We start from the raw sequence: 72,089 nt of genomic DNA, 5'->3' as shown, positions 1-72,089 counted from the left end.
TTCTTTTTTAAATCAATTCCTGTATTTGTGGGTTTGTGATGAGCATGTGGAATTTCCCCTTTGTTCCGTCCCCACTGCAGGTGGGTCTGTGTGCAGCTCAACAGGCAGCTAAACCCCCCTCTTCTCCTCCAGTGAAAGGGAGCCTGGGGTGGATCTGGGTGTTTCATTGGGAGAAAAGGGCACGGAGAAACTGAGGAGATGCAAAGAGTGGAAATCTAATATGAATAGGAGATAGGCAGCATTAACTAAGAGCCAACAAAGAAGCAGCTGGAACCTCTCCAGGGATGCTCTTTGTGAGGGACGGAGGCCTCCGGATGACCATGTGACTCGGTCAAACCGGCTGCTTCCGTCTCCTCCAAAGGCTGAGAGAAAAGGGAGTCTGGCTTCAGACCATACAGTTAGGCTTATCTGCCCCCGGCCACTCAGTGGGGTTAGAGCAACAACAGCACAATAGTTACATGTTGTGGCATGACAACCTTCATAAATTTGGAGGAGACCCTGAGATCATTTAGCCCAACCCCCCCTCTCTGCAGGAATCCCAGTCAAAGCTTCTCTGACTGATGGCTGCTCCGTCTTTGCATTCAGATAATCCATGAAGTGGAGACTGAACTTCTCTGCTTCACTGGCTCAACTCTAAAACAGCTCATCCTTTTATCATATTTTTTTCTCTCCTTCAGCTAAAATCTCCTCTCTTGTAACTGAATTCATTTTTCTGTGTTTGACACTCTGGAATAATAGTGAGCAGATCTTACTCTCATGTGTAACGTGTGTCAGTGATTGGAAGAGGGCTGCATCCTCCCTTCTCCAACCGAGATATTGTGTCAGTTGGAAAAGGGGCTCCCAGACTCCTCCTGATCTTCAGCTCTTCTACTTTTTTTTAAATAAATTTTATTAATTTTTTCAAATTATAATCAACACAAGACAAAAACATTGTTTATACATACAAACAAAACCCATACATTCTCCGCCCTCCCTCCCCCGTTCATAACACTAAACATAAAAAAAACACGTCTATCCCGGCAGATATTGTTCCTGCCCTCATTAGTAAATAATTATGCCCACAACACAGAATAAGGTAAGTAATCCCCAAATGTGGTTTTCATACAATTATCTTTCAATCTAAATAACTATATCTCTCTTCATATTAACATAGGCCCTCACTTTATCTCAATTCTTTTATTCAACCACCGATACTAAGTGTCTCAACTTTGAAAAAATTCAGAATCCTCTTTTTCTTTCAACCTATACGTCATTCTGTCTGCCTCAGTGCACTCTAATACTTTGTTTATAATTTCGGCACTAGCTGGTATCTCTTTTCTTTTCCACTGTTGGGCGAGCACTATTCTAGCTGCGACTAAAATATGTAGAGTGAGATTTATTTACTTTATTTATTTATTTTATTCTGTTTATATGCCACCCTATCTCACAATGGATTCAGGGCGCTCACAACAATAAAACACAAGCCACAATATAAAATAAAGACCAAAATCTAAAAAATTTAAAATTAACCCTTAAAACCCTTAAAACCCCATCATCAGTCCAGGTCGAGGGATTTGAAAAGCCAAGTTTTTAATTCCCGGCGGAAGGTGCGAAGATCAGGCGCTAATCGGAGTTCCAAGGGGAGTTGATTCCAGAGGGTGGGCACACCGACCAAGAAGGCTCTACCCCTGGGGGCCGCCAGCCGCCACTGTCTAGCCGACGGCACCCTGAGAAGGCCCTTTCTATGGGTGCGAACCGGGCGATGAGATATCGTTGCTGGCTGTAAGTGGTCCACCAGGGGATAAATTGAAGGGGATCCCCCACCGAACTCATCTCGCCACTGCTCCGAGACAAAAAACAGATCGGGCGTGTGCCCCCCCCCCCTCATGAGTCGGGCCCTGGATAATCTGAGTCAGGTCCATAGCTGCCATGGAAGCCGTGAACTCCTGAGCCACCCCCGACGCCACACCCAGGGACGGCAGATTAAAGTCCTCCAGAACAATAAGTCTGGGAAACTCTACCACCAGCCCCGAGAGGGCATCGAGCAGCCCGGGCAAGGCTGTTGATATGCAGCTGGGAGACAGGTACGCAATCAACAGAGCCAGCTGACCATACTGGCCCCACCTCATGAGGAGGGCCTCACATCCGTCAATCTTAGGAGCAGTGACCTCCCGTGGACTAAGGACCTTCCTAATAACCACCGCCACCCCCCCTCCCCTACCCTGGGCCCTTGGCTGGTGCAGCACCCGGAAACCTGGTGGGCACAATTCAATCAAAGGGTCACCCCCCTCTGAGCCCAACCAGGTTTCCGTAATGCTTTATTGATTTTTTTTTTTTTTTTTTTTGCTCAGCCCCTTTGGGCAAATACCTAATAAATATATCTCAGGTTTCCATTGGAGGTCCACATTAGTAATTTCCTTAATCCAGTTCTTAATCCTTCTCCAATACTTCTTTGCCATTATACAAGTCCACCATTGGTGGAAATACGTACCTCTGGTTTTCCCACATTTCCAACATAACTCTGATGCACCCGGAAACATTTTAGCAATTCTTGCTGGTGGGAGGTGCCACCTACACAACATTTTATATGCATTTTCCTTGAAAGACGTTGCCATAGTCATTTTAATATTTCCCCCCCCCCACGTTTGTTGCCATTTTTCTAGGGGGATCGAGTATCCAAAATTCCTCCCCCAGGCAATCATAGTGTCTTTTACAACCTCCTCTCATATCATTCGCTCAAGCAATTGTACATACATTTTGGTTATGTGTTTATGGTCCTCTCCCAATAATATTTTATCAAAGCTCTGTTCCATCACATATATCCCGTAATTATCTCTATCTCTCCTGTAACGAGGTTGAACTGTAGCATAGGTCCACCAATCTAGCCTAATTCCTTTATCAACCAAATCTCCCCTAGAGCTTAATATCCCTTGGGCATCCACAAGATCTTTATATCTAAAAATATTATCCTGTGTAAGAGTTGTTGGGTATGTCATCGCTTCTATTGCTGAGAACCAGGTTAGGATCTTGGTATAAAATTTTCCTCTAATTATATCCCAGGTTTCCAGCAGTATTCGCCTTAGATAATGTCTCTTGAAATACTTATACTGTTGAACTTTCTCTCTCCATAGCAGTGCATGCCAGCCATGTTGCAGGTCGTGTCCTTCTAAATCTAATAAAGACCTCCTCTTCAATAACACCCAGTCCTTCATCCAGGCTAGCAGTGAAGCTCGATAATATAGTTCCCAGCAGGGGAGACCGAAGCCCCCCCTCTCTCTATGCTCTTGTAACATTTTGAGCTTCGCCCTAGGCCTCTTCCCCTGCCAAATAAATTTCAGCACGACTCGATCCAGACCTTTAAAAAACCTTTTATCTAGTCTCGCCGGAGCTGATTGAAATAAAAATAGCCATTTGGGCAAAACATGTGTCTTAATTGCTGCTATCCGTCCCATCAAAGACAACTGTAAGTTTTTCCACTTCTCCAGGTCTCTTACAGTCTGATCATATAGTTTAACAAAATTGTCTTCCTTAATTGTAGAGCATCGGGCTGTTAGCCAAATTCCTAGATATTTGATTTTATTTACAATTTGAACATCCAATTTAGATTCTAGCATATCCTTCTGCATCTTTGGAATATTTTTGACCAATATCTTGGTTTTATCCTTTTTCATTTTTAACCCAGCCTCTCTACCATATTCTTCTACATCTCTATCAACTCTGGGCCCGACTCCAAAGGGTCTTCTAAAATGAAGACGAGATCGTCTGCAAATGCCTGTATTTTAAATTCCTGCCTTCGTACTTTAAGTCCTTTAATTGCCGGGTTAGTCCTAATTTCCCTGAGAAGGGGCTCCAGTGTCAGAATAAATAAAAGCGGGGAAAGCGGGCAACCCTGTCTCATACCCCTACTGATTATAACCACCTTTGTTTTTTCCCCATTAACTAAAACCCATGCCACCTGGGAAGAATAAATTGTTTGTATCGCCTATGTAAATTTTTCGCCAAATTCCATTTTACGAAGCTAGGTTAACATAAATTCCCAACTCACACTGCCAAATGCTTTATAAGCATCTAAAAAGAGAAATGCCATTTGTTTGTCCGGATAGTGTTCATAAAACTCAAGAGCATTTAATATTACACTCAGATTATCTCTCAACAATCTATGCAGTAAGAAACCATTCTGGTCTCTATGTATAAACTGATTTTAAAAAAACCTGTAGTCTTTTTGCTAGGATGGATGCAAACAATTTATAATCAGCATTAAGCAAGGCTATTGGTCTGTAATTCTTAATATAAGTCGTATTGAGCCCTTCCTTAGGAAGGAGAGAGATATACGTCTCTTCCCAAGATTTTGGCATTCGTCCATTATTCAACACTTCGTTAAAGACGTCACGCAACTGGTTCCCAATCACTTCCCAAATTACCCTATACACCTCTACAGGCAGTCTGTCTGTTCCAGGGGTTTTACCACTCTTCTGTTTTTTCAGACTTTCCTCTATTTCCCCCTCTGAGATATGTTTGTTTAGCATATCTCTTATCTGATCTGGTACCCCTGGCAGGTTCTCTAGGAAGCTGAATTGCTTTCGACTGGTATCCTCTCTTTGATATAACTCCTGAAAAAATTCATGCGCCACTTCTTTTTTTCCCCCATTACTGTCCATTAAATGGCCCGATTTATCCCTTAACCATTTAATCTTTCTGCTTTCTAGTTCCTTTTTCAATCTGCTTGACAACCATCTTCCCGCTTTATTGGCATATTCAAAATAATTTTGTTTTGCTCTCCGAATTTTTAGCACTAACTCAGCTTGGTCCAATAAATTCATATGGTGTCTTGCCAATCCTCTTGCTTCTTTCACTATCTTATCTGTTGGTTCCTTTTGTAATCTCGTTTCCCATTTCTCTAACCTGTCTGCCCTCTCTAGTCTCTCCTGCATATCTTCCTTCCATTTTTTAGCCATATATTTAATCACAACCCCTCTCACCACTGCCTTAGCCGTGTCCCATATTATTTGTAATGATATTTCTTCTCGTCTATTCTCCTGGAAAAAAAGAGCCAACTCCCGTTTTAACAGCTCCACAAAATCCTTATCCTTGCATAATTCTTCCCTCATCATCCATCGTCCTCTACTGTGCTCTCCTTTCCAGGCAAGCACTAAAGGGTTGTGATCTGCCCAATCATTCCCTAAAATTTCAACCTCTCGTACTATTTCTCCTAATTCCAACTTCCTAATTGTTCTCTTTCCTCAAGGCTAAGAGCAGCTCCTTTGATCTCTTCCCTGGCTTATTTCTCCTTCCCTGAAGTTCATGTAGATTTTGTGCAAATTCTCCTCCAAGAGTGGTGCCTGCAAAGGAACCTGGTCCTTGAGTTGGGGTCTCCCCAAACCAGAATTCCTGGGATTCTTATGGCTGCATTTGCCTTCTTTCCATGAACATCTCCCTGCTGACTCAGATTCTGTTTCCAGTTAACTACGATTTTGAGATCATTTTCACAAACATGCATAAAAAGTTTGGTATCCCTCATCTTTCTTCCAGTCCATCATTCATGTTCTTATATGAGACTCTATTGTTAGTCAAGTCCTAGTTGCTAAAAATCAGATATTTTTCTACTGCTTTTTACATATACACCCTTTTGTGTGTGCTAATGATAAATATTGTTTCTGGAAACTTGATATTCTTCTCATTAAATTTTATTTTATTCAAAAAGGTAAAATACAAGTTTTAGAAAATAAAACTATTACAAAGATAAAACAAAATTAGACAAAATGTTTTTTTTAAAAAATGTGCATTAAAAACAGACTAAAACTTGCATATTGTCCCCCCCAGTTGAATACAATACAGCAGCAAAATAGGTCCACAATTATAAACTACACATCTATTTGCAACTACCTGACTTGTCATCTATCTGCTGTATATAAAAAACGTAGTTAACAGGCAATCCAACAATAAAGTTAAATTTCAAAACTTCAAAATGGTCTGTAATTTGCTATTGCATTTAACTCACAGAAAATTTACAGGAGCTTCTTATCCACCAAAGACCACAATCATTACCTCTGATCCATCCAAAATTTTCCAGGGTTAAACACCTTTGTTTGATTCTTAATAATAATACATTTCCTTAAAATTTTAAGTAGGATCTTTCGCAACAACTGCTTTCCATTCCTCAAAGTCATAGGACCTCCTGTAAATTGAAACTCAATGACTCTTAAGACTTGTTTTCCAGTTAAATATGACAAGTCCATTCCCCAATCTCTCTCAATCTTCTTGATATAATCCATTTTATCAGTCATCCGTTCTGTCCACTTTGAGTCTTCAGGGTCCATGGCCTCTCCAGCCATCTCCAAGCAGCCTGCCTTCAAACCAGACTCCTCCTTCAGGGATGACAACAGCAAATTCACTTCCAGTCCATCCATCCAATCCATCCGATTCAACAATTGTTGCTTCCTTCTGATTATCGTCTTTCAGTTGATTTAAAAGCATTGTTATTTTATCAAACCTTTTAAATGAAGTTTCAAAAAAGGCTTGTAAGTTGAAAGACTTTATATTTTTTAAATCACATCAAATTAGCTTATTCTAAGATCGTATTAATTACCGTATTAATGACAATATAGAAAAATTGATGACCAATGGCAAATTGTTATTCATCATCTTCAAGTTTACTAGTCTTCCCATAATCTATTTAGGAAGTTTAATGATGTGTGAGAATGACTTTTGGGATGAGGGGAAGAGAGGCTGCCTAGGGAAGGATCAGAGAAGAGGGGAGAATCCTGCAGCTGCATAATGGGAGAGAAAGAAACTCAGAAAGGATCCTGGCTAACTTTTCAGTCTAAAAAAAGAGTTGGTGGGAGATTTGTTCTTTCAGATCTGCAACATTTTGTTATTGTCGCATTACAATCAAGTAGAATTAGCACATCTGGAGATGTTTTCCATCAGGATGACCAGGGAGAAGATTAGCCTGACAACTTTCTTCTTGATCAACCCATGCTTTCTGGGAACCAACCTGTTGTTTTCAAAGAGTTTATGAATCATCTTTTTTCTTTCTCTGTTCATTTTATTTGTCATCTGCTCTAGAATGTTCCCTATATTTGACCAATTGTATCAATTATATACTTTTTTTATATTTTGTCAGTAAATGATTGACAAATTTTTCTCAAACTTTCTCGTTCACTTATGAAGATGATGACAGTATTTGTATCCTATTTAACCATATTTGGAGATTAGACAATTGTAGAAGAAAGATTCAATGTAAGAAATAAAGTTTTCTGTTTTTCAAATTCCTGGATGTTCCCATTCTAGTTTCATCCCTTTCTGAAGAAGAATGAGTTTCTCAATATTTCTAACAGAAAACTGTACTTGGACCAAAATGGAGAGATAACAGCAGATCTGATGTTTGATAGCTTCTTGGTTCTCCCCAAGAAGTCTCCCAGGATAGAGACACTGGCGTATTTTCAAAGAAAGAAACTTTCTATCGACCAAGATACTCTTTCACTGCTAAAGTTGCTCAATAAGGTGGGAGAAATTTTGTTGTCTTTTCTCTGTTTTCCAAAGCCTGAGGTCCCATTTCAACTGGGCAAAGCCGAGAGTCTCCAGGGTGGTTGGCCTCCCATGTCAGGTGGTGTCATCTAATGGAAGTTCTTCAACAGACGGGACCTAAGTGGAGTGGGTTTGCCATGTTTTAGGAAAATCTTTGAAGATCTTACTGGTCAGAGGTTTCTTTCTTCATCACAGTTTAATTTCATATTAAAAAACCTAATAGAACAACATTTCCTAAATCTTTTACAGTAAACTTTATTATCAGTTTTAATAAGAATATATCATCATATTTAAAACTTTTTTTCACCTCCATCCCTCTGGACTACATTAAATAGAAAAGTATCTTATTATAATGTTAAATTCCAAAAGCAAAAGGGAGGAAATAAATGAAGAATCTGCTAATTGTACCTCCTGCATCTGTTTAGAAGTAGTCAGAGATTTCGTATTTACCTCAGGGAAGACCAGAGGCTACTTGTCTCCATCCATTTCTCCCTCCATTTTCCATGGACGGAGAGTCCTAACACATTTTCTTTGGCATTCCTTGTTTTTCTGCTCAGTCTCTGCCTCAGTCCAAATGTGTGGAAAGTTGTCATCCTGGATTTGTCAAGAGGGCTCGAGAAGGAGAGCCAGTTTGCTGCTATGACTGCCTTCCTTGTCCGGAGGGGACCTTCTCCACTCAGGAAGGTGGGTCACACGGAGGAAAATGGGAAGCTTTGTGGAACTGGATCCATCCAGAACCTTTTCATGAAAGTGCAAGTTAAAAGACAGATTGAAGCTCACCTGGATTTTTTATTTTTAACCTGCACAATTTCTTATCTAAACGGATGTAAATCAAGAAGACTTGGAAGGAGGGGCTGGGAAAGAGATGGGAGGAGGGGGAGGCAGACTGGGAAAGCTTTACTAACAGCAGAGGAAACATCTTTTCTGCTTTTTAGTTTGGATATGTGCTGCTAACAGGGCCGGATTTAGATGAAAAGAGGCCCTAGGCTATTCCACTTATGAGGCAATTTCACCTCCCATTTTTAAGTTTGTAAATTACATTTTTATGTTTGTTTATTAGTCATATGCATAGAATTTCTCCTTATTTTCGGTTCAGTGTTTTAGTGTTCACTGTTTTTAGAATAGTGTAATTTTAATTTTGCTAACAATTTGAATGTAGGCCCCTCTTGATCTTGAGGCCCTAGGCTGAAGCCTAGTTAGCCTATAGGAAAATCCGGCCCTGGCTGCTAAGTTTACCTTTCTAGGAACATCTGAGTTCTTTGAAACTTGATGAATTGTTTTAGGTCCACCTTCTGAAAGACCTTTCAATCCACTGTATATTGGATCCTCCCCTTGAGGATCACTGAGAAGGTGTCACTGGTCCATAATCTGGTGCTGTGGATCATTATGGGGGGAACTCATTACAGAGATATTCTGCCAGTCATGTAGATCAATCAATCAATCAATCAATCAATCAATCAATCAATCAATCAATCAGAATAGAGCTAGAAGGAACCTTAGAGGTCTTCTAGTCCTACCCCCTGTTCAAGCAGGAGACCCTAGACCATTTCAGACAAGTGATGTCCAGTCTCTTCTTAAAAATCTCCAATGTAGAAGCACCCACACCATCTGGAGGCCAGCTGTTCCACTGGTTAATTGCTCTCACTCATAAATTTCTCCTTAATTCCAGGTTGCTTCCAGATGTTACAAGGTATCCTCCAAGTCCAGGATATTAACTGCCATGTGGCAGGACTCAGGATGTTTGCCTAAAAAGATTATATAATTCAATATTTACCTCTAATAATGTAGTTTCCTATGAAGATTCTACACATTACACAAATAATTAACATCCTAGGACTTCCCTCAACTTGATATACCTAGCTACATTTTTTAATTAAAAAAATATCCTTCTTATGCTCTTTTTAATGAAATAGTAAAGAAATTCTTCTTGGGAAATGTCTGTGGTGTCAGCCGTTATCCAAATAAAGTTTTTTCTTGCAAGAGAAAAGGACAGAATATTAAAGAAATATTGCTTTTTTGTTATCTCAGATACAGAAAAATGCACCAAGTGTCCAGATGATAAATACCCAAATGAGGCCAGAGTCCAATGTATCCCCAAAGTCATAACCTTCCTGTCTTATGAAGAACATCTGGGCATCATCCTGGTCTCTTTTGCTCTACTCTTCTTCCTAAACTCAGGCCTTGTTTTAATCATCTTTATTAAATACCGAGAAACTCCCCTTGTCAAAGCCAACAACCGGGACCTCTCCTACATCCTCCTGGTCTCCCTCCTGCTTTGCTTCTTATCTCCTCTTCTCTTCATTGGTCAACCAAGGAAAGCCACCTGCCTTCTCCGACAAACGGTTTTCAGCATCATCTTCTCAGTTGCCATTTCTTCTCTCTTGGCCAAAACCATCATGGTGGTGCTGGCCTTCCTGGCCACAAAACCAGGAAACCGAGTGAAGAGATGGTTGGGGAAGAGCTTGGCCAACTCCATCATCTTCTCTTGTTCTGCTGTCCAAATTATCATCTGCTCCATCTGGCTGGGAGTTTCTGCCCCCTTCCCTGACTCTGACCTCCACTCCCAGCCTGGAGAGATCATCCTGCAATGCAATGAAGGGGCCGTTGTCATGTTCTACGTCACCCTCAGCTACATGGGCTTCCTGGCTGCCATCTGCTTCACGGTGGCTTTCCTGGCCAGGAACCTGCCTGGGGCCTTCAACGAAGCCAAGCTGATCACCTTCAGCATGCTGGTCTTCTGCAGTGTCTGGGTGACTTTTGTGCCCACGTACCTGAGCACCAAAGGGAAATCCATGGTGGCTGTGCAGGTCTTCTCCATCCTGGCCTCCAGTGCTGGTCTGCTGGGCTGCATCTTTATCCCCAAGTGCTACATTATCCTTCTGAGGCCAGACCTCAACACAAAGGAGCATCTTACGGGCAGAACAAATGTAAAAACATGAGATCTAACACTATTGTGATATTGGAAGAATTGATTAAAGTTTATTTTTTGAAAGGAGATATTCTTTCCATTTATATAGTATGCAGGAGTCAAAGAAAATTATATGTATATGTTTCAAATTTAGAAATGTTTGAATTCTTCACAAAGGATGAGCCAGAAGAAATGTGTAAATGTGAGACTGAGGAATTTCAAGTTTTAACATTTTCCACAGTCCAAACATAGAAAATGGTCCAAGCTGTTCTGCATGCATGAGTGGGCCAACTATTTTTCTTGAAATAAATAAAGGGTGTTTGGAAGTTTGTGAGGAAACAAATTTCTTGGAGAAATGGGAGCATGTTAGCAAGACAGAAATATAGAAGGAATGTATGGAGCAACGTTGATGCCCTCATTTCTCAGTACATTTCACCAAAAACTGCTGTGGCAACGCAACTGAGATGTTTCTTTTTGTTTACCCAATAACTTTTTCTTTCTTTTTTTTTTTTTATTGCAAAAGTTTTACAATTACATTTTCACCCCTTTTTTCACCCCCCCACCTCCCTCCCCAAACCCTCCCTAACCCTCCCTAACCCTCCCCCCCCAGACTTCCCTATTATGTACTCATAACTAGTAACACTAATATATAAGCTTGAACCCATCCCTCCCCCTGTATAATTTTTCCTCTTTGTCTCTTTACATTGAAATATTTCTAATACATTATTTTCAAATAAAAGCTATTTGATACTTTCTAGTTTGGTATTTGTTCTGAACATATTCTATCCACCTTTTCCATTCCCATTCATAAGTCTCTTGTGAACAGTCTTTTAAATATGCTGAAATCTTCGCCATCTCTGCAAAACTAGCCATCTTCAAAGTCCATTCCTCGATAGTGGGTAAAGCTTCATTCTTCCAATATTTACCTATCAACAATCTTGCTGCTGTTATCATATACAATATCAGTTTTATCTCACCCCGTGTAAAACCCTTAACTATACCCAATAAAAACAACTGTGGAGAAAATTGAATTTTTTTCCTCAAAACATTCTGCATGACCCACCAAATTTTTATCCAAAAAGCCTTAACTTTCCTGCAGGTCCACCAAACATGATAATACGTAGCATCTAAACATTCACATCTCCAACATTTTGGCTGAACATTAGGGTACATACATGACAACTTTTTAGGATCTAAATGCCATCTATAAAACATTTTATAAAAATTTTCTCTCAGGTTTTGTGACTGTGTAAATTTAACATTCTGAACCCAAATTTTTTCCCAAGTTTCCAGCATCACTGGTTCTTCAAAATTCTGTGCCCACTTAATCATACAATCTTTAACTAATTCCGTTTCTGAATCTCTTTCTAACAATACATTATAAAGCCTTTTAATATGCATTGGACCTTTCTCTCTTATATGTCTAACCAATTCTTCCTCATGCAACATAATACCAGTTTTTTGGTCCTCTTTCCATCTCAGTTGTAATTGATTATATTGTAACCAAATTAAATTAAACCCTTCATCCAACAGTGTCTGTAATGTCTTCAGCTGCCATCTGCCCGCATCTGTGAAAAGAACCTCTTTATATAAAAACCCCCCGAGTGACATTATATTTGTATTCCACAAAGTATGACCAAGATCCAGCCATAGCGGTATTTTATAATCCCATTTGAATCGGTGCTTCTTCCAAACTCTCATCAAAGAGTCTCTAAGTATATGACTTTTAAATACTTTATCTACTTTGTCGTCATAAAATAAATAAGCATGCCATCCAAATTCAAGATCAAAACTTTCTGCATTCAATATTCCGGTGGGACGCACCAGCTGGGATAATTTTCAGATATAAGGGAGAAGGATATCGGTTGAATACCGTGGAGAAGGCACAACACTTTTACACTACTATTCTTAAGGAAAGAACACCATCTCCACGTACATCTACAGTTTTGGAGATTAAAGAGAGTGAAGAGAGGCAATTGCAAGAACAGTCCAAGCAGGAATCAGAAGTAGTGCAAGGTGCAGAAGGAGGTTTTCTGAGTGAGCCCTTGTTTGATTCTTCTCCAATTTTGGACTTGATTCAGTTGACTGAAGTTAAAGATCAACGTATAACCAGAGCTCAATCTAAGCTACTTAAACAAAAGCAACAACAACAACAGGAAAGACAAGACAAGAAGGCAGTTAAGAGTACTGTACAAGAGAGTGGAGCTATGGGAGGAGCGAGATCGAAGCTTTCGGATGATCTTCAAGTATTTTGCTCTGTGCTCCAGAAAGAGGCTGATGACCTTTAAGTGTTTATCTTGGAATGTCAATGGGTTGAATTCAGCACAGAAAAGGAAGAAAATATTTACATATTTGAAACAATTTAATAATGATATAATATGTTTACAAGAAACGCATATCACAACTCAAGATCAAAAATATTTGATAAACTCAAAACTAGGAGCACATTTTATATCTTCAACTTCGCAGAAAAAGAATGGTGTGGTTATTTATGTAAATAAAAAGTTAACAGCTAAAGTTATAGAAGTAGATCAAGATGGTAGGTTTGTAGCAATTGAACTGTTTACAGTAAAAGGCCAAATTCTTTTGATTGGAATTTATGCTCCCAATCAACAACAGGACTATTTTTACAAGATGTTATATACTAAAATATTGCAATGGGACTATAGATCTATTTTAATTATGGGAGACTGGAACGGAGTAATTGATTCTAAACTAGATAAAAAGAGTTTGGCAAAGTCTAGAATTAGACTACCACAGACTTTTTTTGATATGAAAGAAGATATGGAACTAAAAGATGTTTGGAGAATACATAACCCAAAAGAATTAGATTACACTTTCTTTTCTGATAGACATAGATCTTTTTCTAGGATTGATTTTATCCTGTTGTCAAATGATCTACTTGTTAAGACAAAAAGAACAAAGATTTTTCCAAGAACTTTTCCGACAAAAGAAAAGATCTGAGTTGGAAATGGAAATAAAGAATAAAGAACAGTTACTTATTAAAAATCCAACAGATGAAAGAATACGAAGTGCTATAAAACTTTTGAAAGACCAATTTCAAATGCTTATGGCGGAACAAGTTGCAACAAGCCTACAATACGCGAAGCATAATACATTTTGCAACGCTAACAAACCGGGCAGATGGTTGGCTTATACATTGAGGAAAAAACAAAGTACACGGACTATTGATAGTATTGATATCGGAGGGAAAGAAATTTTTCAACAAAATTTAATTAAAGAAGCTTTTGTGGACTATTATACTAAACTATATGCCAAAGAAGAGGTGCAGAATGGACTTATAGAAAAATATTTAAATGATAAGAGAGTTACAAAAATTACTGATCAACAAAAGGAAAGAATGAATTATCTTATAACAGAGGAGGAGATAACAGCAGCAATTAAACAGTTAAAAACAGCCAAAGCTCCTGGCACGGATGGTTTGACTGCAGTGTATTATAAAACTCTACAAGCTGAAATGGTGGGACAACTTAGAGATTTATTTTGCAATATTCAACAAGGGGGTAAAATACCCCCATCTTGGACAACTGCTAATATATCTTTGATACCAAAAGAACAAGTTGGTCCTAAAAAACCGGAGAATTACAGACCAATATCTCTTTTGAACACAGACTATAAAATTTATGCGAAGGTATTAGCCAACAGGTTGATGCCAGTAATTCAAAAGGTGATTCATGAGGACCAAGCGGGATTTATTGAGGGCAGATATATGAAGGACAACGTAAGGCAAGTAATAGACTTATTGGAATATCTTGATAAGAATAAACAGATCCCTGCAGTGCTGGCTTTTCTGGATGCAGAGAAGGCCTTTGATAGAGTGGATTGGAATTTTCTACTAAAGACTTTAAAAAAGATGGGCTTTGGGGACCAATTTATACAGGCGATTTCAGCAATTTATCAAGAGCAAAAAGCACAGATTATTATTAATGGAAGTCTGACGACTGAGTTTAAAATTGAAAAAGGAACAAGACAGGGATGTCCGTTGTCCCCACTTTTATTTATTTTAACATTGGAAGTCTTGCTAAACACAATACGGGACTCTAAAATTTTGAAAGGCATAATGATAAGGCAAGAGGATTATAGAATAAAGGCATTTGCAGATGATCTGGTTGTTACCCTATCACAACCAATGGAATCAATAATCTTGATGAACGACATTATACAAGACTATGGTAGAGTTTCAGGTTTCAGACTGAATTCAAAAAAGACTAAAATGATAGTTAAAAATATGACACAAGATCATAAACATGAGCTTCAAAGGAGGGCAGGTTTTGAAATTGTACCTAAGGTAAAATATCTTGGAGTTCAGGTTGCAGAATCAAACATGAAATTGTTCCAAAATAATTATGAGGTGTTGTGGCGAGAGGTTCAGAAAGACATGGAGATTTGGAAAAAGCTGCAACTGTCTTTACTTGGAAGAATAGCAGCAGTTAAGATGAACATTTTGCCAAGATTTCTGTTTTTGTTTCAAATGATTCCGGTGCTTAAAAGTGATAAACAACTGAAAGTTTGGCAGTCTGGTGTGAATAAGTTTGTCTGGAATGAGAAGAAGCCGAGAGTGAAATTGAAAATTATGCAAGATGTTCCAGAAAGAGGAGGCCTTAAACTCCCAAACCTACAGTTATATTATGATGCAGCAACTTTAACTTTAATAAGTGATTGGTTTGGAAGTAAAAAGACTGGAATACTGAATGCAGAAAGTTTTGATCTTGAATTTGGATGGCATGCTTATTTATTCTATGACGACAAAGTAGATAAAGTATTTAAAAGTCATATACTTAGAGAATCTTTGATGAGAGTTTGGAAGAAGCACCGACTCAAATGGGATTACAAAATACCGTTATGGCTGGATCTTGGTCATACTATGTGGAATACAAATATAATGTCACTCGGGGGGTTTTTATATAAAGAGGTTCTTTTTACAGATGCGGGCAGATGGCAGCTGAAGACATTACAGACACTGTTGGATGAAGGAATTAATTTAACTTGGTTACAATATAATCAATTACAATTGAGATGGAAAGAGGACCAAAAAACTGGTATTATGTTGCATGAGGAAGAATTGGTCAGACATATAAGAGAGAAAGGTCCAATGCATATTAAAAGGCTTTATAATGTTTTGCTAGAAAGGGATTCAGAAACTGAATTAGTTAAAGATTGTATGATTAAGTGGGCACAAAATTTTGAAGAACCAGTGATGTTGGAAACATGGGAAAAAATTTGGGTTCAGAATGTTAAATTTACACAGTCGCAGAACCTGAGGGAAAACTTTTATAAAATGTTTTATAGATGGCATTTAGATCCTAAAAAGTTGTCATGTATGTACCCTAATGTTCAGCCAAAATGTTGGAGATGCGAATGTTTGGATGCTACGTATTATCATGTTTGGTGGACCTGTAGGAAAGTTAAGGCTTTTTGGATAAAAATATGGTGGGTTATGCAGAATGTTTTGAAGAAAAAAATTCAATTCTCTCCACAATTGTTTTTATTGGGTATAGTTAAGGGTTTTACACGGGGTGAAATAAAATTAATATTGTATATGATAACTGCAGCAAGATTGTTGATAGGTAAATATTGGAAGAATGAAGCTTTGCCTACTATCGAGGAATGGACTTTGAAGATGGTTAGTTTTGCAGAGATGGCGAAGATTTCAGCATACTTAAAGGATTGTTCACAAGAGACTTATGAATGGGAATGGAAAAGGTGGATAGAATATGTTCAGAACAAATACCAAACTAGAAAGTATCAAATAGCTTTTATTTGAAAATAATGTATTAGAAATATCTTAATGTAAAGAGAAAAGAGGAAAAATTATATAGGGGGAGGGATGGGTTCAGGTTTATATATCAGTGTTATTAGTTATGAGTACATAATAGGGAAGTCTGGGGGGGGGAGGATTAGGGAGGGTTAGGGAGGACGGGAAGTTTGGGAGGGAGGTGGGGGGGTGAAAAAAAAAAAGGGGTGAAAATGTAATTGTAAAACTTTTGCAATAAAAAAAAAAAAAGATTTTTCCAAGAACTTTGACTGACCATAGCCCTGTATGGATAGAAATTGAGATGGATAAGGTTGAGAGACGTTCTTGGAGATTAAATGAGAACTTGTTTAGATATGAAAAAAATACAATAGAACTTAAAAAGCATTTGAAAGAATTTTTTGAAATAAATTTGAATAAAGGTACCCCAATTGAAATTGTTTGGGACGCAAGTAAAGCTTATATGAGAGGGGTACTTATCTACATGAACTCTAAACATAGACTGTTCCGACAAAAGAAAAGATCTGAATTGGAAACGGAAATAAAGAATAAAGAACAGTTATTTATTAAAAATCCAACAGATGAAAGAATACGAAATGCTATAAAACTTTTGAAAGACCAATTTCAAATGCTTATGGCGGAACAAGTTGCAACAAATTTACAATATGCGAAGCATAATACATTTTGCAACGCTAACAAACCGGGCAGATGGTTAGCTTACACATTGAGGAAAAAACAAAGTATACGGACTATTGATAGTATTGATATTGGAGGGAAAGAAATTTTTCAACAAAAATTAATTAAAGAAGCTTTTGTGGACTATTATACCAAACTATATGCCAAAGAAGAGGTGCAGAATGGACTTATAGAAAAATATTTAAATGATAAGAGAGTTACAAAAATTACTGATCAACAAAAGGAAAGAATGAATTATCCTATAACAGAGGAGGAGATAATAGCAGCAATTAAACAGTTAAAAACAGCCAAAGCTCCTGGCACGGATGGTTTGACCGCAGTGTATTACAAAACTTTACAAGCTGAAATGGTGGGACAACTTAGAGATTTATTTTGCAATATTCAACAAGGGGGTAAAATACCCCCATCATGGACAACTGCTTATATATCTTTGATACCAAAAGAACAAGTTGGTCCTAAAAAACCAGAGAATTATAGACCAATATCTCTTTTGAATACAGACTATAAAATCTATGCGAAAGTATTAGCCAACAGGTTGATGCCAGTAATCCAAAAGGTGATTCATGAGGATCAAGCGGGATTTATTGAGGGCAGACACATGAAGGATAATGTAAGGCAAGTAATAGATTTATTGGAATATCTTGATAAGAATAAACAGATTCCTGCAGTGCTGGTTTTTTTGGATGCAGAGAAGGCCTTTGATAGAGTGGATTGGAATTTTCTACTAAAGACTTTAAAAAAGATGGGCTTTGGGGACCAATTTATACAGGCGATTTCAGCAATTTATCAAGAGCAAAAGGCACAGATTATTATTAATGGAAGTCTGACAACAGAGTTTAAAATTGAAAAAGGAACAAGACAGGGATGTCCGTTGTCCCCACTTTTATTTATTTTAACATTGGAAGTCTTGCTAAACACAATACGGGACTCTAAAATTTTGAAAGGCATAATGATAAGGCAAGAGGATTATAGAATAAAGGCATTTGCAGATGATCTGGTTGTTACCCTATCACAACCAATGGAATCAACAATCCTGATGAAGGACATTATACAAGACTATGGTAGAGTTTCAGGTTTTAGACTGAATTCAAAAAAGACTAAAATGATAGTTAAAAATATGACACAAGATCGTAAACATGAGCTTGAAAGGAGGGCAGGTTTTGAAATTGTACCTAAGGTAAAATATCTTGGAGTTCAGGTTGCAGAATCAAACATGAAATTGTTCCAAAATAATTATGAGGTGTTGTGGCGAGAGGTTCAGAAAGACATGGAGACTTGGAAAAAGCTGCAACTGTCTTTACTTGGAAGAATAGCAGCAGTTAAGATGAACATTTTGCCAAGATTTCTGTTTTTGTTTCAAATGATTCCGGTGCTTAAAAGTGATAAACAACTGAAAGTTTGGCAGTCTGGTGTGAATAAGTTTGTCTGGAACGAGAAGAAGCCGAGAGTGAAATTGAAAATTATGCAAGATGTTCCAGAAAGAGGAGGCCTTAAACTCCCAAACCTACAGTTATATTATGATGCAGCAGCTTTAACTTTAACAAGTGATTGGTTTGGAAGTAAAAAGGCCCAATAACTTTTTCTTGAGGGTAGCAACAATACAAGTCTTGTTAATTCTGAATATTCATGCTTACATCATCTATTAAATGAAATATGCATATGTATGATTGTCCTTTTCTCCTCCTTTCCTGGAATGTATAAATATGAGTGCATCCTTTTGTCTGTAAGATTTCCTCCCACTATTTTCTGGGGATAAATTCCTCCAATGGACACTGAATAAATAACAACTGCAGTGAGCCTGGATTATTGGTTTTTTGGCTCCTGTGTTTGATTCCACAGAAACTGGTGTCAGGAGTGAGATTCACCATCTTCCATCTGCCACCAGGGACAACAGATGGGGCAGCCCTACAGGATGAGTGTTGTGAGATTGATCACATAACCCTTCCCACTGCCACATAAAGGCACCATAGGAGCTTCTGTCAGACCACAGTCTGTGTCCAAGTGTCTCTTGTGGCTGGAAAGGTTTGTGGTCCCTTCCGTCCCAATTTCTCAGCCTGCCTGGCCCTGCTGTGAGCTCAGCCGAGTGATGTCCAGGAACTGAGGGGGAATTTGGCTTTGCAGAGTGTGTGGGACCCTCTGTTGAAGAATGGAGGCTGACCCAGAGGTTCTGTGCAAACTCCCTTTTTCCTGTTGTCTGAATGGAGGAATTCAGATGATCCTAGGCAGGGAGGGAAGTGGATGATGGGGCTCAGGGGGACTCTGATTGGGGAAGGAATCTTTCCCAAAGAAACAGAGAAACCTGCTGTGTCCCAGGGCTGGGAGGGGGTCCAATGCCCCCACTGCAGTGGTGGGTAGCTACCGGTTCTCCCCAGTTCGCAAGAACTGGTAGTGGAAATTTTGAGTAGTTCGGAGAACCGGTAAATACCACCTCTTCCTGGCCCCACCCCCAATCTATTCACTGCCTCTCGACTCCCAGCTGATCGGCTAGAAGGAAAAAATCAGGGTTCACTTGAGAAAGAAGGGGAAAAAAATCAAGACGCCGTCGCTTTAAATTGACAAGCCAAGAAGCAACTGCTGGAGAGAAGTTTTTGCTTGCAGAAGCAAAGTGACATTCAGAAGTTCGTTTCTGGGTCAGCTGAACAACAAACTGGAAGGCAGCTGGCGGGTGGCTATTCAGAGCCTTGGCTTGTGACATCAGAGGCTTCTCCTGAGCTCATTGGGTGGAGCTCACCATGGCAACCTCCAGCATCCTTGGGGAGTCTGGACCACATAATGGAGGCTCTGCTCAACATCCCTGGAAAGTGGCTGGATTGGGTGGCAGCAATGGGGGCATCGCAGGGCCTCCCTCGCCTGGGCTCCTCAGGAGGCAGAGGCCCTCCCCTTTAAGGCAGAATTAAGGGGGGGAGATGAGTGAAATGGGGTTCAACCAAACACGACAGACGTGCTGATACCTGCCGTGTCTGCAGCCTCCATACCTGTCACCAAACTCCTCATCCACCATCTCGAAGGTCCTTGTCTCGGGAAAGGGGCTGGGGCCGGGCGGCTGGGGGGCAGCGATATCAACTAGGGAAAAAATTGGCTTCGGGATGTCCCAATTGGAGAGGCATTGAGACCCCAAAGCTGGAAACTGACCTGGGGAAATTAACCTAAAAAGGGATTCCGTTGACCAGATGTAGTTATTTCCCAAACAGACTCAGCCTGGTGATTGACTTATTTATATATTTTCATTTTAATTGCTTAGATTTTTATCCATCTTTATTGTTTCTCTAAATATCTCAAGGCATGAACGTACTGAAGATGCCTTTGCCTTCACAACAAGCTTGTGAGGTAGGCTACGGCTGAGAGGGAGGGACTGGCCCAAGGTGACCCTCCAGGCTTTCGAAGAAGAAGGGATGATCTCCCACTCCCTCCTCCATTTCGCTGCAGGGCTGCCATGGAGCTCATGCAGGGGAGCGCGACTGCTGGCGAAGGGGGCCCTGGCAGGCAGGCGGCTGGGGAGGTGCTCCAGAGATCTGGGCCGAGTTGCCCGGCCCTCGCTGGCTCAGCTGATTCACGGGCTGCAATTAAGGGGCCGAGCCTCCATGAAGTGACCGGGGAAGGGAAGGGCTGCCTCCTGTGCTGGCCACGCCCACCCCTTCACTTATATTAGGCCCACCCCAAAAAATCAGGCTAGGACTTATTTTCGGGGTAGGTCGTATTTTCGATATACACGGTATTCTTATCTGTCCAGTTGTTCCCGCAATTCTTCATTCTCCCCGAGGAGCTTCTGGTTCTCTTCCGCTTCCTTCAGAACCCTGCAGTGGAGATGGAGGTTTTGTTGCTCCAACATCTGGATTCTGTAAAATAGGAAGACAAGAGGGAAATGAGCCCCCTCAGGTCTTCACCCGAATCATCAAACCCTTTTAAAATTAAAACTAACTAAAATGCCTGGCACTTCCTTTGTTTTACCCAGCCTTACTTTTTAATTACTTGAGTTTTGCCATTTCTGTTACCACAGCTACAGTGCCAAGTTCTTCTCACAGGAACCAAAGCAGGAATTATGTCAATGATTTATTAAGCACTTCAGAAATGCTCAGCAAAACTGACAAATCGGTAGATCCTGTCTACATCTCCAGCATATTCTGAAGGGATTTGATTCGCTTCTTCAGTCTTCACAACATTATTTAAGTGCAAATGAATGAATTTTTACTTTCAGTATTTAGCATTACATAATCTATAAGTACCACAAAGGAATCTTCAGATCTTAAAACCTTTTCCCCCCTTTTTTGGCTTTCATACCAGAAAATTCAAAACAATTTCCAAACTTTCTAATGGGGACAGAAGGGGGAGAAGACTGAATTGGTGAGAACCGAGGGGGAGCCGAGAACTGAGGTCAGTGAGCAGCAGAGGAGGAGATCAAAGCAGGGACCTCCTAAATTCAGAGGATTTGGCCAGGAAAAGTCCCAGGCAAGAGATTCATGATGTCTCCCACCCATCCAGGCAACATAATTCAATGCAGAACGTTGTGTAATGTGTGTCCAGGGTAGGGAGCTAAGGAGAATTGAAGAGGAAATCCTGGAAGAGAAAGTCAGGGTTTCTCACCTCCGCAGTTTCTCCTCCATCTCCCTGCAGAGTTCTGCGTTCTTCTCCGAAAGCTGGGCATTTTGACGCAGGAGCTCCTCAGTCAGGGAGAACGACTTCTGCTTTCGGTTGCTGTAAATAGGAAAACCAGAGAGAAATTAGACCCTTAAGTTTTTTACTTGACTCATCAAACTTTTTCTTCCATTGAAAAATATTAAAAATACCTTTATGTTTGTGTCGGTGTATAAATTCAGTGTTGCTATTTCTACCAACAATCCTTTCACCATTTATTGGGTCTTTTAGAAAGGCTCCGTAAAAATGGCCAATGGGTACAGTTTGAGGGACTTTAGATACACCTCCAGGGTAGTCTTAAGGGATTTGATTAGTGACTTAAATATTAAGGTTTAATGTGTTGATAAGAGTTGTTTATAAGAGTTGGATTACTTAAGTTTTTACTTCAGTATTTAGCAAAGAAAGTCTACGCACCCCTATTAAAAGGCCAGGTCTTGGAAATGTAAAAGAAAAAAAATCAGACCAAGATAAATCACTTCAGAATACTTCCTCCTTTAACATAACATATAAGATGTACAATTCAAGTCGAAAAACAAACTGAAGTTGTGAGAGAAAACTTCTCTCATGGTTTGCTGTGCCTATTGATTGGCTTTGATTGGTTTCTGGTTTGAATGTTTGAATGAGCCAATCAGAGCGCAGCTGTTGACTCTGAGTTTCCCGGGCTTTGTAACTGACACTCACTCGGTCTATAAGGAGCTGCTCTGGCTGCTGAGAGCACACATTGCACATTGCACATTGCTTTCTTACTACTCTCCCGGGTCCCACACAAGAGCTGCAGTCACTTAGCCTCCTTCTCAGGAAGGAAGATCCTGGGCTCCAACCGCATGGAGCAACTGCAAAGAGAGCTGAATGGACATGGCTGAGAGGGAGATGGCTGCTGATGTTCTTTGTAGATTTTGTTTTCTTTGCTTTTATTAAACTAGTTTGTTTTAAACTCTTCTGGCTCGCCTGTTTGGTGCATTTGTAAGCGGATAAGTCTGCGGTCTATAAAACCTCCACAACAGAAATCTTTGAAGGGAAAAAACTGATGTTAAATAGTAGTCATTAAATATGTGAAAAATCCGTTAAGGGGACTCTGCTCAAGCCCCCGTGGAGTTCAGCTGTTGAGTAGGGGGTTTCTGACATTTCTTCAGGTGCCTCTTACAGCAACAGCCTTGGTCTCCACATCTTCTAAGCCACCAAAGTCACCAGGCTCACAGGGAAGCATTGGGGGGGGGCAGCATCCTGTTCTGGGGCTGCTTTTCTTCCGCTGGAACTGGGGCTCCAGCCAAGGAGAGGGAATTATGAACAGTTCCAAGTCTCAGTCAATTTCGGCACAAAACCTTCTGGTTTCTGTTAAAATGCTGAAGATGAAGAGGAATTTCCCCCTTTCGATGCCACAGGGACCCAAACCAGGCCTCCAAGTCAACACAACAATGGCTTCCCTACAAGGAGATCAAAGTTTCAGAATGGCCCTGGCAGAGCCTGGACCCGAATCCAAGTGGAGACCTGGGGAGGGGACCGGAAGAGGGCTGGGCACAGGAGAATCTGACAATTTTGGAGCCCTTTTGCAAGGAAGAGTGGGCAAAGATTTCCAAGGCAGGATGTGCCATGCAGATCGGCTCTAAGGCCGAAAGACTGGATGATCTCGTAAAATCCAAAGGAGTTTCAACAAAGGATTCTTTTAAAGGAGGCCTCTTTATGCAGCCATGTTCCTGTAAGTTTTGTATTCTCATTTTTCCTCCTAAAAGATTTCCGTTTTTCAATTGAATTGTATAGCTTACGTGTTATATTAAAGGTGTGGGGAAAATGAAGAGATTTATCTTGGGGTGATTTGTTTTACTTGTCAAAATCTGGGCATTTTGTCAGAGGTGTGTAGACATTCTGTATCCGCTTGAGGGAAGTCATCCCTCCTAGAAGAATGAAATCTTTTAAGAAATATTTAAAAAGTTAGAATATTATATTTCTCTAAAGGAGAAACATGTTTCTAAAGACAGAAACTAGCTCCCTCTCCCCAGCAGATGTTTGGTGCCCATGAAGAAAGACTGGGTCCTCCTATCTACAAGCCAAAAGACCTTCAGCTCCAGGGTGAGGGGATTAAGACGTGACCCTCCAGGATGTAATAGGATCATCCAGTAGCAGACCTCCCTGCATTGCAATATCTCCTACGGACATAGCATCACCCGGCAAACTTCAACCAAACTTATCTCAGACAAACATGACCCCACATGGCCCAATTGGAATCTGGCAACAGCCAATAGAATACATGTTCCTGCACAGGAACAGGAAGCTCAAGTTCAAAGCCCAAGAGAAGGTATCAATATCCCTGACTCTCCACTCTACGTGGTCAGCTGCCCAGAATCACAAACCACCACATGGTTCTCCTTCATCAGTAAAGGGACCCTCTTTCCGATCAGCTCCCAGCCTCCATTTTGTCTCCAGGGCCTTCCTCCCGGCTTGGAACTGAGCCAGATGGATATTTCTTCCAACAATTTGGCTCATCAAGATGGGATTCCAAGCTAACCTGACCAACGGACCTTCCCCGGGTAATCCTCCCTTGCTGGACGGACCCACTGAGTCTCTGGGTGGATTTTTCCTGGAGCTTGGCCGTTTGGAACAGGGTAGTAAAGGGAGGTTTGAGTTTTGAGCTGAGTACCTCTAAATTTTAACAATATAGCCCAGAAAAGTGAGGGAAATGTGTATCTGTCCATGCCTGTGTGCAGTGGTGGGATTCAAAATTCTGTGGGCGTGGCTTGATTGGTGGGTGTGGCTGGTTGGGCACATGACTGAGTGGGCGTGGCTAACCTGACATCACTCACGTCAAGGGTTAGGGTTAGGGTTAGGCTGCCTGGCCTCTCCTCGCCTCAAAGGCCTCAACGAGATACAATTTCCCTGTCTATTTATTTCCTACTACTGAACATCCAAAATATACTATTTAATCCTATGTACATATGCCATATGTGTACATACATATTACATAGTATAGAGTGTGTATAGGCACACAAAAAGATTCATTATCTACTATATAGACTGTATGTGTATGTACACACACACAGACACACACACACACACAGCTCTTCTAAAACGATACACATTCAGCCTCACTTACTGCATTTGGGGAAACCCACCCAGAATCCACTTTCTGCCACCCATTTAACTGTAACTTCTGTACATGAGAACATTCCAGACACCTTCAGATCTTCTTCCCTAGCCTGACTGTTAGAGCCAGGTGATGTCATGGCAGGAGTAAAATGGGGTGAAACTCACTTAACAACGCTCTTGCTTAGCAACCAAAATTTTGGGCTCAATTGTAATCGTACATCAAGGACTATCTCTGCCTTCCTCTGCAGGAGGAAGTAAACTCCTTCTCCTTTCTGGCACTTTTCCTCTCTGTTAGAGGCACCCAAATAATCCAGACGATGTAAGGTTTCCTGGTGCAGCAGGGGGGTGGACTAGATGGCCTCTAAGGTCCCTTCCAGTCCTAGATTGCTGTCCTGTTTCAATGCGTCTTCTGAAGCCACTTCTAGTGCCACGGTTTATGGTCCTTCCTTCCTCTTCTCTCTCTCTCTCTCCCTTCCTTCCTCTTTCTTTCTCTTTTTCCTTTTTTTCTTTCTTTCACATTCATTCTTTGTCTCTTTCTCTTTCTTTCTTTCTTTCTTTCTCTCTTTTTCTTCTTTCTTTCTTTCTCTTTCTTTCTTGTCTCTCTCTCTCTCTCTCTTTCTTCATTCTCTCTCTCTCTCTCTCCCCCCTCCCTTCCCTCCCTCCTTCCTCCTTCAAAGGCTAGGAAAGAGAGACCCACCCGAGACATGCGAGGTGGGAGGCCCGAGAGAAAGCGCCTGGTCTGGGCACAAAGCCCTCCATGATGAAGCCCTTCCCAGGGAGCAAAGCAAGAACTTACCGATCCTGATCCTGATGGTGAGCTCCAGCCACGGCAGCGGTGGCGGAAGGAGAGCTCCAGAGCGGTGGCAGAGGCGCTCCGGGAGGGCAGCCCTCAGGGCCCCGGGAAAGCACACAGCCAGGAGTTGCCCCTTTGGGTCCTCCCAGTCCAGAAAACGCTGCAGGCAGCAGAGCTTTCCTGTTGGGAGTGAAGTCGGACCCAAAGCTAAATTTCGCTGTGCTGGGAAAGACTCTTTCCCATTCCCAGCAAGAGCAGCAGGGGAAAGAAGCAGCCGCTGACCCAGAAAACACGCCCACAAAATAAGCCACGCCCACAGAACCCATAGGGAAGATGTTTCGATTTCGCCCCTGTTCTCCTGCCTTTCAGCCCTGCACAGATAACTCTCCAACCTGTGGAAGCAGATCACACTGATCCAGAATTTTATATTTTATATTTTTGAGATGCAATGTAGACTTACGTGGCATTCTTCTCCCTCGCACTCCTCAGCGGTTCCCCCCCGGATGTTGTAGGAGCCTGGAAAAGTTAAAATAAATAACAGGTGTGGAATATACTTATAAATCAGCTCACTCACCCTCCGCTGTCCCAACCCTCACATTATTATGAACAATTTTTCAGGTATAACCTCTCCTGGTTAAAGAAAAATGGGGTTTTCACAAGGTTATTTGCTACGTAAGAGAATTGATCTCTCAGCCCAGGGGTGAAATCTAACAGGTTCTGGAGAACCGGTAGCGGAGATTTTGAGCAGTTCGGAAAACCAGCAAATACCACCTCTGGCTGGCCCCAGGAGTGCAGAGGGAATGGGGATTTTGCAGTATCCTTCCCCTGCCATGCCCACCAAGCCACGCCCACTGAGCCACACCATGCCCACCAAAGCCACGCCCACAGAACTGGTAGTAAAAAAAATTGGATTTCACCACTGTCTCAGCCTGATTCGTTCACATAATAAAAGGATAATGTGAACATTTGCCATCCTTAGTAATGGACACTTAGACCATTCCCCAGAAGATTTAGACTGCTTACCTGAGGGGGGCGGAGGGTGATGGACCCCTGAGGAGGAGGCCCTTGTTGGATGGGGGGCAGCTGGCGGGCACCTGAAGCCTTCTGCTGAAAAGCCATGGAGATCATGAGGACGTTGGGCCTGGACACGAGGGAGACCCCCAAGCCCAGTTAACACAGGCACCCTGGGTCCTATAGATGGGTTGGAACTATATATTACATACCTCCGTGTGCCTCCATAAACCCAAGTCCAGTGTCTCTTCTGGTACTACTGGGGGAAAAAATAGACTTCTTTAAAAACACAAACTTATTGACTGCGATTAAAGACATTCATTTTTTCAGCCACAGTTTGATCTGGGTTCTTTATTCCCCAATATTAGGTGCCAGCTGATACTTCTGGCATCTGAACTCTTCACCCTTCCTGCTCAAGTTAAGGAGAGAGTGTTGTTTTTTAATTGTATTCTACCTCTATTTGTAGACTTTCCCTTCCTTTTCATTACAGGGTTGGGTAATTACTATTCTAACTGCTAAAGTTAAGTGTTATAATAAGTCTCTTTTTAATTTCATCCTACCTCTATTTGAGAATTTCCTCTTCATTCTCATCCGTTGTAGGAAATTGCCTGCCATTGTCACAGAGGAAATGCTCTTTCCTTCAGCACTCAACCCCTTGGGTGACCCAGAGCAGCCCAGGAGACCTTCTATGACACGGGCTACGATGTCACAACCTTTGGCCCAGCTGTGGGGAGAGGCCAGGGGTGCCCCTTGGGCAGCTCTGGGCCTTCCAGCAGGAAGGGGTTGCAAGCCCAGATAGAGATCCTGGGAGGTCTCAGGCAAAGTCTGTGGAATAAAAAAAGAATTTTTTTTCTTTCTAGAATATTTCTTATTCTATTCTATTCTATTCTATTCTATTCTATTCTATTCTATTCTATTCTATTCTATTCTATTCTATTCTATTCCATTCCATTCCATTCCATTCCATTCCATTCCATTCCATTCCATTCCATTCCTGTTTCTCCTCTATTCTATCCTATTCTATTTCTAAGGATCAGGAATTGTGTATTAATCAGCAGTTATAAAAATATGGGGCTGGGCTGTGCAGGGGCCATTACAACCGTTTTAATCACTACTTTAAACAAAAGTTAGCATTCAGGTGATGAACTCAAGTTTGGATGGAGAGAGGGAAATAATCTGGAGTTGTTACGGTTTTTATTCCATCCCATCTTTGGATTCCAGCGACTTCCAGAAAATAAGAGAAAAAGAGAGAAGCTTTGGAAATCCAGACCATTCAGGAAATTAGACAGGTCCGTTAATGCAGGAATAAGTGAAATAAAGAGAAAAGAGGGAAAGTGTTAGGAATGCAAAGAGAGGAAAGGAAACTCCAGCACAGGGAATGACTTAGGAATGAAACTGACAAGGAGGAGCCTGGTTGGAAGTCCTTGTTCTGTGTGATCTTCTTGTTCAACTGAGGATTCTCCCCATGAGATGGTCTCCTGGCCTGGAAGAGCTTCCCCTTCAGCCTCTCCCATCTCAGAAGGCCCAGGAGAAACTCCAGGTATTTGGGAGGCAGATTGACTCAGACTCCATACTCACAAACTAGAAACTTGAATTTGATTTGGGGTTTTTTGTCTCTTCCTTCAATGGCTGGGGTGAGATTTTTATTTCACAAAGAGGAAAGTTTACACATTTTTAAAATTAAAATAAACAGAATTTCTAAATTCTACATCATTTCAACCAGAGCAGAAAGTAATGTTAACGCTATAACTATTTTAGCTATTTTCTATAAGCTGTTTGATGACACTATTTTCTTTAACGTCCAATTTCACTTCATCTTCCGATCTTTCTTCTCTGCATCTCCAATAGATTTGCTTAAGGCTGACTTTTATCATTCTTTGCTTTTAATTTCTGTACATCTCATGGATCACACTCTACAGAGCTAAAGAACTTTTTCTACAGAGTTTGATCATTTCTCTTTTTTTTGGTGTTCACTTTTGATTTTTCTTCTGTCAAAGTCTAAGTTTTCCTTTGTTTTCTTATAAATATATTTTTAAACATTCCTTCCCTCCTTCTGATTCTGGGCTGCATCTGAACAGAAGAAAGCAGATTTCGCATTCAAATCTTCCAGTTCTTTTTTTTAAAAAAAATGTTTTATTAGATTATAGAATAAAATACAAAAATTAAAAAAAAAACAAAGAGGAAGAAATGGGAGGAGGGGAAAGAGAAGGGGGGGAGGGAAAAAAGAAAAGAAAAAGCGCTGACTTCAGACTTCCTCTGTTGCAGAAAAATAAAGCATTAAAATCGAATCTCAACTTTTTACTTTTCCACAATAATATAAATCGTTTTGTAAAAGAAAGCAGATTTCGCATTCAAATCCTCCAGTTCTCAGGGACGACAAACTCCCACCTCTCTTTCTCTCTACTGGCTGCTTCTATTCCTGGCCCACCCCCTTCGTCATGACAACCCTGTAGCCAATCAAAGAGGGGGAAGAGACGGTTGCCTGGGAGCTTCCCTGCCCTCAGCCTGATGGAGAAGAGGCTGAAGAAGCCAAGCTAAAGGGGGGGGAGGGTCGAATAAAGAGCAAAATTCAAAACTTTGGGGGGAATGAGAAAGAGGCAAAATCTCCCAGAATTGTAGAGGGAGGGGGGCTTAAGCTCCTTCCCCAGAAGAGGCTGCAATGCAGAGGGTCTCCTCAGCTGGAGGCTCTGGAGGGGCACAGGGGACCCCTATCTTCCTCAGAGTCACAGTGGGTCCCCTCCAGGGTGAGGCTTGCCGCCTTTTCCTCCAGGGCAACCCTGGATCCCCCTTGGAAGACCCAGCCCTGCATGGCTTCTCCCCCACAGGAGCCTCTCCTGGAAAAACACGGAGCCCAAGCGAGGCTGGAGAAACCACAGGGGCTGTGTACCCCCAACATTCAACCCTGGGATCCATAAACCCAGATCCCCTCCTCCTCCCTGGCCATCCTGGGCTTTCTCCGTGGGTCTGGGCTTTGCTTTCCCCCCTGAGTGCCCCATGCATGGAAAGAGGTGTCTGAGCAACATGGGATATGGTTTCCCCCCTTCCCAGGACTCAAAAGATGGAAGTTGGATTTTGCAGATCAGCTTTCCATCTGCAACTTGAGGATTCTGAGCTCCCCTTCCCTCCTTTCTTCCCTCCCTCTCCTCCCCACATGGAGAGAGAGGCAGCCTTGATTTCTCCATCTCTTTTCACTTGGCTTTCTCTAACTTCTCTCTCTCTCTCTCTCTCTCTCTCTCCCTCTCCCTATGATTTTTTTTTAACTCTGCAAAGTTTGAAAAACTAGTTTTTCACTAAAGTTGATTTTGTTCTTAGAAACTGGCTGCACTATTGCATCAGCCCTTTTGTGCGATGCCCTTGAGCATTAACTTTCAAAATAAAGTAAATTTTGGCTCCAACTCAGCTGGCAGCTATTTCAGATCTGTGGCAGGCTCCGGCATTAACTGGCCCCCAGAGTTTTGTCTTTCATCACTATGCAAACAAATATCAGATTTATTTCGTTCTTCAGCCACAGGTGCCGTGTATTCCCTGCATGGAGCTCCCAAATCTCTCAATTCTAGATAATGGATTTAATTCCATCTCTGCTCCTGTTATTTTGAATCACATGGGGATTATTTCCCTTTCATTTCCCTACAGAAAATTTCCCAACGATCTTTGACTGCAAAAACTACTTGAATTATCCAGGGATCCCTCCTGAGAGGGAGAATTATGATAAAAGTTTCAGCTCTGCTCTTTGGCCGAATCCTCCAGGGGAGACTTTCGGCAGAGAAATATGGAGTTTTGGGACAGGCAGAGTCTGTGCTCTTGAATGTATGTCTCTCTCCTTTCCAGGTGAAGCTGAGTGTTTCTCTGTGTTGAGAAAAAGCAACTGGATCATATTCCACCTTGTGAGAGTCCTTTGATTCTTCCAATTCTTCTTTAGAAACAGGAAAGGGATTCATTGATTCATACCATGAATTATGGACCTCCAGCTTCTGCTTCTGATGTTGCTTTTGTCCCATCCAGTCTCTGGGAAGCTGAGAATGAAATGCCCGCTGAGTTTGGAGAACCAGGATGGGAAACCATGGAGCTACTACAGACCAGGAGACCATCTGATCAGTATAGTCACCAATGGAAAGGAAAGATTGCATGCAAAGTTGCTTTTCAACGTGGCTCCTTCTCTTCAGTTTGTTTTCCGTGATTCGTAAGTCATTCAGGGTGATGGAGTTGCACTCCCTCCATTCTAACACTCTCCTTCTTTTCTGTTTTTTATTTTTCATTTCTTCCTATATTGGGGAATATGTCTAATTTCCTGAATGATTTTGAGTTCCATGGTTTCTCTCTATGGGCTGATTTTGTGAAAGAGACTCAAAAAGGGGTCTGAAAAAAAGCTGAAAGGGGTGCAGATTATTTTCCTCTCCCTGTTCAATCCTTAATTTATCACTTGAATAATGGATTTTATTCAAAGTAGAGGTGGAATCAGTTGTAGTTGCTGTACCTCAGCCCATTCCCATATTTGTGTAACTGATCATTGCTTTTGGATCAATGTTGGATTAAGGCTCAGTAGGCTTGTGGAGGATTATATATATTATATATATCAAAAGTATTTGTTGTGGCTGTTGATTATAATATTTTTTAAACAATAGGAATTCTTATGTTTTTTCATATGGCTTGATTTTAATTTTTTCCATTCAAATGGTCAACAAGAATTCCCAGCTCCTACACAATCTCACACTGGGGTACAACATCCATGACAACTATTGGAGCACTTTCCACACCTCAGATGCCTTGGTGGACATGCTCTCCACTGGAGAAGCCAATATCCCCAACTACAGCTGTGGAAGGAAGGAGAACCTCCTGGCTCTTCTTGATACAGCTGACAGAGACATCTCCATCCAGATGTCAACATTAGGAGGCACCTACAAAGTCCCACAGGTTTGTGTGTGTTTTTCTCCTTCTGGTAAAGTGAGGGGTGGGTGGTGGGTCATGTCTTCTCCATGGAATTCAAAAGCTGCTTTTCTCCATATTAGCAAAAACATCAATATTTTACCCCATTATGTTCATGTTGAAAGGCCTGAAATGCAAGCAATACGTTCCCTGGAGAAGACATTCTACCAACTATTTAACTGATCAAAAAATATCCCTGGTTGTTGGGGCCTCTATTGGCATCTTCATTTTCACACATAAATGATGCCTGCCCTATCCACTCAAATTGAAGTTGGCAATAGAAGCATTTTATCCATCTAAAATGTGGAATAAAAATTACTCTAGCAATTATAGGCCAAATAGATTAGCAGATATTGTGGCTAAAATTTATGCCATGATCTTCTTAGTTAAGATTGAGAAAAATTCATTCCTTGCAGAAGAAGCAGAAGGTTTTAGGTAGAATTAAAAGCTATATAGATATTATAAGAAATAATGCATGTTAATAATCTAATATTGGCAACAAATTTGTCCTGAAATATCTTATCTATATCAATGAGGTAAAACAATGTTTGCTGCTTTCTAAATGTTAGTGCAGCATTTGACTCAATAAACAGAAATATGATGGAGAAAATGGATGGCCCTCAAAATGGAGCTCAGCCTGTTGGCCCTGATCCAAGCCCTTGTTTGAGAGGGAGGTTTGGGCTCAATGGAGCCATGAGAAGAAGGATCTATGCTTACCAAGGGGGAAGGGAAAGTTGCGTATTTGAACCTTATTCTTCAGTTGAGATATGAATGACTTACTAGGACAAATGCAGGGTCAAAAAACAGATCATAAATAAATGTTATTTCATTCTTTGACAAAAATGACTAAATGAGTGGACCAAGGAAATGCAGTGCATGTAGTATACAGTACTTGGATTTCAGAAAGGCTTTGACAAAGTAAACCACAACCTATTTCTCAGGAAGCTGAAAATATGTGGGATGGACAGCATCACCCCCAGATGGGCTCAGCCTGTGGTCCTCAATGGAACTACATCTGCATATTATATTATAAAAACGATGTAGAGACTCTGGAAAGAGTGCAGAAAAGATGATTAAGGGCCTGGAGACTAGAACATTGAGGAACAGTTGCAGGAATTCAGTATGTCTAGTCTAGTGAAAAGGACTGGGATGACCTCATAGCAATGTACCAATATTTGGGGGGCTGCCACAGAGAAGAGGAGGTCCATCTATTTCCCAAAGTACTAGAAGGCAAGACAAGAAACAAAGGAGGGAAACTAATCAAGGAGAGAAACAACCTAGAACTAAGGAGAAATTTCCTAACTGTGAGGAATGAAATGTCCACCCTTCAGAAATTGTGGGTGGTCCATCACTGGAGGCTTTTAAGAAGAGACTGGACAGCCACTTGTCTGGAATAGTATAGATAGATTCAGATTAACAGAGTTGGAAGGGACCTTGTAGGTCATCTAGTCCAAGCAGTCCCTACACCATTTCTGACAGATGACGGTCCAGTCTCTTCTTGAAAGCTTCCAGTGATGAAGCTCCCACAACTTCTGAAGGCAACTTTATCTCTTTATTTCAAGGTTGAATCTCTCCTTGTTCAGTTTCCATCCATTATTCCTTGTCCGGCCTTTGTCCGGCCTTTGGGTGCTTTGGAAAACAGCTTGACCCCCTCCTCTCTGTGGCAGCCCCTCAAATATTGGAAGACTGCTAAATTCCTATTGGAATACACTGATTTACACAGATAATGTGATATTATCATACTTATACATTGGATTGTATAGACTTGGATTGTTTTGTCTTAATAATTATCTGATAATTTATAAAGCAAGTTCAAAAGTTATGGTCTTTGGGAAATGACATCATAGCCATAGATGGTCAGCCAATAGAGCAAGTAACACCTTTCCTTACCTGGGGTTGTTTTCTCTGAGCCTGAATCTTGGCTCCCTCATCATCCAAGGAGCTCAGTTAGAGAAAGGGCAGGAGTGAAAGTGGTGCTTAAATGAAAACCTCACAGCTCTCCAGCTTCCTCAGCCCCAGTTATTAAAGTATACGAGGCCCAGTTTTCCCCCATGTTCTTACATCAATCTGATGTTTGGGGCTTCAGAGAGAAACCACCAGCAGAACCAACCCAATCTCAGCCTCTGAGGAGGATCTTGGGGTGAGTAAAATGGCTCCAGCTGCTGCCCTCAGAGCTGATTTATTTTATTTTATTTAAATTTGTATACCGCCCTTCTCCTACTGGACTAAGGGCAGTGCACAGCCAAGTAAAAAATATTTCAATACAAAATTTAAAAATTTAAAAGAATTATACACTTTGGCCGAAAATTTAAAAACCTCACAAATAAAACCCATTAGACAATTAAAAATCTAATATCTCAAAAAGAAAAGGGGGGGGGTGTTTCACACCAGCCCTGCTTGATGGAAAAGAAAAGTTTTTAGGGCACGGCGAAAAGCCCAGAGATCTGGTATCCTCCGTATCTCCGGGGGCAAATCGTTCCAGAGGGTGGGTGCTGCCACAGAGAAGGCCCTCCCCCTGGGGGTCGCCAGCCGACATTGCCTGTCTGATGGCACCCTGAGGAGTCCCTCTCTGTGGGAGAGTACTGGCTGGTGGGAGGCTATTGGCGGCAGAAGGCGGTCCTGCAAATACCCAGGTCTGATGCCATGGAGCGCTTTAAAGGTGGTCACCAGCACCTTGAAGCACACCCGGAAGTCCACCAGGAGCCAATGCAGCTCACGCAGGAGAGGTGTCACATGGGAGCGCCCCCTCGCTCCCATAATCCCCCGTGCGGCTGCATTCTGCACCAGCTGGAGCCTCTGGTGCACCTCAAGGGGAGCCCCATGTAGAGAGCATTGCAGTAGTCCAGGCGGGAAGTGACGAGTGCCTGAGTGACTGAGCATAAGGAGTCCCGATCCAGAAAGGGACGCAACTGGCGAATCAGGACAACCTGATGAAAAGCCCCCCTGGCCACGCCCATCATATGCTCTTCTAAAGACAGCCGTGCATCCAGGAGGACAGCCAAGTTGCGAGCCCTCTGAGTCATGAGTCAGAGCCTCAGGAAATGGCCCAAGCTCCATCTGGAACCTATCAGGATCCATCAGGCACCTGGGGCAGAACCATCTGTTTTTTTCCGCCTCCCTGCGGCGGGGTGTGGTGGTTAGAAAGTCAAGCCTAAGAAGGGAATGATCCAACCATGACAAGAGCTCAATCGCTACTGCCCCCATCTCAAGATCATTCGTCCACTGCCCAGAGACAAAAATCAAGTCCAGAGTGTGTCCTCCTGTGTGAGTGGGTCCATGAATTAGCTGGGTCAGGTCCATGGCCCTCATGGAAGCCATGAACTCCCGAGCCACCTCAGACGTTTCGCCGACGAAACTTTAGGAATTTAGGAATTTACACAATTTCTCCTTTGTCTAAATTCAGAAAATATGGGCATTGGCATAAAATTTAATCTATGGAAACTGACAGACTCTGAAAATTGTGGCTGTTGGAACAGAGAAAACTTCAATTAAGGACCAAACTTGGATTATGACAAATCTTATTAGGCTTTGAGGTCTGCCTGTTTCTTGTATAACTGGAGAAAGAAGTTAAAAAAATTCCTCCGGAAAGAATCTGGGATAGAGAACCAAAAAAAGATGCAGCAATCCTCAAAAATTATAATAGGCCCTTTATTGGAATAGAATACTCCAGTTGGCATTTGCATGTGTTAATCTAATTGTGATAAATTGTAGGGGTGATACAGTTATATGATTTACATTTTTATTGTTTTTTAATTTGCTTATTATTTTCCATTATTATGATACAATCTTGCTAATATTCTGTCTTTAATATTTTAAACAATGTCTGATTAACAAACTTTTCTAATACATTCATGAGAACCAGGCTGGATTTATTAAAATCTAATATTTTGGACTTGATCTGATCCCAAATGTAACACAGTATTCTTCATGGCTTTTTCAGATCAGTCATACAATTGTTTCAGAGGCTGTGAGTGATAAAAGTCAATTCCCCTTTTTCCACCAGATGTTCCCCAAAGAAGGATTCCAGTACCCAGCAATTGTCCAACTGCTCCTCCATTTCAGATGGACCCTGATTGGCCTCTTTGCTTCAGACACAGAAAATGGAGAGAATTTCATGAGGATTTTTCCTATTGTGCTTGTCAGGAGAGGAATTTGTGTGGTTATATCACAACTGTTCTCAACAACTGGATATACAGCATACCTCAGGGATTCCCTCTCTAAGTGGAGACAAGTCAACGTCTTTGTTTACTTTATGGAATATGAGTCCATTTGGGACAGAATTCTTCCTTTCCATTTAACGTTTATGCGTCTGCCAGGACCCATTGAAGGGAAAGTCTGGATCCTCACAAATTTTTGGGGGTATCCAATGAACAAGCATAGACTTCTCAAATACATCCATAGTATTTGGAACTTTGGTTATCTGCCAAAAGAAAGGCCAAAAGATTCTGCCTTTCAACCCTGTTTCTTTGTGGAAGAAAAGTTTCAAGATTATTATTTCCGCTGTTCTCTTTCAAAGAACGTCTTTTCTGTCAAAGGCCGCAGAAGATGCACCCAGAAAGCCCCACTGGAGACCCAGAAAAAAAGAAACAGGATCCGGGCCCCAAATTACTATAAATATTACAGTATGATGAAGACTCTGGCCCAGGCCTTGAATGCCGCTTATTCCTCCAGATCGAGGAGGAGGAGAAGGAAGGAGGGAGAAAAGAGTTTCGGGTCTCCAAGGCTGCACCCATGGCAGGTATGGGGTCCCAATATGGATCCATTAATCTTAGATCCTTTGGAGGAGGAATCCAGAGGAGAAGGAGGGGAACCAACTCAACAGATCTGTCCAATTCAATTACTCAGGGAATAATGGTTCCAAAGAGTAGATACCATGGCATTTTTATACTACACACTGCTCATTTGAAAATGCTATATTCTTTTTTTACATGAATTCCCGTATTTGTGGGTTTGTGATGAGGATGGTGGAATTTCCCCTTTGTTCCGTCCCCACTGCAGGTGGGTCTGTGTGCAGCTCAACAGGCAGCTAAACCCCCCTCTTCTCCTCCAGTGAAAGGGAGCCTGGGGTGGATCTGGGTGTTTCATTGGGAGAAAAGGGCATGGAGAAACTGAGGAAGTGGAAAAAATTAGAATCAAATATAAATAGGAGATAGGCAGCATTAACTAACAGCCAACAAAGAAGCAGCTGGAACCTCTCCAGGGATGCTCCGTGTGAGGGACGGAGGCCTCCGGATGACCATGTGTCTCGGTCAAACCGTCTGCTTCCATCTTCTCCAAAGGCTGAGAGAAAAGGGAGTCTGGCTTCAGACCATACAGTTAGGCTTATCTGCCCCCGGCCACTAGGTGGGGCTAGAGCAACAACAGCACAATAGTTACATGTTGTGGCATGACAACCTTTATAATTTTGGAGGAGACCCTGAGACCATCTAGCCCAACCCCTCCTCTCTGCAGGAATCCCAGTTAAAGCTTCTCTGACTGATGGCTGCTCCGTCTTTGCATTCAGACAATCCATGAAGAGGAGACTGAACTTCTCTGCTTCACTGGCTCAGCTCTAAAACAGCTCAAACTTTTATCATATTTTTTTATTTCATTCAGCTAAAATCTCCTCTCTTGTAACTGAATTCATTTTTCCACGTCTGACACTCTGGAATAATAGTGAGCAGATCTTACACTCGTGTGTAACCTGTGTCAGTGATTGGAAGAGGGCTGCATCCTCCCTTCTCCAACTGAGAGATTGTGTCACTTGGAAAAGGGGCTCCCAGACTCCTCCTGATCTTCAGCTCTTCTCCTTGTTCTCTTTCCTCAAGGCTAAGAGCGGCTCCTTTGAACTCTTCCTTGGCTTATTTCTCCTTCCCTGAAGTTCACACATAGATTTTTTGCAAATTCTCCTCCAAGCGTGATGCCTGCAAGGGGACCTGGTCCTTGAGTTGGGGTCTCCCCAAACCAGAACATTCACTTCCTGAGATTCTTATGGCTGCATTTGCCTTCTTTCCATGAATATCTCCCTGCTGACTCAGATTCTGTTTCCAGTTAACTACGATTTTGAGATCATTGACATCATAAATATCAAGTTTGGTATCCCTCATCTTTCTTCCAGTCCATCATTCGTGTTCTTATATGAGACTCTATTGTTAGTCAAGTCCTAGTTGCCAAAACTCAGATATTTTTCTACTGCTTTTTACTCATGTACCCTTCTCTGTGTCCTAATCATAAATATTGTTTCTGGAAACTTGATATTCCTCTTATTAAATTTTATTTTATTCAAAAAGGTAAACTACAAGTTTAGGAAAATAAAACTATTACAAAGACAAAAATAACTAGACAAAATATTTTTTTTTTAAATTGTGCATTAAAAACAGACAAAAACTTGCATATTGTCCCCCCAGTTGAATACAATACAGCAATAATAGTTTCTCCCCCTTGCAAAATTGGCCCACAATTATAAACTACACATCTATCATCTATCTGCTGTATATAAAAAATGTATTTAACAGGCAATCCAACAATAAAGTTAAATTTCAAAACTTCAAAATGGTCTGTTATCTGCTATTGTATTTAACTCAGAGAAAAATTACAGGAGATTCTTATCTACCACAGACCACCACAATCATTATCTCTGATCCATCCAGAATCTGTCCAGGGTTAAATACCTTTGTTTGATTCTTAATAATAATGCATTTCCTTAATTTTTTAATTAGGATCTTCCCCAACAACTGATTTCCATTCCCCAAAGTCACAGGACCTCCTGTAAATTGAAACACGACGACTCTTAAAACTTGTTTTCCAGTTAAATATGACAAGTCCATTCCCCAATCTCCCTCAATCTTCTTGAAAGAATCCATTTCTTCAGTCATCCGTTCTGCCCACTTTGAGTCTTGAGGGTCCATGGCCTCTCCAGCCATCTCCAAGCAGCCTGCCTTCAAACCAGACTCCTCCTTCAGGGATGCCAGAAGCAAATTAATTTCCAGTCCATCCATCCATTCAATCCATCCGATTCAACAATTGTAGCTTGCTTCTGATTATTGCCTTTAAGTTGATTTAAAACCATTGTTATTTTATCAAACTTTTTAAATGAAGTTTCAAATAAGGCTTGTAAATTGAAAGACGTTATATTCTTTAAATCACATCAAATTAGCTTATTCTAAGATTGTATTAATTACCGTATTAATGACAACATAGAAAAATTGATGATCAATGGCAAATTGTTATTCATTACCTTCAAGTTTCATAGGAAAGATTTAAAAGGGTTAAACATTATTTGTGTATCATTTTGTAGACAGTTTTTATCCACTTATTATCCAGCCCTCGGGTTTCTAATCACATTACAAAATTGTTTGTGAGTCCTTTACTGAAATCCAGTGATACCACCAGAGTTCCCATAATCTATTTAGGAAGCGTAATGATGTGTGAGAATGACTTTTGGGATGAGGGGAAGAGAGGCTGCCTAGGGAAGGATCAGAGAAGAGGGGAGAATCCTGCAGCTGCATAATGGGAGAGAAAGAAACTCAGAAAGGTTCCTGGCTAATTTTTCAGACTGAGAAAAGAGTTGGTGGGAGATTTCTTCTTTCAGAGTTGCAAAATTTTGTTAATGTTGCATTAAAATTAAATAGAATTAGCACATCTGGGGGTGTTTTCCATCAGGATGATCAGGGATAAGATTAGTTTGACAACTTTCTTCTTGATCAACCCATGCTTTCTGGGAATCAACCTGTTGTTTTCAAAGAGTTTATAAATCATATTTTTTCTCTCTGTTCATTTTATTTGTCATCTGCTCTAGAATGTTCCCTATAATTGACCAATTGTGTCCATTATATTTTTTCTATAATTTGTCAGTATATGATTGACACATTTTTCTTAAACTTTTTCATTCACTTATGAAGATAATGGCAGTATCTGTGTCCTATTTAAGCATATTTGGAGATCAGACAATTGTGGAAGAAAGATTCAATGTGGGATAAGAAACAAAGTTTTCTCCTTTTCAAATTCCTGGATGTTTCCATTCTAGTTTCATCCCTTTCTGGAGAAGAACGAGTTTTTCAATATTTCTGAGAGAAAACTGTACGTGGACCAAAATGGAGAAATAACGGCAGATCTGGGTATCAAAATCTTCTTGGTTCTCCCCAAGGAGGATGTCAGGAGAGAGACTCTGGCGTATTTTGAAAGACAGACACTTACTATCAGAGGAGGTGCTCTTTCACAGCTAAAGTTGCTCAATAAGGTGGGAGAAATTTTGCTGTCTTTTCTCTGTTTTCCAAAGCCTGAAGTCCCATTTCAAGTGGGCAAAGCCTAGAGTCTCCAGGGTGGTTGGCCTCCCAAGCCAGGTGGTGTCATCTCATGGAAGCTCTTCAAGAGACGGGACCTAAGTGGAGTGGCTTTGCCATGTTTTATGGAAACCTTTCAAGATCTTACTGGTCAGAGGTTTCTTTCTTCATCACAGTTGAATTTCATATTATAAAATCTAATGGAAAGAAGTTTCCTAGATCTTTTAGAATAAACTTTATTCTCAGTTTTAATATGAATAGATCATCATACTTAAAAAAATCAATTCCATTTCTCTAGACTTTATTAAATAGAAAATTACTTTAATGTAATGTTAAATTCCAAAAGCGAAAGGGAGGAACTAAATGAAGAATCTACCAGTTGTTTTACATCCTGCATCTGTTTAGAAGTAGTCAGAGGTTTCATGTTTACCTCAGTGAAGACCTGAGGCTACTTGTCTCCATCCATTTCTCCCTCCATTTTCCGTGGACGGAGAATCCTAATCTCTTTTCTTTGGCATTTCTTTTCTTCTGCTCAGTCTCTGCCTCAGTCCAAATGTGTGGAAAGTTGTCATCCTGGATTTGTCAAGAGGGCTCGAGAAGGAGAGCCAGTTTGCTGCTACGACTGCGTTCCTTGTCCGGAGGGGACCTTCTCCACTCAGGAAGGTGGGTCACACTGAGGAAAATGGGAGGCTTTGTGGAACTGGATCCATCCAGAACCTTTTCATGAAAGTGCAAGTTAAAAGACAGATGGAAGCTCACCTGGGTTTTTTATTTTTAACCTGCACAATTTCTTACCTAAAAGGAAGTAAATCAAAAAGACTTTGAAGGAGGGGTTGGGAAGAGATGAGAGCTGAGAGAAAATGGCTGGCCCAAACCTATCTATTCCAATTTCATGTTTAAAGTGAAAATTTCTCTTTAGTGTGGATGTTTCCTGCCATATTTACCTCTCTGGAACCATCTGAGTTCTTTGAAACTTGAGGAACTGTCTTAGATCCATCACCTGGAAGGATTACTATGATACCTTCTACATGGGCCTCCCCTTGAGGATCTCCGAGTTGCTGGTCCACAGGGAGGTAGCGTGGACAGTTATGGGGGAACCTCATTACACAAATATTCTGACAGCCAATTAGATATCCCTGGATAGGAACCCTCTGAGTCAATATATGAAGAAGTGCCATGGGTCAGATCTCAGGATGTTTGCTTAGAAAGATTAGCTGATTCATTATTAACCTCTAATAATGTAGGTTCCTATGAAGATTCTGCACATTAACCAGGAAATAATTAGCATCCTAGGACTTCCTCCAATTTCATAGACTTTGCTCTACATTTGTATGAAAATACCTATTCTGTTCATGAAATTGTTAAGGAACACATCTTAGAAAGTGATCCTGCTATCAGTTTAAGATCTTTGTTGAAAGATAAAAGGATAGAATATTAAATAAATATTATTTTTTGGCTTTCTCAGATACAAAAAAATGCACCAAGTGTCCAGATGATAAACATCCAAATAAGAACAGAGTCCAATGTATCTCCAAAGTCATAACCTTCCTGTCTTATGAGGAACATCTGGGCATCATCCTGGTCTCCTTTGCCCTACTCTTTTTCCTAACCACAGGCCTTGTTTTAATCATCTTCATTAAATACAGAGAAACTCCCCTTGTCAAAGCCAACAACCGGGACCTCTCCTACATCCTCCTGGTCTCCCTCCTGCTTTGCTTCTTGTCTCCTCTTCTCTTCATTGATCAACCAAGGAAAGCCACCTGCCTTCTCCGACAAACGGTTTTCAGCCTCATCTTCTCAGTTGCCATTTCTTCTCTCTTGGCCAAAACCATCACGGTGGTGCTGGCCTTCCTGGCTACAAAACCAGGAAACCGAGTGAAGAGATGGTTGGGGAAGAGCTTGGCCAACTCCATCATCCTTTGTTGTTCTGCTGTCCAAATTATCATCTGCTCCATCTGGCTGGGAGTTTCTGCCCCCTTCCCTGACTCTGACCTCCACTCCCAGCCTGGAGAGATCATCCTGCAATGCAACGAAGGGGCCGTTGTCATGTTCTACGTCACCCTCAGCTACATGGGCTTCCTGGCTGCCATCTGCTTCACGGTGGCTTTCCTGGCCAGGAACCTGCCTGGGGCCTTCAACGAAGCCAAGCTGATCACCTTCAGCATGCTGGTCTTCTGCAGTGTCTGGGTGACTTTTGTGCCCACCTACCTGAGCACCAAAGGGAAATCCATGGTGGCTGTGCAGGTCTTCTCCATCCTGGCCTCCAGTGCTGGTCTGCTGGGCTGCATCTTCATCCCCAAGTGCTACATTATCCTTCTGAGGCCAGACCTCAACACAAAGGAGCAGCTCACAGCCAGAACAAATATAAAAGCATGAGATATAACACCATTATGATACTGGAAGAATTGTTAAAGTTTCTTTTAATTGAAGGGAGATATTAAGTCCTTATATAGAAAATCATATCTATATGTTCCACAATGGAAATTTTTGAATGACTGGAATTCTTGTTGTTCCCTCCCCTTTCAATAAATCTTGCTAAAGAGAACTGTGAAAGTTATTCAGAGGAATTTGCCAGCTACTTTATGTGACACTTATAGAAAATAATGTGGGCACTTGTTCCTACTGACAGCAGCTAAAAGTGTGTGTGTGTGAGAGAGAGAGAGCAGGAAAAGAGGCCAGGAGGAAGCTGTGGGAACCAAGCACCAGCCTGGTTGCCTGATCCTCTCCATGAGAATGTCGGAATGATGTGAAATATGACATGTTTGATCGGCTGTCAGATGGGGAGGGAAATCTTATACAATTCTTTCTTGATTTCCTGATAAAAGTTCCTTTGCAGAAAGAATTTGGCAGAACAGCTGTCTGGGATTTCAGTTTGGGATTGTTTTTATTTTGGTACATTAAATAATTTAATTACACTAAAATAATAAAAAAGTAAATAAAAAAATAAAATGTGTAAAGAAATTTCAACTTTACACTTTGTATATTTTTTTCTTTCCTCAACCAGAGAAAGAAAATAGCAGTTTTCAGGCCCTTTAATTTTCAACTCCACAATTTCTACCTAAAGCATTTTCTCTGCTCCTCTTCCAAGCTTGTCTTGTCTGTGAAGGGCTGGAGATGCCCAGAGAAAGGGGAACTTGAGACTCTCCCCAGGAGGAGGTCGAAGGCAGGGGTGAAATTCAAAAATTTTCCCTAACGGTTCTGTGGACGTGGCTTGGTGGGTGTGGCTTGGTGGTCATGTGACTGGGTGGCCGTGGCTTGGTGGTCATGTGACCAGGAAAACCAACTATCACACTTTACACAAAAATAACAGAAAAGCTAAGCAACTGACTCCGACACAATGCAAAAGCAGCTGGACTTCACACAAAATGTCTGTCACAGAGAGCTCAAAAACAAACTATCACACTTTACACAAAAATTGTGTTTTGTGATGAGCTTTCCCCCCCAGGAATGTGCATATTCCAGCTGTGGAACAAGAAGCGCTCCTAAAACAAAATATTCATTTTTATTATTATTTTTTTATGAAGATGATCATGGCATAAAATAGAAAATAAAGGTAGGAAAGGAATGGGAAAGGGAAAGGGAAAGAAAGGAGAAGGAGAAGAGTGGAATAAAGGAGGAAAGAAAAGAAAGGGGGGAAAAGAAAAGGAAAGGAGTGGAATAGCTGAAAAGTTCAAAGTCCAGGAAAAAGGCTTCTTCCCCCCAATTCAGAACCGCCGATTCCTCCTCTGGGGTTGGAAGCATCGGGCCAGGACACCCCCCTCCTCCCTCCTCCCTTTCTCTCCTCCCCCCCCCCATTCATTTCAGGTGAAGATTCTGCCGTCGGAAGAGTTGCTGCCTGGATGAGGAGGGGGGAGAGGCAGAGGGGGGAGAGACTTGGGGGTCACAGACAGACACCCCCCAATCTGAAGGGAAGACAGGAAACCCCTCAGCTATACCAGGAGCAGGCGGAGAGGATCTGCAGGGATCCCTCCTAATCCAGAAGGATCCTCCTTCTCTCCAGCCCCCCTCCCAATAATCCCCCCGTTTTCTTCTTTTGCCTCGCCTCGCCAGCCTTTTTTTCTCTGCTTCTCCCCCCCCCCATGGAATTATAGAGGCGGGGGGGGGCAGAAGCAGCCCCTTCCTTCAGCTAAGCCCCCTCCAGGTTTCCAAGGCCCAGGAGCCACTGCGATGTCCCTGGACTTCTCCGCGCAACCCACCCTCCGACAGAAGCCAATTCAGAGATCCAGTAGATTCCGCTCCCCGCCCGCCCGCCCGCCCTGCCATTGGCTGGCCATTCCTGCAGGATTCGCACCCTCTGCCATCGGGGGTTGGGAATCCACCTCCCTTCTAACCTGGCTGCCTTCGAGTTCGATCCCGGACTGAGCCCCGCTCGCAGGCTTTGGGGAGCTGAGGCTTTCTCCCCACCCCCACCCCCACCCCCGCCCCTTATTTTCGAACAAAGAAAGAAAAGACGGGAATGAGAAGTTTGAAGAGGGATTTCTCTGTCCCCACCAAAAAGACAATCGCAAAGCAGGAGGGGGGAGCTGGCACAGAATGCAAGGAAAGCTTCTCCCCCTTAATAAAGGACCCTCAGGGAGAGAGAAGCGAAAGGAAAGGGGGAAGAGAGAGAGAGAGAGGGAGAGAATGCCAATGCAGCCCCCCCCACCCCCCAGGCCAAGCGTCCCGCTGCTGCCCCGCCTGCCCCCGCCCCCGCCCAGCGCCTCCAGGGCTCGCAGAGAGAGAGCCCTCCTCGGAGCCCCGGTTGGCCACGGAGCCCCTCCAGCGGAGCCTGAGCGCCGGGGGCTGTGCAGGGGCTGGAGGGCCGGGGCCAAGGCTAGGCAAGCCCCCCGCCCAACTTCTCCGGAGGGGCGGCGGAGTTCCCAGCCAGGCTCCCCCGGGGCAGGGAAAGGACTCGGGGCCGCATCTGGGGCGGGGGGGGGGGGAAATCCCGGTCAGTGAAGCCCTTTAAACTTCCTCTGAGCATCCAAGGACGGATAAGACCATCTGGGTCCTTGAAAGCCACCCAGGGATTCCGAGTCCCGCCTTCCATCGAGGATCTACTCCGTTTGTGGACTTCTGGTTCTTCCTTTCAGCTCCGACTGCAATGCCTCTCCTGGGGATCCAGGGATCAACAGCTTCTGCCAATCAGGATGTTTCCTATACAATCATCCCAGACCCCCCCCCCCAATACAAATTCCTAATTCTCCAGGGTGGCCTTGATGAGGCCCTTGGACAGGAGATTAAACACAAGTGCAAGGCAGTGGGACAGGCAAAAGGCAGACGCCACGGCTATAAGTTTGGGCAAGGCGAGAGGGGGTCCTGGGGAGAGCCTTACTACGCATCTGTTCATCCATCCATCCATTCACCCATCCATCCATTCACTTATCCATCCATCCATCCATCCATCCATCCATCCATCCATCCATCCATCCATCCATCCATTCACTTATCCATCCATCCATTCACTTATCCATCCATCCATCCATCCATCCATTCACCCATCCATCCATTCACTTATCCATCCATCCATCCATTCACTTATCCATCCATCCATTCACTTATCCATCCATCCATCCATCCATCCATCCATCCATCCATCCATCCATCCATCCATCCATCCATTCACCCATCCATCTATTCACTTATCCATCCATCCATCCATCCATCCATCCATCCATCCATCCATCCGGGTGTGTCTGAGACTAGGTTGAGTGTCCACCTCTCTCTCCCCTAAATCAATAAAGAGCAGGTGGCATTTCTCTCGAATCTCCTGTCCAACAGCCTCATCCAGGCCATCCTGGAGAACGAGGGATTTGCATGAAGTCTGTGTGAGTTGACAGGAAACGGGGAGGGAAAGAGGGATGGTAAGAGGAGGGGGAGGGGGAGGGGAAGGAGAAGGGAAGGGAAGAAACCCCCGTCATCTTTCCTTGTCTTTGGGTGGTTTTGTAAGTTACAAATAACTGAAGAAGAATCAGCCTGACCTGCTCAAAACTCCAGAGATCAAGGCAATCCGAAGGCCGCCCTCTTCAGAAGGGACCCCCTGCGGCTGTTTAGGCTTCTGGGCATTTGTTGATTCCCCTCCCTCCTTCCCCCTCTTCCCCCCTCCCTCCCGTCTTTCCTCCCTCCTCACCTGCCACCAGGTGCCCACGACGTATTTGTGACGTTTTCTTATGATGCAGCTCTTACACAGCAGAGCAAAGCCCACCCAGCTAGGCTACCTCAAAACGAACCCAAAATACCCAGGGCTGTCAATCATCCTAGGCCACATCGAGGTCCCTGCCGCAGTTGAAGAGGAAGGGATCTAGCGGGACGGCCAGCCTGAGAGGTTTGACCGAGGAAGGGAGGGTCTCCTGGGACTGAAGGGGCGCCTGGAGATCCCAGAGCCGGAAGGTCCAGCGGGGATGAACCGGGTCGCATCAACTCAAAAAAAAGGCGGATTTTGCCGCCCCCCTCCTCCCCCAAGGCAGAGGAAGCCCCTCCTTCTCCAGATGTTGCTGCCTACAGCTGTGGGACTGAAGAAGAGCCAAGTTGTCCCAATCACCCCTCCCCCACCTGCAACTTCCCAATAAATCCGACCCAAAGTCGGGCTGGGGGGAGGAGGTTCGGGAGCCCCCGGGACTCAGCCAGCCTCCGTTGACAAAGGCAGAGGGGGAAAGGGAGAAAGCGGGTTTTCTGGCCTTGGGCACAGCTCCCCTCGCCCCTCCCTCCATTCGCTTCTCAGCCAGCAGCTGCGGGGCAGAAGGAGCGCAGAGGGCGAGAGAAGAGCTGAAGAGGGAAAGCGGGGGGGGGGAGGGGGGAGGAGGGGCTGGACTGCCTTCCTCCCAGGCCGGCTGCAGGATCTGCGCTTCTTCCCTCCAAGGCCAGGTCTGCTGTGGCCCGGGGGGGGGGGAGAGGGGCCGGGCACCCACTGCGGGCGGGCGAGCGAGCAGGCTGCCTAAGGGGGGCTTGAGCCCACGCGGGACCTTTACGCGGAGGGGGAGCCTCACTTGCGCCTCAGGGCTAGACGGTGGATCGGCCGCTCCAGGCTCCAGACCTGGCCTTTCTGGGAGCCCCTCGGATTTCTCGCCCTTCCAGGTTGCGCTGCGCCGGGATGGGGCAGAAGGGCGCTGGGTCCGCCGGGGGCTGCAGGCAGTTCGGAGAGGCGACACTGGCCGAGTGTTGGGTTCGAGAGTCCCGGAGCTGCCCGTCCCTCGATCCCTCGGAAGGAACCTTCGTCCCTTCCAGAAGCCCTTCTGGCAAGCCTTCCTTTGCCCCGGAAAGAACACAGGGGGATCCTGAAAACAGGCTTTAAAGTCAGAGCAGCTTTGGGGGGTCCTCTGTCAGCTCCCCCAGCCCCAAAACCCCTCAGCCTCCACCGCTCAGGGCGACTCCCTCCGTGGGCAGAGCAGAGCAAGAAAGAGGGTGGGGGGTCCGGAGGCTGAACCAGGGGATGACGGATGAAGGGACGGGGGGGGGGGGAAATGTCCAGTCCAAGGAAGGGAAGGGCTGCAGGGGATGGGACAGCATCGCCCAATACTTGGGTGGCTCTCACGGAGAAGAGGGGCTCCAGTCATCCTCCGGAGCCCCTGAAGGCAGGAAGAGAAGCAACGGGTGGAAGCCCAGCGAAGAGAGATCCAACCTACAAATAAGGAGAAATTTCCTGACAGTTTTAAGCTTTAAGCTTTATTATTAATTCAAGCAAATTAAACCAAAATGCAAATGCGAAGCCTAAGAAACATACACCCGAAGGAGGATGATACCCAGCCTCCCCCAAACGTTTCTTACTGAGGACACTCGAGAGACCCGAAGAGAGCGGCCAATTTCCAGGGGACCCAGCGCCAAGCTCCATCCAGAGGCTCCCAGGTCAACGGCAACTTCGGGGCTTCCATCCCAGTCTGGACTCAGGACCTCCTGCCTGTTTCCAGGGCACCTCAATTGGGGGAGCCCAGCCTGGCTGCATGACCCTGGTTGAGGCCCCCTCCCAAATGCCTCAGAGAGAATGGAGAGGAGCTGATGCTTCTGTCCAGGCTCTCAGGGTTCTCTCTTCTCCCCCTCCCAGCCCAACTTCAAGTGGAAGGGAAAGAGAAGCAGGTGAGCTCAGAAAGAGCTCTAAACTTCTAAGAGACAGATTGTGATTTCTTCTCCACGCTAAGAAGATTCTAGAATCCAGCCTCCCACACTCGGGCAATGGGGCAAGGCGAGAGGGGAGCAGGGAGGCGCAGCTGCCTGGATGGTCTCTGGTGCTAAGCAGGGATGCTGAGGGTCTCCTCTGGATGGGCGACCACAGCCATCGCTGAGGAAAAGCCAGCCAGCCAGCAGGGAAGCCTGTTTCCCCCCAAGAAAAGCAGGCCCCCTCCTCCAAATCCCAGCTCCTCCTTCCCCTTCGCTCTGCCCCACAGATCCCAAACTCCCCCAATTAGGATAGCTCCGACACACACCCACTAGTCTAGCCAGATCACTGCCTCGCCCTTCCCACAGGGGGCGCTCTTCCTCCCCATTGGCCAAAAGCGTCCAGCCCCACTGAGGCTCGCCCCGAAGCCCCGGAGAGCTCCAGCCCCCCCTCGCTCCTTGGACTCCCACGCGCCGTTCGGGGCCTCCGCCAGCCGAGCTGAAGGGCGCGAAGGAAGCTGGGAAGGCACCGAGCAGCCCTTTGTGGCGGCCCTTCAGCTCCCCCGTCCCAGGGGCTCTTCCTGCCTCCTGTCCGTCTTCTCAGCCTGGCCGTCCCTCCGCCTCCCTCCCGCTTCTCCTGGGCCACGGAGCTGCTCTGGCCGGGGATGATGGGCGCTCCCGGGGATTCTGCCTTGGTGGTTGAGTTGGACTGGCTGGCTGGGCTGAACTGGTTGAACTGGTTGAACTGGGAAAGTCTCCGCCTGACCGACTCAAACCTTCAGAGCTCAAATCAATGAGAAACTTCTGGGCATTTATTCATTTCTCCCCACCCCCCACCCCCACAGTCCCCCCCCCCATCCTTTCCTTCCAGGCTCTTTTCCTCCCCATCAGCTGCCCCAAAGTCTGAGAATCCTCAGTTGAACAAGAAGATGGCATAGAACAAGGACTTCCAATCAGGCTCCTCCTTGCCAGTTTCATTCCTAAATCATTCCCTGTGCTGGAGTTTCCTTTCCTCTGTTTGCATTCCTAACACTTTCCTTCTTTCCTTTTTCTTTCACTTCCTCCTGTATTAATGGACCTGTCTAATTTCCTGAATGGTCTGGATTTCCAAAGCTTCTCTTCGTCTTATTTTGTGGAAGTTGCTGGAATCCAAAGATGGGACGGAATAAAAACCGTAAGAACTCCAGATGATTTCCCTCTCTCCATCCAAACTTGAGTTCATCACTTGAATGCTGTCGTTTAAAGTAGCAATTGAAACGGTTGTAGTGGCCCCTGCAAAGACCAGCTCCATATTTTTATAAGTTCTCATGGATACCCAATTCCTGATCCTTATAGAAACAAAGTCGTTTTTTTTAAAGACTCGGTAAATGTTTCTCACATTAAAAGAATCCTCTTCCTTTTACGATCGTTCTGTTTTAGTGATTGAATTATTCTAAATCCCCTTTCGTGGCCAGATAAATATTAGTCCTTCTACAAATAATGGTGTGTTTGTGACTCTGAACTCTGGTGGAGAACTATCTCCATCCCACCTTCTCAACACTCATTCAATGTCAAGGTGATGAGTAACTATCATTTGCCTCTGGTTTTGGATCAGGGTTGGCTTGAGACTCAGTCAGCTGGTGGAGACAAAGAGGATTAAATTGAAGAAAAAGGATTTTCTTGTTTCTATTTATGATGATATAAGAATAACATGAGCATTTTGTGTAAAAGAGTTTCTCTATCAGTGACTTTAATATACTATGGTGTATATTTGCTGTACAAATGGTCAGTAAGGATCCCCAGCTCCTGCACAATCTCACACTTGGCCACAACCTCCCTGACAACTATCAGAATCCGCTTGGCCCTTCAGAGGCCTTGCTGGACGTGCTCTCTACTGGAGGAGCCCCTGTTCCCAGGGACGGTTGTGGGAGGAAGGACCACTCCCTTTGGCTCCTCTGGATGCAGCTGACAGGATGGACATCTCCATCCAGATGTCCACATTAGTGGGACCCTACAAAGCCCCACAGGTCCCTGTGTGTGTTTCTTTCTTTGGCAGACGGAGTGGGGAGTGATAGATCCAACCGTATCTTCTCCATGGAATCCAAGAGCTGCTTTTCACTGGTGTAGATGTCCTGGCTGGGGAGGGGGATCCAGAGTGGGGAGGGGGAAGGGTCAAAACAGACCTGTCCTTCCATGACAACAATCCCATTGCTTTGGGGTCTTTCTTCTGCTACAGACTTGTCAAGTGGTCAGACGAGAGTGCAGACAGGAACCACTGTTGGACAGTCTGGTCATTCAAGACTTTCCAGGACTAATGAAGGATCCTGAAGGAATCAGGTCTAAAGAGCCATTCAATTCAATTCAATTCAACTCAACTCAACTCAACTCAACTCAACATTTATTATGGTCACAGGCCAAAAGCATTAAAGAGAACAAGAAAAATTAAAATACTGACAGTTTATGCCCCCAAGAATTAACAACTAAAAATCCCTCAAATCTCTTAGAATTAAAATCAACACCGAGGCACATTAAAAAGCAGGAACCAATAGCAGAATTGAAGGAATTAAAAAAAGATCTTGAGGGGTATTCCAAATCCAGATCTCTATTTACATTACAAAATAAATTTCAAAGGATCAAATCGACTTTACAAAAGCATTTCCTCTTCAGCCCTTCAGTTCTTTCTTCTTTGAACCTTCTTACAAGTTATCCAGCAGCAGAAGAATGAGGGAGGGTCTCCTAGGGCCTACAAACCCTCTGGAAGTTGGGTCCATGATCCTGTACAGAACCTCCAAAAGTCATGGAAAAAATAGGGTGCACTTTTTGCCTGGTTCTCAGAGGCTTTTTGGTGTTGCCAGGATGTGGTGGAGACAGAGAATGGGTCCCGGAGGAGGAGGGGAGGAGGAAGAGGAATAGGAGGAGGAGCTACTTGAAGGTCTTAGAGGTCCTTGGAGGCTGCCTCAGATCTCTTTTGATCCTGCGAGATCTCCTCCCGGGTCTTACTGGGATTCCCGCCGTTCTCTCTCTCCCAGGAAACGCTCCCTCCATTGTTTCTCTCTGGAAGAAGGAGACGTGGAGAGGTCAATGTGGAGAAGCAGCCAAAGATTCTTACTTACTAGCTTAGCCACAACAACAACTGCTTGCGGGGAAGGTTGTATTTTCGGGGAAACACGGTATTTCTTACCTCTCCAGTTGTTCCCGCAGCTCTTCGTTCTCCCTGAGGAGCTCCTGCTTCGCTCCAGCTTCCGTCAGAACCCTGCAGTGGAGATGGAGGTTTCGGAGTTCCAACATCTGGATTCTGTAAAATAGGAAGACAAGAGGGAAATGAGCCCCCTCAGGTCTTCACCCGAATCATCAAACCCTTTTAAAATGAAAACTAACTAAAACGTCTGGCACTTCCTTTGTTTTACCCAGTCTTACTTTTTAATTACTTGAGTTTTGCCATAAAGGAATCTTCAGATCTTAAAACCTTTTCCCCCCTTTTTTGGCTTTCATACCAGAAAATTCAAAACAATTTCCAAACTTTCTAATGGGGACAGAAGGGGGAGAAGACTGAACTGGGGAGAGCCGAGGGGGAGCCGAGAACTGAGGTCAGCGAGCAGCAGAGGAGGAGATCAAAGCAGGGACCTCCTACATTCAGAGGATTTGGCCAGGAAAAGTCCCTGTCAAGAGATTCATGATGTCTCCCACCCATCCAGGCAACGTAATTCAACGCAGAACCTTGTGTAATGTGTGTCCAGGGTAGGGAGCTAAGGAGAATTGAATAGGAAATCCTGGAAGAGAAAGTCAGGGTTTCTCACCTCCGCAGTTTCTCCTCCATCTCCCTGCAGAGTTCTGCGTTCTTCTCCGAAAGCTGGGCATTTTGACGCAGGAGCTCCTCAGTCAGGGAGAATGACTTCTGCTTTCGGTTGCTGTAAATAGGAAAACCAGAGAGAAATTAGACCCTTAAGTTTTTTATTTGACTCATCAAACATTTTCTTCCATTGAAAAATATTAAAAATACCTTTATGTTTGTGTCGCTGTATAAATTCAGTGTTGCTATTTCTACTAACAATCCTTTCACTATTTATTGGGTCTTTTAGAAAGGCTCCATAAAAATGGCCAATGGGTACAGTTTGAGGGACTTTAGATGCACCTCCAGGGTAGTCTTAAGGGATTTGATTAGTGACTTAAATATTAAGGTTTAATGTGTTGATAAGAGTTGTTTATAAGAGTTGGATTACTTAAGTTTTTACTTCAGTATTTAGCAAAGAAAGTCTACACACCCCTATTAAAAGGCCAGGTTTTGGAAATGTAAAAGAAATAAATCAGACCAAAATAAATCCCTTCAGAGTACTTCCTCCTTTAACATAACATATAAGATGTACAATTCAAGTCAAAAAACAAACTGAAATCTTTGAAGGGAAAAAACTGATGTTAAATAGTAGTCATTAAATATGTGAAAAATCCATTATGTTTTAGCCTCAAGTCCCCTCATCATCTTCGTTGCTCTTCTCTGCACTCTTTCTAGAGTCTCCACACCCTTTTTACATCGTGGAGACCAAAACTGGATGCAATATTCCAAGTGTGGCATTACCAAGGCCTTAAAAAGTGGCATTAACACTTCACGTGGTCTTGATTGATGCAGCCTGGAACTGGGTTGGCTTTTTTGGCAGCTGCTGCACACGCCTGGCTCCTGTTTAAACGGTTGTCCACTAGGACTCCAAGATCCCTCTGAGAGTTACTCCTGTTGAGCAAGGTGCCCCATATACTGTCCCTGTGCATTTTGTTTTTCTTGGCTAAATGTAGAACCTTACTTTTTTCACCCTTGAATTTCATTTTGTTAGATAGCGCCCAATGTTCCAATTTTGGAGCCCTTTTGAAGGAAGAGTGGGCAAAGATTTCCATGGCAAGATCGGCTCTAAGGCCAAAAGACTAGATGCTCTCATAAAAGCCAAAGGTGTTTCAACAAAGGATTCATTTAAAAAATAAATGTTATATTTTATATTCTTTAGGTAAAATGTAGACTTACGTGCCACTCTTCTCCCTCGGATTCCTCAGCGGTCGCCCCCCAGATGTTGCAGGAGTCTGGAAAAGTTAAAATAACAGCCGTGAAATATATATATCGTCAGAGGCTTTGAAAAGCATTTTTCCTACAAGCTCTTCAGCCGAAGAGGTTGTAGGGGAAAAAATGCCTTTAAAAGCCTCTGGCGATCCGAGCTGAGTTGCCTGATCATCAGAGGCTTTTCAAAGCATTTTTTTTTCTGCAACCTCTTAAGGTTGTAGAAAAGATGCTTTTAAAAGTTAAAAAAAAAGGTGACCACGCCCACCCAGTCACATTAACCCCCCCACCAAGCCACACCCACAAAATAAGCCACACCCACAGAACCAGGAGTAAAAAAAATTAGGACCCACCCCTGCCCCAGAAGATTTAGACTGCTTACCTTGGGGGGGCGGGTGGTAAAGGACCGCTGAGGGGGAGGACCTTCCTTGATAGGGGGCAGGTTGCCGGCCCGTGAATTCATCTGCTGAAAAGCAACGGAGACCATGAGGACGTTGGGCCTGAGCCCAGGAAAAACCCTCAAGCCCGGTTAATCCAGGCCCCCTCACCCAAAAGAGCCATTTTGACTTCCAGGGTTTGGGTCCCATTGGGTACGTGTTGACAAACAATTAAAGAAATAAATATGACATACCTCCGTCGGTCCCCGTTTCCACAGGACGGGCTGCTCCTCTGGAACCACTGGAAAACAAATAGACTGCTTTAAAAACAGAAACTTATTGACATTGCCTCCACCTGGCCCCGCCTCCTGGCCTCCCTCGCCTGGCCCCGCCTGGCCCTTCCCCTCCTGAGGGTCTCCCCCACCCCCTGAGAAAACGATCTTCTCAAGATCCCGTAGACCAGGGGTGAAATCTAAAATTTGTTACTACCGGTTCTGTGGGCGTGGCTTGGTGGTGGTGGGGTAATGTGATTGGGTGGGCATGGCGATTTTTAAAAAACTTTTAAAACCATTTTTTCTACAACCTCTTCGACGAAGTGGTTGTAAAAAATCCTTTCAAAAGGCTCTGACGATCCCAGCTGAGTTACCTGATCGTCAGAGGCTTTTTTTCTTTTAAATGCCTCTGACGATCAGGCAACTCAGCTTGGATCGTCAGAGGCATTTAAAAGAAAAAAAGCCTCTGAGGATCGCATGGTTCAGTTGGGCATGTGGGGGGGGGCAGGGATTTTTGCTACCGGTTCTCCGAACCACCCGCCTCCATCACTACCGGATCGGGCAATCCGGTCCAAACCGGGAGCATTTCACCCCTGCCGTAGACCCTTTTGGCTCAGGCAGTGGAATTTCCCACCGGTTCCCTCTCTCCGCAAAGCGAAGGGACCGCAAAAAGGCTGCCTGGCCCAGAATGGGGCTGCCTCCAACTTCGGAATTGGGAGGGTCCAGAAAGAACAGGGGGACCAATGGGAATTCTCCCTCCTTTAGCATCATCAGTCTCCGGGCAGAGTTTCCCTTGACTTCACCCAATGCAGGAGAGAGTTCCGCTCGGTTCTTCAGGCCAAGATCCCCCCTCCCACTTTCTCCGCTTCTCTCTCTCTGCAGAACTGGCTCTCCTCCTTCAGGTGAAGCCCCCAAGGACTCTGCCCAGAGACCGATGATGCTCAAGCAGGGAGAATTCCCATTGGTGCTGCTGCTGGTTCTGGCCCTTCCCACCTCCAAGTCAAGATCAATGCTTCCTCCCCCAATTCAGACCCCCCCTTCCTCTTCTGGGGCTGGAAGCATCTGGCCGGGATGGATGCTCCTCCTTTCACAGAGGAAGATTTCTGCCGGAGGAAGAGTTTGGGGATTGGGTGGCACTGGATGAGAAGAGGGGAGGTACACCCCACAGCCAGGGATGACTTGGGGGTCACAGAAACCCCCCAATCCGATGGGAAGTGACAGGAAGCCCTCCGCTAATCCAGGAAGAGGTGGAGAGGATCTGCAGCGGTGGTGGGTTCCTCCTGGTTCCGCCGAGCCGGTAGAGGTAACGATATGACTCACGGAACCGTAACTATATCCAGCAGAAACAGCTGTGGCGTAAATTTCAACCTCTTTTTAAGAATATTTTGTAAAATCCACCAAATTTTTATCCAAAACGCTTTAACCTTTTTACATGTCCACCAAATATGGAAATAAGTGGCATCCTCACAATAACATCTCCAACTTTTTGGTTGTACATTCGGATACATACGAGATAACTTTTTTGGATCTAGATGCCATCTATAAAACATTTTATAAAAGTTCTCCCTTAAATTTTGCGCTTTGGTAAATTTCACATTTGTCACCCATATTTTTTCCCAAGTTTCCATCACCATTATTGGCTGTTCAAAATTCTGCGCCCATTTTATCATACAGTCCTTAACTAACTCTGTTTCTGAGTCCATCTCTATCAATATATTATACAATCTTTTTATATGCATTGGACTTTGGTCTCTAATTTGTTTAATTAAATTTTCATCACTTTGTATAACACAAATTTTCTGGTCTTTTCTCCATCTGGCTTGTAATTGTACATATTGAAACCAAGTTTGAATTATTTTCTCCTCTTTCAACACATTCACAGGTTTTAATTTTAATATACCTCCCTGCATATTGAGAATATCTATATATATAATTACATCATGTCTACTTTCTATGCTCGTGTTCTCTATTGCGTGCCTGGGTGCTGTCCATATAGGTATCTTTTCATTTAACTTATATTGATATTTCTTCCAGACACGCAATAAGGCATTTCTCAGTATATGACTCTTAAATGCTCTATCCACCCTTTTTTCATACACTAAATAAGCATGCCAACCATAAACCAAATCATGCCCTTCAATATTCAATATCCTTCCATTTGTTAAATTAATCCAATCACTAATTGCTGATAAAACAGCTGCTTCATAATACAATTTTAAATTTGGCATTTTCAATCCTCCTCTTTCTCGTGTATCCTGCATTATTTTCAATTTTATCCTTGGTTTCTTACCTTGCCATACAAACTTATTAATACCTTTCTGCCATTCTTCCAGGTTGGCATCCTTTTTTAGTATTGGTATCATTTGAAAGAGGAATAAAAACCTAAGTAAAACATTCATTTTTATAGCTGCTATTCTACCTAACAAGGACAGTTGTAATTTTTTCCATTTATCCATTTCAGCTTGTATTTTATGCCATATCAATTCATAATTATACAATTTACCATTAGAAGATGCAATATAAACTCCTAGGTATTTAACTTTTTTGACTATTTCACATCCCGTTACCCTTTGTAACTCCTCTTTTTGATTTGTTGTCATATTTTTAACTATCATCTTTGTTTTTCCAATGTTTATCTTAAACCCAGAGACTTGACCATACTGTTTCATTATATCCATCAAAACCTTTGCTGATTCCACTGGATGAGTTAAGGTCATAACCAAATCATCTGCAAATGCCCGTACCTTATATTCATAGTCTCTAACTTTAATTCCCTCTATCTCATCTATGTTACGTATTTTGTTTAACAACAACTCTGAAGTTAATATAAATAATAATGGCGATAAAGGGCATCCCTGCCTCGTACCTTTTTCAATTTTGAAAGTTTCTGTCAAACTGCCATTAACAATTATCTGAGCTGTCTCTTCCTGATATATTGCTTTTATGGACTGCATAAAGCAATTCCCAACCACTCTCTTAACCACTCTCAATAAAAATTGCCAATCCAATCGATCAAAAGCTTTTTCCGCATCCAAAAATATAAGCACCGCAGGGATTTGGTTATTCCTTTCCAAATATTCCAATATGTCAACAATTTGTCTTACATTATTTTTCATTTGTCTACCTTGTCTAAAACCAGTTTGGTCAGCATGAATCATTTTTTGCATTACTAACATTAACCTATTTGCCAATATCTTAGCAAATATCTTATAATCTGTATTCAATAATGATATGGGTCTATAGTTCTTGGGATATGTCAAATCTTGATCTTCTTTTGGAATTAACGAAATAACAGCTGTTTTCCATGAAGGTGGTACCCCTTCACCCAACTGAATTCTATTAAATAATTCTTTAAGAGGTACAACCATCTCCAATTGTAAATATTTATAATACACAGCTGTTAATCCATCCGTACCAGGAGCCTTGCCAGTTCTTAACTGTTTAATTGCTGAGAGGATCTCCTCCTCTGTTATTAATTGGTTCAACCGTTCTCTTTGTTCCTCTGTGACTATAGGAAAAATCTGTCTATCCAATGTAATATTACATAATTAACCAATGTGAGGATGGATATAAAAATAGATGACAATGGGAAGGGGTATAATATAGAATAGAAGGGAAAAATTGAATTTGATTAAGATTAGAGATGAGGATGAAGGGTAATATTGGTTTTTTAAAAAAATAGATGAGGAATAAATATGGCAAAAAGGAAATATAGAAATTGTAAATTTAATTGAAATGACTAAACACTGTTTAAATTTGTGAACCGGCCAAATACTCTGTTCAAAGAAAATACATTGTATGTTTGTATGTGTGTTTCTAATTACAGTATTGCTATTTGTTCATATTTGTTCTCTTTTATTCTTTAAAGTTTAACAATTCATTCTTTATCTTAATATCTTTATATTTGTTTGGGGTTGCCTTTCTTCCATTTTTTTGGCAACCTGTAATCCTAATACTTCTTCTATCTCGTTTTTCTGGCTCTCTGTTGTGTTCTTGATCAATACTTTGGTTTTAGTTTTATTCAATATGAAACCTGCCACCTCTCCATATTTACTTAGTTCCTCTAATACTTTTGGTCCCGATTCTATGGGATCTTCGAGGATTAGAGCTACGTCGTCTGCAAATGCTTGCGTCTCGTAGGTCTCCTTCCTGATCCTCAATCCTTTTATTTCCTCATTGGTTCTGATTTTCCATAGAAGAACTTCTAGGGCCAAAATAAACAATAGTGGGGATAGGGGACAACCTTGCCTTACTCCTTTACTAATTTGGAATACAAAAACTCAAAGATGAAATAAATTTTTCTTTAAGGAAAATGAAAACAAAGGCACACCTCGCACAATAGTTTGGGATACAATGAAGGCCCATTTGAGAGGAGTCGTGATTTCATATACCGCACACAAAAATAAAGAAGAAAGGAAGACCTTGGAAGAATATTTAAATCATATAGGTGAATCAGAAAGAAAACTTCAAGATAACCCAGAAGATGAAACAGCCAAAGAAAATTGGATGATGTGGAAGCATAAAGTAAATATCATGGAGCAAGAAGAGCTGGCACAAAGAATGAAAAGAACAAAACAATATTTTTTTGAGAATACTAACAAATCGGGCAGGTGGCTGGCCTATAAATTAAAAAAGGAAAACGAAAGGGGAATAATTCATACCTTAGAAGACTCTAAGGGTATCCTGTCCTATCCTATTCTGTATTTACTTTTCTATTATTCCTATTCTATTCTATTCCATTCTATTCCTTCCAACTCTGTTATTCTATTCTATTCTATTCTATTCTATTCTATTCTATTCTATTCTATTCTATTCTATTCTAGTACATATTTTCTATTCTATTCTATTCTATTCTGCATTTTCTATTCTATTCTATTCTATTCCGCATTTTCTATTCTATTCTATTCTATTCTATTCTATTCTATTCTATTCTATTCTATTCTATTCTATTCTATTCTATTCTATTCTATTCTAGTCCATATTTTCTATTCTATTCTATTCTATTCTATTCTATTCTATTCTATTCTATTCTATTCTATTCCATATTTTCTATTCTATTCTATTCCGCATTTCTATTCTATTCTATTCTATTCTATTCTATTCTATTCTATTCTATTCTATTCTATTCTATTCTATTCCATTCCATTCATTCCATTCCATTCCATTCCATTCCGTTCCGTATTTTCTATTCTATTCTAATTCTAATTCTATTCTCTTTGATAATCTCAAGGTGGATGCCTGGAGATGTAGTCATGGCAACGGTGTTTACTTTTTTATTAGCTGAGGGTTTTTGCTGCTGCTTCGGTCTGAACCACTTGGACAGGGGGATTCTGGGTAGTCAGAGAGCCATTAGAATGTACCAACTCATAAAATTCTCAGGGGTCGTCCTGTCTTAACGGTCTTGATCTTCCTGGGGGCTGATGAGAGAGCAGCCCAGAAAATGGGGGACCGGCTGTGTCTGAGGCCTCCACCTCCAGAATAGAACAGAACAGAACAGAACAGAACAGAACAGAACAGAGTAGCATAGCGTAGCGTAGCATAGCGTAGCGTAGCGTAGCGTAGCATAGAATAGAATAGAATAGAATAGAATAGAATAGAATAGAATAGAATAGAATAGAATAGAATAGAGCTGGAAGGGACCTTGGAGGTCTTCTAGTCCAGCCCTCTGCTCAAGCAGGAGGACCTAAATGATCTCAGACAGGTGGCTGTCTAGTTTCTTCTGAAAAACCTCCAGGGATGAAGCAGCCACAACTTCTGGAGGCAAGCAGTTCCACGGGTCAATTGTCCTCCCTGTTGGGAAGTTTCTCCTTAATTCCAGGCTGCTTCTCTCTTTGTTCAGTTTCCATCCGTTGTTTCTTGTCCTGCCCTCTGGTGCTCTGGAGAATAAGTTGACCCCGTCTTCTTTGTGGCAGCCTCCCAGATATTGAAATACTGCTATCACGTCACCCCTAATTCTTCTTTTCTTCAGACTAGCCAGACCCAAAACCTGCAGCTGTTCTTCCTGTGGTTCAGTCTCCAGGCCTAAACAGGGACACTGTGAGGATCTGCCTTCTAAGTTGCGTTTCTCAGCTTTGTCATAACGTTTAACCCTTGCTAAATGAATGGTCATAAGTCAAGGACTACCTGTATTGCAGGCATTCAGAGAATCACGGAATGTAAACTGTGAGAGGCACCTTCATGGCCATCTAGTCCAACCCCATCCCCCGTGCAGGAACCCAATGCCACAAACGCACCATTTACATAGGCGGATCTCTCATTCTTGCATTTTAATGGGCTTTTCTTTATTTTTATCAGGGAGTTGATGAGAATGATTCAGAGCCAAATCTGATGTCTGACGTGACCTGGAAGGAGAGTCCTATCCAGCTCCATTGGGACCTCAAAGGCCTGAGGAACAGCAGCCAAAAAGGCAAGAGGAGAAGCCATTTCCGTGCTCGATGGGAGGAAAAAGGAAGAGGAGAACCCTCATTTCCCATCAAAGGATCCCCTCGGAAGGAAGATCACCTCAAGGCATGGAGTGTGGATCTCCACCATAGACGTCTGTCGATCTTGAATGGCTTGAACAGATGCTTCCCTCCATTTCTGCACATTTCAATGAGGTGTTTCTGCTCCTTTTTCTTGGAGAAGAATTATGGATACATCCAGCCAACCCCTCTGGGGGCTCCAGGACCTTCCTTTGAAAGGTTGACCAGGGATGCCAGAAGAGTCTTCCTGCCAGGGAATCTCTGGATGGCTGAGAAGAAGCCTCTGTGGGGCTTTCTTGGCTTTGAGATTCTCCCCAGAAGCTTTCAGCCATTCCTTCTCCAGTTTATACGGCAGCATCAAAGGTTTCACGTCTTCAAGAGTTTCTCTCTTGTATTCCGTTGTTCTAATGTCTGCCCTTGTGTTTCTTTTGGACTCTGTACTATTAAGTGGTACCAGCTGGTCTCTGTACATCAGTCACCTGCAGAGGTTCTTCCTCAGTTCTTTCTCTCTAGAAAAATCAGAAGGTTAGGGATAAATTTGGACCAACAATGAAAGTCAGGGGTGCTGTCAGAAAATTTCTCACCTCCTCTGTTTCTCCTCCAGCTCCTTGCAGAGTCCTGCGTTGTTTTCCACAGGCTGGAAATTTTCCTTCAGGAGCTCCTCATAGTAGACCTAGCTTTATACACCTAGGACTAAAAGTGTCAGGAGCCAGACATTTGTGAGTTTTCTCCTTCTTTTGGAACTTTATTTTACAAAATTAGGGATATTTGTAGTACAATAGATGTTTCAATCCATTTTGGGATTCCTCTGGAGCTTTTCCAAGTTCTTCAAGTCCTCCTCCTGGTCCTCTCCTTCCCCATGGGATGTTCCAGTCCCTTTAGCATGGCGGTGGGTGAGTGATGAAGTCTCTGGCTCTGGAAGAATGAGAAGGGGAGATTTAGTAGTAAGGGTTCCAATGTGGCCTCCCCATTCTAATTTTCATCTATTCCTCCATCTCTTATAGGGCAGATTCTTCATCCTGGAATCCTAATGTTATTTTACGTAGGCTGATGAAAGAAATTAACTTTTGAATTTAAATGGAGGAAATGGGTGGATTTGTCATCAATCCCTGTGTCCATTTCATGATTCCAGGAGTGGCTGGATGAGATCTCATTTCTTTCTAAGCTGCTTCAAGGAATCCTGGTCCTCTCCCTCCCTCAGTCAGGGCTGCTGTCTACATATTTCTCACCTCCTCAGCCTCTCCCTGAAATTCTGCAGGATTGTTGCCTTCTCCTCGCTCAAATTCTGGTTCTTCAATCTGAGTTCTTTTATTTCATCTTTTAGCTCCACTCGTTCCTCAACCATCTCCTCAAACATTTTTGAATTCCTGATTTCAGAAGATTCCAGAAGATTTGTTCTGGAGCTCCCAGTGTTTGGGGCCTCCTGCTGCACACTTGTGAAGTGATAAGACAAGAATGCAGACATGAGCCACTGTTGGACACTCCGGTCATTCAAGTATGGTCATTTCCAGGACTAATGAAATAACGATGACAATAATGATGATAATAACAATAATAACTGTGTTAATAACTGAGAAATAACAAGATAAAGCAATAACAACCTATGGAAGTTGAGCGAGGAGACCACCTTCTTCTGTTGTCCTGCACTTTTCAGGGATGGCTGGATGTGGCTGAGACAGAGAATCATTTCTCCTTGGTGAGGAGGAAGGGGTGAGGAGGGAAAGGAGGGGAGCATAGATCAGCATATTCCCTTCTATTTAAATCAGCTCACCCACCCTCCACTATCCTCACCCTCACATCTTATTACGACAGGAAACGAATTCTCAGGTATAGCCTCTCCTGGTTAAAAGAAAAGGTTATTTGAAGATTAAATTGGGACAAAAAAGAGGATTTTGTTCTTTCTATTCATGATGATACAATAATAACATGAGCATTTTTTGTAAAGGAGCTTCTCTATTAGTGACTTTAATATACCATGGTTTAAATTTGGGTCTCCTTCTCCTCGCTCAACTTCAAGTTTTTGATTTTAAGGCCTTTAGTTCTTTTAGCTGCCCTCTTTCCTGCACCATCTCCTCAAATAACATTGCATGTCTGTAAATTATGAGCAGACAGAAATTAGCCCTCTCATGATGGGTGATACTAAATATTTCTCAGCTGTCCAGTTGTTCCTTCAGTCTTTTGTTTTCCGTGAGGAGCTCCTGTTTCTTGCCAGCTTGTTGCAGAACTCTACAGAGGAAGCTTTTATATTCCTGTCTTTCTCGTTCTACCTCTTCCTCCAACGCATCGATTCATGGAAGCAAGGAAGGAAGGAAGGATTCCCTTCTAAATATTTCTCACCTCTCCAGCTGTTCTTGGAGAGTTTTAATCTCCGTGAGGAGCTCCCTTTTCTCCCCAGCGTGCTGCAGAGGAGGCTGTTGTACTCCTCTCTCTCGAACTGCAGCTGTTGTTCCAAAATATTTATTCTGTAAAAGAGGAAGACAAGAGCGAAATTAGCCTCCTCAGGTTTTCACTCCAACCATTCAACTTGTTTAAAATGAAAACTCCCTCAAAATACCTGGCCCTTTCTCACCTCTTCTGCCTCTCCTCCAGCTCCCTGCAGCTAGCCTCTCCTGGTTAAAAGAAAAGGTTATTTGTTATGGGAGAGAATTGATCTCTCAGCCTGATTCCTTCATATAATCACATGATCATTTGTCGTACTTAGTAATGGGCACTCAAAACATTCCCCAGAAGATTTAGACTGCTTACCTGAGGGGGACGGGGGTGGGGATGGGGGGTGATGGACCACTGAGAGGGATGCCCTTGCTGGATTGGGAGCAACTGGCCAGCCCGTGAAGTCTTCTGCTGAAAAGCCATGGAGATCATAAGGAAGTTGGGCCTGAGCACAGGGAAAACCCTCAAGCCCAGTTAATCCAGGCCCCCCCACCCAAAAGAGCCATGTCTACTTTCATGGTTTGGGTCCCATATATTGTTACAAGGATTGATGGACCAGGCCCAATGAAGAGACTAGAGTCATCTGGTTAAATATCTTTCTTTTATTTACAGGTTCTGTGCATCATCACAAGTTACATCGGGATCTGGAGAACATGGAGGAGTGTGCACGCCTTTTATACCTGTGGGCGGGGATTCAGGTAAGGAGGGGTCTATGGGAGGAGCTGACCAGGTGGGTGTCTGGGTTAACCCCTGCACTACTGAGCTATAGCTGATCCTAGGCACGGGTAGGGCATTTATACCTGACAAATATTGGCTGTAATTATATAGTACATACCTCCGTGGTCTCCAGAGGCCAAAGTCCAGCTGCTCTTCTGGTACCACTGGGAAAAAATAGACTTTAAAAACACAAACTTATTGACATTCATTCTTACGCCAGCAGCTTTATCTGGGCTCTTTATTCCCAAATCTTAGGTGTCAGCTGATATTTCTGGCATCTAAACTCTTCACACTTGCTGCTAAACTTAAGTAGATAATAACTCTGTCTTTTTAATTGTCTCCTACCTCTGTTTCTCCGGTGGAGTTTCTTATTGATTCTGTAAAAGAAATTTCCAGCCATTTCTGCAGTGTAGCAATTTAAAATGAGCCAGGACAGCCCAGCCAACGTCTTATGACATGTGCTGAGAAAGCTGCCATATTATAATAATGATTGGCACCTAGAAGGGAAAGTCCTAGCATGAACATTTTCATTCGGAAAATCCAAAGATAGTGAAAGGGAAACAATAATAAGGATATAATAAATAATACTAGAATATGATATACTGGTATACTAGATTCTGTAACCATTAGGTTCCTGTAATACATATATGCCTTTGTATTTGTATCATACATATTATTCCTTTCTATTTGTATCTCCTGTTACAAACATATTGTTATTAGGCCTCTGTAATGTATCTGGTATTTGTCAAACTTTTGTCCCTGCCATTTGATCTGAACTCATATCAATCTATCTAAAAGCATGGTACGTATCACAGTTGAAACTACAGCCATCAACAAAGGGATAATTTACACTTCAGCCCTAATTTATGTTTGATCTGGATAAACTCCTGCTTTCCAGAGCCAGGGGGCCTAAGTGGCCAATTGAGTAAACAAAGAAATGCTCAAGGATGACTAATTGGGAAGTTTCTATTCCCCCTTGCAGGGCAACAAGGAATACACAAACCTAAATTAGGAGGCCAGAATTGGGTACTAAGCTGATGTCTCTGAGGGTATAAAAGGACGCCATACCTTCCCCAAGGTGTGGCTATCTCCGCACATGCATATTATCTGTATGTTCTGGATATAGTTCCACCCAGTATTTTGATTTTGGCCATAAATAAAATCTGTTTTTTTGCAAGCCTCATCTCTCTCTCTCTCTCTCTTTGGCATTCTGGTGATTCAAGTGTATTTTGGGATCTTACATTTCTGGCGCCCGAACAGGGACTTGAAGGCAAAGTTTCTTCAAGGTGGCTGCATTCAGCTTCCCACAAACTGAGCCGCTTTGAGGCTTGGTGGCCTTCATTAAAGGCAAATGGAAGAAACCAGCTTGGACCAGTAGCGAAGTCAAAAGCGCTCCTGGAAAAAAATTATCCAGTGACTTTGATCTGGTCATTTGCTGGCAGGTTCCAATTCTGCCTGCCTTGAACGCCTATCAAAGAGGCTTGCACTGTGGGGGATTATGGAACTCAGCTCTTCTGGGTGAATAGAATTTTTTTTTCTCTTGGGAAGGGGAGTGTTGCTTTGTGAGTGTGTGAATGAGACGAGGGAAATTCCTCAGAGGTTTGCCCTCGAAGCGATGTGCGGAGATCCAATCTGCGTTTCTGATTATCCGAGAGGAGATCAGCCAGAGACGATCGCTTTGAAAGGAGTGTGACTGTTGGAATAAGAATCTGTAGTGCAGGAGAGGGCTCTGACCAAACTTCGGACCCGCAGGGGAAGTCTGGGAAAGGGTTTGGTTAGGCTTTGCACCGACGGAAAGGTGTGGGAAATCTCCTCAGGAAGAAAGAGAGTCTAGTCAGGCTTCGAGCTGACAGAAAGGAATCCCCTGGGAAAAATGGGCAACCATGCTGGTAGCCTGTTTGGAACAAATAACTAGTAACAAGAATTGGGCCGTGTTCTCCATTAGGCTATGTTATCCCACTGGAACACGTTACAAACAAGTTGTGAAAAAACAAAACAAAAAGAGTATAAAAAAAATGAATGAAAAATGTGGCAGTGAAAGTTGTCTGTAAAAAGAAAAGTGGAGTTCAAACTTGCTCATGAGAGCCATGGCTAAATGCAAACGATGTGTATACCTCTTATACATCTTGATCTTTAAAATGGGCCAGCGATTGCTGAGCACTCCAAGTTAGAATGAGAACACACAGAACACCCCCAGGGCAGAGGCACGTAGTAACAATCTAGTGCCTAAAGAGAGATCTATGGGTGGCAAAGAAATATTGCAGTGCTATAAAGATCTTGATAATTTACCATTCTCAAAAGAGCCAGAGAAGTCTGAAAGAACTAAGAAGAAAGAAGAAATTGTTTATTGTTCTTCCCACCTGGGTTTTAGCAGGTAATAAAAAATGTAAAACCTGCCTAAATGGGAAGATTGATATAATTTGACTTGATCAATTTGGTGTGATTTCTGTTACAAAATTCCTGGATATGCATCTATAATAATAGCATGTAGAATTGATTGTGATATATCTGGCCAGCCTGCAAATTAAGTAAACATCTCAGCTTGGAGCTGTGGGAAACGGAAAGTAGTTAGGGCCCACAATCATATTTATGATTTAAACTGCTCTCTGAGTTTCCCCACTGCTTTAAGAATAAACTACAGGTTGCCCAAGGAAATAATTTTTTTTTTTAAAAAAAAACAACCTCCACAGGTCTGGAAATGTTTGGTGGTACATGTGTGTATCTGTATGTGTGTAATCATTTCCAAACTTGCAGGAAGGATGAGACCCTCTAACAACAGCAGACAAAAAGTTATTTAGAAAATGGAGCTCATTGGCTTGTGAAGAAGCTCCCTGAAATAATTATGATTGGTTTGCATGGAGGAAGCATTAAATGAAATTTTTGTATGTGAAATTGGTTTATACAAAAAGTCTGATTGCAGTACAAATGTGAATGGGTGTGTGTGAGATGTCCCGAAGCTCATAAGGAGTGATATGGCGAAGTGATCCTGAGACCTGTGAATGCCTGTGTGTTGAGGATGTGGGAGATAAATTTGTGGAAAATGTCTGTGACTTGTTGAGGCTAGAGAGAAATGCAGAGGGTTGTTTTTTTGAAAGGATGCTGAGAGGTGAAAGGAGGAGGGAATTCTATGTAGTTTAAATATTTTTTCTCCCTGTATTTCCCCTCCCCTTCCCATTATTTTTTTACACAAGGACCCCACCCCCTTGGAGGAGCGAGAGAAGCAGGGAGATGGAGGGTCGGCTCTACATAGAATGGGAGGGGCTCCTAAGGGTCCCAGATATTGCAAGGGTTGGAGAATGGGGGAGGGAGTCCCAGTCCTCTGAGGATTGGGGTGTGTGTGCAGGGGTGAAAGGGGGGCTGCGGGTTTTTGTTCTTTTCACCATTTTTTTCCCTCTCTGCTGAACAAGCCTGAGAAAGGCGGGGTAAAGGGTGATATCTGATACCTGCCTTTACAGTTGCACTGTGTTTGACTCTGAATACAATTTTGATTTTCTTTTTCCTTCTGGAAATTTTTGAGGTTTCAAATACTTACATACCCAATTATATTTCAGAGTATTGACTCAAAATACCTCATTTAGATTGTTTGTTTTATTTTTGAAGCTGTTTTTCTTACTCTTTTATGTCTTTATGTCTGCGTGCATTTTGCATACTTAGCAGACAAGGTGCTCTATCCTATGGTACGTTTGTTTGTTTATTTATTTATTTGTTTGTTTGTTTGTTTGCTTGCTTGCTTGTTTGTTAGCAGCACAAGTTGCTGCCCTTTTAGGAATTGTTACAAAGATGAGTTAGAAATTACAATATGTAGTAAGGGAGAGTCAGTGGCATTTTTGTCTAAAATGTTAGATCCTGCCTGTTAAGGATTTCCAGTTTGTGTTCAAGCAGTGGCAGCTATGGCAGTGTTAGTGAAGGAAAGCAGAAAGTTGACTTTTGGAGGAGCCCTAGTGCCCCTCCTCAAGTGAGGGTGATCTTGATGAGAGTATGCTTGTTTTTGTTTGAATCCAGCTCAGTTTACGAGGAGATTTAGAGCATGAGACCATTTCAATGCATTTGAGTTGATTTTATTAGACTAACTTAAGTGGGGAGACTTAGATATTTATTGGTGATAGTGGGTCACTTGACTGGATGGGTTGAGGCTTATCCAGCCATGAGAGCCACTCAGCAGTAGCCACCAAAATTAACAGATAATACCTAAATATGGGATAGTAGAAGCTATAGACAGCAACCAAGAGACTCATTTTACTGCAAAAGTGCTTCAATTAATAATGGAGGCACTGGGAATGTCATGTTCCGTGGAATGCAAAATCATCTCTGCTGTGATCCAAATCTTTACGCTTGCCTTGCCAAATGATGTTTGGATTACCACGCTTGGACAGAATGGGGGAAATTCCACACCATGAAACTAAAGAAATGTTTGTAAAGAACTGTATACTTGGCCTCTCTTCTTCTTCATCTTACCTCAGAATCAAAGGACTCCTAGCTCAAACCCTACCTCTTAATTTTGCCATTCATAAGTTCCAGCCTGGTGATTGGGTCCTGATAAAACCTGACGTGAGGACAAACTTAGCCAAGCCTGGGACAGGTCCTACCAAGTCCTGCTGACCACTGAAACAGCAGTCCAACCTAAAGACAAAGGGTGGACCACTACATCCGTGTAAAAGGACCAGTGGAAGAACTTAAAGAGTGGCAAGTGATTCCTGAAGAAGACCTGCTGAGAATAAACTTTTCCAAAAACTGGTGTGGTCATTGTGATATGAATGGGTTTTGTTTGTGATTTTTCTTGTTGCAGGAGTAGCAACTTTTTGGACTTTCCAGCCTGAGTGGTGGCCTCTTTTATTCCATCTGAAGATCCCAGAAGTAGCTGTGCAACTTCACACTCTCCAGATTGTGTTGGTCCCATGATTGTAACTGTATCACTGAATGTTATTGTTTTTCTTGTTGTAATTGTGAACTTATACGCACCTGTGGGGAATAATGGGACACTGTGCTTGTGTAAATGTGCAAGGGATGGCTCCCCATAGAAACTCTATTCCTATGTATATATCTATCCTACACTGGAGAATTGAGACATTGAATCAGGTCAATCTGACTTGAACACAGTAGTCCTAGGAGATAGTGATATCATGATCCCTGAAGATATAGAATGATTCAATTCTATATTTGATTTAATGCAATGGTTCAATATTTGGGACTAATTTTCTTCTGCATAGGACTAATATGAGGAGAATATAATGCAATGATCAGTGTGAAAAATCATTTTACACTTAAGGGTGTTTTCTTTGCTTATTGTTACTTTTTAGTCTGGAATTAACCTGACACAACCTAGTAACCCATTTGAAAATATACCTAGACTGAGTGGGTTATGGACGGATGTGGTAACTCTTTTTTTTTTTTTTTTTTTTTTGAGTGGCAAAAATTAAAAGGAACTTTTATTTATTTTAAACAATTAAGTAGAATTGTTAAATTGCCCTGCAGCGAGTTGTCCCATTCCCTCCTGTATGCCCTCCCGGATCAAATGATCCCACAGAACCTCTTCTAACCAAGATGGCAAACCACCTATCCGGCTGCAAAAGCTTACTGTGTTTCCCCGAAAATACGACCCTGTCTTATATATATATATATTTTGAACCCTGAAATAAGCACTTGGGCCTTACTGCCATGTGCTCAAAAGCCCGATTGGGCTTATTATCAGGGGATGTCTTTTTTTTTTATTGCAAAAGTTTTACAATTACATTTTCACCCCTTTTCCCCCCCACACCAACCCCCCCAAACTTCCCAACCTCCCTAACCCTCCCTAACCCTCCCCTCCCCCCAGACTTCCCTATAATATACTCATAACTGGTAAAGAAAGATAAAAAAAAACACACACACAAAAAAAACCCTTAATATGACACTTATGTAAAAACTTGAACCCCTCCCTCCCGTGTATAGTTTTTCTTTTTACCTCATTACATTAAAATATTTCTAATACATTATTTTCAAATAAAAGCTATTTGATACTTTCTAGTTTGATATTTGTTCTGAACATATTCTATCCACCTTTTCCATTCCCATTCATAAGTCTCTTGTGGACAATCTTTTAAATATGCTGAAATCTTCGCCATCTCTGCAAAACTGGCCATCTTCAAAGTCCATTCCTCAATAGTGGGCAAAGCTTCATTCTTCCAATATTTACCTATCAACAATCTTGCTGCTGTTATCATATACAATATCAATTTTGTTTCACCCGATGTAAAACCCTTAACTATACCCAATAAAAACAATTGTGGAGAGAATTGAATTTTTTTCTTCAAAACATTCTGCATGACCCACCAAATTTTTATCCAAAAAGCCTTAACTTTCCTACAGGTCCACCAAACATGATAATACGTAGCATCCAAACATTCACATCTCCAACATTTTGGCTGAACATTAGGGTACATACATGACAACTTTTTGGGATCTAAATGCCATCTATAAAACATTTTATAAAAATTTTCCCTCAGGTTCTGCGACTGTGTAAATTTAACATTCTGAACCCAAATTTTTTCCCATGTTTCCAACATCACTGGTTCTTCAAAATTTTGTGCCCACTTAATCATACAATCTTTAACTAATTCAGTTTCTGAATCCCTTTCTAGCAAAACATTATAAAGCCTTTTAATATGCATTGGACCTTTCTCTTTTATATGTCTAACCAATTCTTCCTTGTGCAACATAATACCAGTTTTTTGGTCCTCTTTCCATCTCAATTGTAATTGATTATATTGTAACCAAGTTAAATTAATCCCTTCATCCAACAGTGTCTGCAATGTCTTCAGCTGCCATCTGCCCGCATCTGTAAAAAGAACCTCTTTGTATAAAAACCCCCCGAGTGACATTATATTTGTATTCCACAAAGTATGACCAAGATCCAGCCATAGCGGTATTTTATAATCCCATTTGAATCGGTGCTTCTTCCAAACTCTCATCAAAGAGTCTCTAAGTATATGACTTTTAAATACTTTATCAACTTTGTCATCATAAAATAAGTAAGCATGCCATCCAAATTCAAGATCAAAACTTTCTGCATTCAATATTCCAGCCTTTTTACTTCCAAACCAATCACTTATTAAAGTTAAAGCTGCTGAATCATAATATAACTGTAGGTTTGGGAGTTTAAGACCTCCTCTTTCTGGAACATCTTGCATAATTTTCAATTTCACTCTCGGCTTTTTCTCGTTCCAGACAAATTTATTGAGTCCAGTTTGCCAGACTTTCAATTGTTTATCACTTTTAAGCACCGGAATCATTTGAAACAAAAAAAGAAATCTTGGCAAAATGTTCATCTTAACTGCTGCTATTCTTCCAAGTAGAGACAGCTGCAGTTTTTTCCAAGTCTCCATATCTTTCTGCACCTCTCGCCACAACACCTCATAGTTATTTTGAAACAATTTCATGTTTGATTCTGCAACCTGAACTCCTAGATATTTTACCTTAGGTACAGTCTCAAAACCTGCCCTCCTTTCAAGCTCATGTTTACGATCTTGTGTCATGTTTTTTGCTATCATTTTAGTCTTTTTTAGATTCAGTCTAAAACCTGAAACTTTACCATAGTCTTGTATAATGTCCTTCATCAGGATTATTGATTCCATTGGTTGTGATAGGGTAACAACCAGATCATCTGCAAATGCCTTTATTCTGTAATCCTCTTGCCTAATCATTATGCCTTTCAAACTATTAGAGTCCCGTATTGTATTTAGCAAGACTTCTAATGTTAAAATAAATAAAAGTGGGGACAACGGACATCCCTGTCTTGTTCCTTTTTCAATTTTAAACTCTGTTGTCAAACTTCCATTAATAATAATCTGTGCCTTTTGCTCTTGATAAATTGCTGAAATCGCCTGTATAAATTGATCCCCAAAATCCATCTTTTTTAAAGTCTTTAGTAGAAAATTCCAATCCACTCTATCAAAGGCCTTCTCTGCATCCAAAAAGACCAGCACTGCAGGAATCTGTTTATTCTTCTCAAGATATTCCAATAAGTCTAATACTTGCCTTACATTATCCTTCATGTGTCTGCCCTCGATAAATCCCGCTTGATCATCATGAATCACCTTTTGAATTACTGGCATTAACCTGTTGGCTAATACTTTCGCGTAGATTTTATAATCTGTATTCAAAAGAGATATTGGTCTATAGTTCTCTGGTTTTTTAGGACCGACTTGTTCTTTTGGTATTTAAGATATGTAAGCTGTTGTCCATGATGGGGGTATTTTACCCCCTTGTTGAATATTGCAAAATAAATCTCTGAGTTGTTCCACCATTTCAGCTTGCAAAGTTTTGTAATACACTGCGGTCAAACCATCCGTGCCAGGAGCTTTGGCTGTTTTTAGCTGTTTAATTGCTACTATTATCTCCTCCTCTGTTATAGGATAATTCATTCTTTCCTTTTGTTGATCAGTAATTTTTGTAACTCTTTTATCGTTTAAATATTTTTCTATAAGTCCATTCTGCACCTCCTCTTTGGCATATAGTTTGGTATAATAGTCCACAAAAGCTTCTTTAATTAATTTTTGTTGAAAAATTTCTTTCCCTCCAATATCAATACTATCAATAGTCCGTATATTTTGTTTTTTCCTCAATGTGTAAGCCAACCATCTGCCCGGTTTATTAGCGTTACAGAATGTATTGTGCTTCGCATATTGTAAATTTGTTGCAACTTGTTCCGCCATAAGCATTTGAAATTGGTCTTTCAAAAGTTTTATAGCACCGCATATTCTTTCATCTGTTGGATTTTTAATAAGTAACTGTTCTTTATTCTTTATTTCTATTTCCAGTTCAGATCTTTTCTTTTGTCGAAACAGTCTATGTTTAGAGTTCATGTAGATAAGTACCCCTCTCATATAAGCTTTACTTGCATCCCACACAATTTCAATTGGGGTACCTTTATTCAAATTTATTTCAAAAAATTCTTTCAAATGCTTTTTAAGTTCTGTTGTATTTTTTTCATATCTAAACAAGTTCTCGTTTACTCTCCAAGAACGTCTCTCAACCTTACCCATCTCAATTTCTATCCATACTGGGCTATGGTCAGTCAAAGTTCTTGGAAAAATCTTTGTTCTTTTTGTCTTGACAAGTAAATCATCTGACAACAAAATGAAGTCAATCCTAGAGAAGGATCTGTGTCTGTCAGAAAAAAAAGTGTA

This window comes from Pituophis catenifer, unplaced genomic scaffold, assembly GCF_029215685.1.
Source record: "Pituophis catenifer annectens isolate HBS135680 unplaced genomic scaffold, rPitCat1.0.hap2 SCAF_19, whole genome shotgun sequence".
NCBI classification, from domain to species: domain Eukaryota; kingdom Metazoa; phylum Chordata; class Lepidosauria; order Squamata; family Colubridae; genus Pituophis; species Pituophis catenifer.
This window is presented reverse-complemented; position numbering follows the sequence as displayed.